The 59,566-nt window shown below is 41.3% G+C and overlaps 3 protein-coding genes and 1 long non-coding RNA gene across 4 annotated transcripts; 1 reads left to right on the top strand and 3 right to left on the bottom strand.

The window, feature by feature from the left end:
• Window positions 1-14,496: 14,496 nt before the first annotated feature.
• il10 (interleukin 10) lies at window positions 14,497-17,717 on the bottom strand. The gene is made up of 5 exons (XM_066671174.1): window positions 17,400-17,717; window positions 16,955-17,014; window positions 16,387-16,542; window positions 15,073-15,135; window positions 14,497-14,903 (listed from the first exon to the last, which is right to left on the bottom strand). The coding sequence occupies exons 1-5, from the start codon at window positions 17,565-17,567 to the stop codon at window positions 14,808-14,810; spliced, it is 543 nt and encodes a 180-aa protein (XP_066527271.1). The 5' UTR covers window positions 17,568-17,717; the 3' UTR covers window positions 14,497-14,807.
• Window positions 17,718-33,811: 16,094 nt separating this feature from the next.
• il19l (interleukin 19 like) lies at window positions 33,812-44,596 on the bottom strand. Its single transcript, XM_066671718.1, has 7 exons — window positions 44,477-44,596; window positions 40,657-40,776; window positions 40,166-40,332; window positions 38,764-38,826; window positions 36,935-37,087; window positions 35,794-35,868; window positions 33,812-35,290 (listed from the first exon to the last, which is right to left on the bottom strand). The coding sequence occupies exons 3-7, from the start codon at window positions 40,310-40,312 to the stop codon at window positions 35,207-35,209; spliced, it is 522 nt and encodes a 173-aa protein (XP_066527815.1). The 5' UTR covers window positions 40,313-40,332; window positions 40,657-40,776; window positions 44,477-44,596; the 3' UTR covers window positions 33,812-35,206.
• Window positions 44,597-45,482: 886 nt separating this feature from the next.
• LOC136696934 (uncharacterized) lies at window positions 45,483-50,234 on the top strand. The gene is made up of 3 exons (XR_010802662.1): window positions 45,483-45,617; window positions 45,800-45,864; window positions 50,105-50,234. It is a non-coding gene; the product is annotated as an uncharacterized lncRNA (long non-coding RNA).
• Window positions 49,424-57,808, bottom strand: prelp (proline/arginine-rich end leucine-rich repeat protein). The gene is made up of 3 exons (XM_066671714.1): window positions 57,625-57,808; window positions 51,860-52,836; window positions 49,424-50,257 (listed from the first exon to the last, which is right to left on the bottom strand). Exons 2-3 carry the CDS (start codon window positions 52,830-52,832, stop codon window positions 50,091-50,093), a joined length of 1,140 nt encoding a protein of 379 aa, XP_066527811.1. The 5' UTR covers window positions 52,833-52,836; window positions 57,625-57,808; the 3' UTR covers window positions 49,424-50,090.
• Between the last annotated feature and the right edge of the window lie 1,758 nt (window positions 57,809-59,566).

The raw sequence follows: 59,566 nt of genomic DNA, 5'->3' as shown, positions 1-59,566 counted from the left end.
TGTGTTTTAAACACAACTGACGCTAGACGTGACCTTGGGCTGTAGTTCATGATTCTCTATGCACAACTGAACATCTGTCTGTAACAGGTGCACATTCTTATACAAGATTTCAGTCATTTAAATGGCCTTTAAAGACTTAACTATACACCCACCCAACCATTACATAATGACTACCTCCTCGTGTCCCCCCCACTGTCCACTCGTTTACACACACTACATCTACAAGTTGGACCAGTGAGGTCAAAGTCAGAGACAGTAGCTCATCTGTCGCTGCACAGTGTGTATCGGTCGTACATTAGTCCCTGCATCAGTGGACGCAGGATGCTGTTGGTTGGTGGACGTTTCTTAATCCAACGCTGAGGTGTTTAAACACTGCGGCAGCACTGCTGTGTCTGATCCAGATGGCCGTCATGTCATAGCTGGACGCGGTATATTCCAGTTTATGTAAGACTTGTCTGGGAGAAATGTGTTAGTTTTGAGTTCTGAGAACGTGGGGACCTTCCAAACCGCCTGTGGCCACGGAGCTGATTGGGACAGACTTTTTTCTTAGAATCAGGATTGGAGATGAAAGCTGCTCTTTAATTTCTCTCAGAAAGTGTTTCATCACCGTTTAACTGAAGATTTTATGCTTTTGGTGGCATGACTTCCTCCGTCCTGATTTCTCAACCATATCAGCTCTTACATCCGCCTTTTTCCTGATTTCTGCTCAAAAGTGTTCGTGGACCCGACTGCATTGACTAATGCCCCCCACTCTTCCCCGGATTTCCTGGCACTGCACTCTTTTAAATGTGTTTTAAAATTTTAATGGTAAGTTATTCGTATTCAGTTTGTTCTTGCACAGAATCACACGGATTGATAATTAACAATTTGGCGTAAACATTTTACCACTGAAATTTGCATGAACTCTCAGCATTTCTGCCGCCGATGGTCAGTGTTTACCTCTCAGTGTTTATTTTGATTTAGATATTTTCTTAGTCTTTCGACTACATTGTATTTTAATCATTTCCTTTAGTTTTTGATTTGTTTGTGTTGAGGAATACATTTTACGCTATTATTAGTCGATTAAATTAAAGAAATATGTCCCTGTATTTTTTTAACGTTTTACTATTTTAGAGGTATTTATTATTGATTTTCATAAATGATAGCTTAAAAGTTATTTTAACATTAACGTTAGCATACAAAAATATGGAAGTGAGGTGGCCACTTTTTCTTCAAATATATTTTGCCTTTATTGGACAACATTTTAAGTTCAAAGGGAAGTCTAAAACGCTTAATGTGTGGGTGGAAAAAAGCTTAAAGAACTATAGCAACAACCTAGGAACACCAGGCTTTTCCCAATAACTCAGTATTGTTTTCATACATTAACCACGTTAAGCTGTTTCCTCATTAATGGGTTTAAATGGGAAGAAAAGCTTGACATAACGTCTGTCTCTCTCCGTTTGAGTAACAGGTTCATTGTTTCTGCCGCACAGAGCGCTTATGAAGTTTGATGTTCCTAGGTTGTTGTTTTAGTTCATTAAACCACGTTAAAAGAACACTACGTAATACTTTTAGCTTACAATTAAATCAAAATCATTGTAAGCTTTTTTCACTTTCAGTGTTTTAGACTCCCGGTTTAGACTGCGCTGCAGGAGGTGTTTGCAAGCCAAGACTGAGTCGACTCCCAGAGTTTCAACTCAATGAATCTTTGGTCAACTCTTGATTTGAGCGAAAATGGGAAGAGTCGATTTTATGGGAGTCGACTCCTTTACTTGGTAAACCCCCAAGCTGAATTCAAGTGTGAAATTATACTTTCTTTAAACTGAGTAAACATAAGTATTTATGCCTTATGCATCAAGTTGATATTATATATTGATGAATATAATTTACTTTTCGTTTGTGGTGGGAAAAACAGATGGAACTAAACCTGATGTACACAATGTTAACACAGAAAGAGATAAACATTTGGTTGACAATATTCTTCCAAGGTTTGAGCAAGATGATCATGTCAAAAATGTAAATAAAATACTAAAAGATCACACCCAGTAAAACATTATACAGACATTTTTGAGCGTCCAATCCACCTACCAACGTGTGTTTTTGGAGCATGGGAGGAAAGCAGAGCACCCGGAGGAAACCCACGCGAACGGACACAGGGAGAACACACCACACTCCTCACAGTCACCCGGAGGAAACCCACACAGAGAACACACCACACTCCTCACAGTCAGTCACCCAGAGGAAACCCACACAGACACACAGAGAACACACCACACTCCTCACAGTCAGTCACCCAGAGGAAACCCACACAGACACAGGGAGAACACACCACACTCCTCACAGACAGTCACCCAGAGGAAACCCACACAGACACAGGGAGAACACACCTCACATACAGTCACCCAGAGGAAACCCACACAGACACTGGGAGAACACGCCTCACATACAGTCACCCAGAGGAAACCCACACAGACACAGGGAGAACACACCTCACATACAGTCACCCGGAGGAAACCCACGCAGACACAGAGAACACACCACACTCCTCACAGACAGTCACCCGGAGGAAACCCACACAGACACAGAGAGAACACACCACACTCCTCACAGAAAGTCACCCGGAGGAAACCCACGCAGACACAGAGAGAACACACCACACTCCTCACAGACAGTCACCTGGATCAGTGTACTCAAAGTTTACTAATTTTACATCTAAAGTATAGGCTACTACTGATAGTAGTATACTTACTATATATTTATATATATATATAAATATATATATATATATATATATATACACACACATTGACTGTATAAAGTGTACATGGGAAATATACTTCAACTTGGGTTTATTTAATAAAATTTGTTATACCTTTGTGGTAAGGGTTCACTAGAAATGATTAATTTGATTTTATTTTTCCCGGCTGCCCTCAGTGTGTAGAGAGACAGTGTTCATCAAGATGCCGTGGGACAATACTCTAAAATAACTTTGAATATATCAGAGCTGTATCTGCCCCATGGCACAGGACTGAGGCACATTTTTAAAAATAGGAATAAAGGGCACTCATGGCATTTTAATGGGAAACAACATAATCCTGTGGTAGTGGCAGATACTGCTGTGTGTCCTTTTAGTAAAAAGGCTTCACAGTGTCATTCACAGCAAACAGAGCATTTTTCTGCTTTAATTTCCTTGTGGTTTTGTGTTTACAAATCAGAAATAAAGGGTCACTTATCGGTCTTTCATGTTATTGTTTGGTTTTTAGTCCTTGAATAAACAGACAAAACATTTTTATCATATCTCTAATTTTCAAATGGTTATTGTCTAGTGTTTGTTGTGAAAAAATGTCAGCAAAAAATTTTGTCATAGTTTTTTTAAAGAAATTAACAGAAGCGCTGACTTAACTTCTATCTTAAAATGGCTTTTAAAATGATTTCAAATGTTCTTCAGAATGGAATTAGCCCGTGGGGAAAGCACCAGTAAAGATTTAATAACTGCTCAGGTCCTAATAATTCATTCATTCATTTATTATCTGTAACCGCTTATCCAATTTAGGGTCGCGGTGGGTCCAGAGCCTACCTGGAATCATTGGGCGCAAGGTGGGAATACACCCTGGGGGGGGCGCCAGTCCTTCACAGGGCAACACAGACACACACACATTCACTCACACACTCACACCTACGGACACTTTTGAGTGGCCAATCCACCTGCAACGTGTGTTTTTGGACTGTGGGAGGAAACCGGAGCACCCGGAGGAAACCCACGTGGACACGGGGAGAACACACCAACTCCTCACAGTCAGTCACCCGGAGCGGGAATCAACCCACAACCTCCTGGAGCTGTGTGACTGCGACACTACCTGCTGCGCCACCATGCCGCCCGGTCCTAATAATAAAGTGCTTTAAATATTTGGTATGGAATATAAATACATTTTTATTTCAAATTCAGAAACTGGAATTAGGATTATGGAGTCAGGAGATAAACATGCCAACGTAGGGTCGGAGAACTGCTGTGCCACCGATATAAATTTGAAACAGAATTCACAAGCCGTGGTTCAGATTGGAGCTCGGCTGACTGGCAGCGTCAGGCTTTTGAAATCAAATTATTACTAATTATACTGATAACGATATGGTGATGACTAATGCTACAAATGTCCACCAAAGAGGTCTGAGTTCCTACTTTAATATGATGCTGCTTTAAAGACCAGTGTCATTTAGGAGAGTGTTTCTCAGATTAGTTTTATTTTTACTGCTGTGATCCAACACTCTCCAATTCCTTCATAAAGGCCTTCACACTGTACACCACTAGGACTAGTTTGGGAGAACCTTGGCATGGCTGAAGGCCAAATCCCTAAACAGTGCCTTGGATGCAATCACCACGTCATTGTTTTTTTTCCCCTCCTCCTTCTTTTGTTTTTGTTTTTGTTTTTTTATTGTTCTTTTCTTGACAGGAAACATACAGCTTCTGAAAGACTTTGGTTTCCAGAATTATACAAAAGTACTCTGACTGTTGACAAACACACTCAGGCAATTGCAAACCTGTATCAAGCCGTGTACGCCAAGAGGAAATGACTGCTAAGCTGTGAAATGGAAACTCTCAGTTAGAAAAAAACTTAAATATTGGTACATTTTATGTGCTCCACTTTTGATTTTATCAGTACTTTTTGTTTTGCTTTGTGTATTTTATTACTAAATTAATCTCTGGCAGGAATGGAACCAGTATTGAGGCTTTATAACTGACAGCACGTGTTCTCAGAAGTGTAAGTGTAAAGTGTATATAAGGTATAAAATAGAATATATATACACACTTTTTAAAAACTTCACACAGGAGTGCAGTGGTTTGTTATGAATGCGGCTGCAGGCACAACCAGTAGCTCTGAGTCTCGACTTGCCTTTGAGGCTTTGGCCCACCTCAGGTCGCTGCCTGTGAGGAATGTGGTGTGTTCATAAGATTAAGCATATTGCAATGTACTAGAAATATACTTTAATATTAATAAGTACATTTCAAGCACTTTGTTTTGCTCTAAATAGAAGTGCAATATTAAAACGTAATAAATGCAAGAACGGATTTCCTTAGTAGTACTTTAGTGTTTCATCTGTGCACTAAATTTCACAAAACTGTACTGATATGTTTTAATAGTGGTGCATTAAGTAACAGTGTGCAGTGAAGGCTTTGATATAAATGAAATTGTAGTGATTTCTTATAAACAACACAACTTGAAAGGTTCTTTAGCAAATAAAGGTGCTGTTTAGAACGTGACACAGACATCTGCCCTCTGCAGGAACCCGTCTACATTTGGGAAAGACCAGATGACCATCATTGGAGGACCTACAGGGTGGGGGCAGGAGTTCCGCTGAACAAGGAGGTGCCAGATCATGCAGTGATTTGTGTGTGAGCAGGAGGGGTTTAAAGAGAATGTGCTGGGAGGGAGGGAGGGAGCCAGTGAAATATAAAATAGGAGTGAGGAGAATCCTGGCAGCAGAGTCTCAGGGACACTGAAGTGAGCGGAGGGTTTTTTTAGGAGCCACATAAGAGAGAGCTGCGCTCATTAAAATGGAAGGTGACGAAAACATGAACAAGAATTTCAGCATCATGTCTGAAATGCTGCACCAGCGACACGGTGGCGCAGCAGGTAGGTGTCGCAGTCACACAGCTCCAGGGACCTGGAGGTTGTGGGTTTGAGGCCCGCTCTGGGTGTCTGTGAGGAGTGTGGTGTGTTCTCACTGTGTCTGTGTGGGTTTCCTCCAGGTGACTGACTGTGAGGAGTGTGGTGTGTTCTCTCTGTGTCTGCATGGGTTTCCTCCGGGTGACTGTCTGTGAGGAGTGTGGTGTGTTCTCCCTGTGTCTGCGTGGGTTTCCTCCAGGTGACTGACTGTGAGGAGTGTGGTGTATTCTCTCTGTGTCTGCATGGGTTTCCTCCGGGTGACTGTCTGTGAGGAGTGTGGTGTGTTCTCCCTGTGTCTGCATGGGTTTCCTCCGGGTGACTGTATGTGAGGAGTGTGGTGTGTTCTCTCTGTGTCTGCATGGGTTTCCTCCGGGTGACTGTCTGTGAGGAGTGTGGTGTGTTCTCCCTGTGTCTGCGTGGGTTTCCTCCAGGTGACTGACTGTGAGGAGTGTGGTGTATTCTCTCTGTGTCTGCGTGGGTTTCCTCCGGGTGACTGTCTGTGAGGAGTGTGGTGTGTTCTCCCTGTGTCTGCATGGGTTTCCTCCGGGTGACTGTATGTGAGGAGTGTGATGTGTTCTCCCGGTGTCTGCGTGGGTTTCCTCCGGGTGACTGTCTGTGAGGAGTGTGGTGTGTTCTCTCTGTGTCTGCATGGGTTTCCTCCGGGTGACTGTCTGTGAGGAGTGTGGTGTGTTCTCCCTGTGTCTGCGTGGGTTTCCTCCAGGTGACTGACTGTGAGGAGTGTGGTGTATTCTCTCTGTGTCTGCATGGGTTTCCTCCGGGTGACTGTCTGTGAGGAGTGTGGTGTGTTCTCACTGTGTCTGTGTGGGTTTCCTCCAGGTGACTGACTGTGAGGAGTGTGGTGTGTTCTCTCTGTGTCTGCATGGGTTTCCTCCGGGTGACTGTCTGTGAGGAGTGTGGTGTGTTCTCCCTGTGTCTGCGTGGGTTTCCTCCAGGTGACTGACTGTGAGGAGTGTGGTGTATTCTCTCTGTGTCTGCATGGGTTTCCTCCGGGTGACTGTCTGTGAGGAGTGTGGTGTGTTCTCCCTGTGTCTGCATGGGTTTCCTCCGGGTGACTGTATGTGAGGAGTGTGATGTGTTCTCCCGGTGTCTGCGTGGGTTTCCTCCGGGTGACTGTCTGTGAGGAGTGTGGTGTGTTCTCTCTGTGTCTGCATGGGTTTCCTCCGGGTGACTGTCTGTGAGGAGTGTGGTGTGTTCTCCCTGTGTCTGCGTGGGTTTCCTCCATGTGACTATGAGGAGTGTGGTGTGTTCTCTCTGTGTCTGCATGGGTTTCCTCCGGGTGACTGTCTGTGAGGAGTGTGGTGTGTTCTCCCTGTGTCTGCATGGGTTTCCTCCGGGTGACTGTCTGTGAGGAGTGTGGTGTGTTCTCCCTGTGTCTGCGTGGGTTTACTCCATGTGACTGTGAGGAGTGTGGTGTGTTCTCTCTGTGTCTGCGTGGGTTTCCTCCGGGTGACTGTCTGTGAGGAGTGTGGTGTGTTCTCCCTGTGTCTGCATGGGTTTCCTCCGGGTGACTGTCTGTGAGGAGTGTGGTGTGTTCTCTCTGTGTCCGCGTGGGTTTCCTCCGGATGACTGTCTGTGAGGAGTGTGGTGTGTTCTCTCTGTGTCTGCATGGGTTTCCTCCGGATGACTGTCTGTGAGGACTGTGGTGTGTTCTCCCTGGGTCTGCATGGGTTTCCTCCGGATGACTGTCTGTGAGGAGTGTGGTGTGTTCTCTCTGTGTCTGCATGGGTTTCCTCCGGGTGACTGTATGTGAGGAGTGTGATGTGTTCTCTCTGTGTCTGCATGGGTTTCCTCCGGGTGACTGTCTGTGAGGAGTGTGGTGTGTTCTCCCTGTGTCTGCATGGGTTTCCTCCGGGTGACTGTCTGTGAGGAGTGTGGTGTGTTCTCCCTGTGTCTGCGTGGGTTTCCTCCATGTGACTGTGAGGAGTGTGGTGTGTTCTCTCTGTGTCTGCGTGGGTTTCCTCCGGGTGACTGTCTGTGAGGAGTGTGGTGTGTTCTCCCTGTGTCTGCATGGGTTTCCTCCGGGTGACTGTCTGTGAGGAGTGTGGTGTGTTCTCTCTGTGTCCGCGTGGGTTTCCTCCGGATGACTGTCTGTGAGGAGTGTGGTGTGTTCTCTCTGTGTCTGCATGGGTTTCCTCCGGATGACTGTCTGTGAGGAGTGTGGTGTGTTCTCTCTGTGTCTGCATGGGTTTCCTCCGGGTGACTGTCTGTGAGGAGTGTGGTGTGTTCTCTCTGTGTCCGCGTGGGTTTCCTCCGGATGACTGTCTGTGAGGAGTGTGGTGTGTTCTCTCTGTGTCTGCATGGGTTTCCTCCGGATGACTGTCTGTGAGGACTGTGGTGTGTTCTCCCTGGGTCTGCATGGGTTTCCTCCGGATGACTGTCTGTGAGGAGTGTGGTGTGTTCTCTCTGTGTCTGCATGGGTTTCCTCCGGGTGACTGTATGTGAGGAGTGTGATGTGTTCTCTCTGTGTCTGCATGGGTTTCCTCCGGGTGACTGTCTGTGAGGAGTGTGATGTGTTCTCCCTGTGTCTGCATGGGTTTCCTCCGGGTGACTGTCTGTGAGGAGTGTGGTGTGTTCTCCCTGTGTCTGCGTGGGTTTCCTCCATGTGACTGTGAGGAGTGTGGTGTGTTCTCTCTGTGTCTGCGTGGGTTTCCTCCGGGTGACTGTCTGTGAGGAGTGTGGTGTGTTCTCCCTGTGTCTGCATGGGTTTCCTCCGGGTGACTGTCTGTGAGGAGTGTGGTGTGTTCTCTCTTTGTCCGCGTGGGTTTCCTCCGGATGACTGTCTGTGAGGAGTGTGGTGTGTTCTCTCTGTGTCTGCATGGGTTTCCTCCGGATGACTGTCTGTGAGGAGTGTGGTGTGTTCTCTCTGTGTCTGCATGGGTTTCCTCCGGGTGACTGTCTGTGAGGAGTGTGGTGTGTTCTCTCTGTGTCCGTGTGGGTTTCCTCCGGATGACTGTCTGTGAGGAGTGTGGTGTGTTCTCTCTGTGTCTGCATGGGTTTCCTCCGGATGACTGTCTGTGAGGAGTGTGGTGTGTTCTCCCTGTGTCTGCATGGGTTTCCTCCGGATGACTGTCTGTGAGGAGTGTGGTGTGTTCTCTCTGTGTCTGCATGGGTTTCCTCCGGATGACTGTCTGTGAGGAGTGTGGTGTGTTCTCCCTGTGTCTGCATGGGTTTCCTTCAGGTGACTGTCTGTGAGGAGTGTAGTGTGTTCTCCCTGTGTCTGCATGGGTTTCCTCCGGGTGACTGTATGTGAGGAGTGTGATGTGTTCTCCCGGTGTCTGCGTGGGTTTCCTCCGGGTGACTGTCTGTGAGGAGTGTGGTGTGTTCTCTCTGTGTCTGCATGGGTTTCCTCCGGGTGACTGTCTGTGAGGAGTGTGGTGTGTTCTCCCTGTGTCTGCGAGGGTTTCCTCCGGGTGACTGTCTGTGAGGAGTGTGGTGTGTTCTCCCTGTGTCTGCGTGGGTTTCCTCCATGTGACTGTGAGGAGTGTGGTGTGTTCTCTCTGTGTCTGCGTGGGTTTCCTCCGGGTGACTGTCTGTGAGGAGTGTGGTGTGTTCTCCCTGTGTCTGCATGGGTTTCCTCCGGGTGACTGTCTGTGAGGAGTGTGGTGTGTTCTCTCTGTGTCCGCGTGGGTTTCCTCCGGATGACTGTCTGTGAGGAGTGTGGTGTGTTCTCTCTGTGTCTGCATGGGTTTCCTCCGGGTGACTGTCTGTGAGGAGTGTGGTGTGTTCTCTCTGTGTCCACGTGGGTTTCCTCCGGATGACTGTCTGTGAGGAGTGTGGTGTGTTCTCTCTGTGTCTGCATGGGTTTCCTCTGGATGACTGTCTGTGAGGAGTGTGGTGTGTTCTCCCTGTGTCTGCATGGGTTTCCTCCGGATGACTGTCTGTGAGGAGTGTGGTGTGTTCTCTCTGTGTCTGCATGGGTTTCCTCCGGATGACTGTCTGTGAGGAGTGTGGTGTGTTCTCCCTGTGTCTGCATGGGTTTCCTTCAGGTGACTGTCTGTGAGGAGTGTGGTGTGTTCTCCCTGTGTCTGCATGGGTTTCCTCCGGGTGACTGTATGTGAGGAGTGTGATGTGTTCTCCCGGTGTCTGCGTGGGTTTCCTCCGGGTGACTATCTGTGAGGAGTGTGGTGTGTTCTCTCTGTGTCTGCATGGGTTTCCTCCGGGTGACTGTCTGTGAGGAGTGTGGTGTGTTCTCCCTGTGTCTGCATGGGTTTTCTCCGGGTGACTGTCTGTGAGGAGTGTGGTGTGTTCTCCCTGTGTCTGCGTGGGTTTCCTCCGGATGACTGTCTGTGAGGAGTGTGGTGTGTTCTCTCTGTGTCTGCATGGGTTTCCTCCGGATGACTGTCTGTGAGGAGTGTGGTGTGTTCTCTCTGTGTCTGCATGGGTTTCCTCCGGGTGACTGTCTGTGAGGAGTGTGGTGTGTTCTCTCTGTGTCCGCGTGGGTTTCCTCCGGATGACTGTCTGTGAGGAGTGTGGTGTGTTCTCTCTGTGTCTGCATGGGTTTCCTCCGGATGACTGTCTGTGAGGAGTGTGGTGTGTTCTCTCTGTGTCTGCATGGGTTTCCTCCGGATGACTGTCTGTGAGGAGTGTGGTGTGTTCTCCCTGTGTCTGCATGGGTTTCCTTCAGGTGACTGTCTGTGAGGAGTGTGGTGTGTTCTCCCTGTGAATGAATGAATATATAAAAATCATTCTGACGTAGAGCCCCCTCTGCCATAGTCAAACCCTACAGTCCATCTGTAGTGAGAAACCTTGCGGTTGTTTTTGACTGTTCACCCACACACACATAGGGAGAACACGTTTTCTATATTTTATTAGTATATTAACTGTTATCTGGAAGTTGGATGGATATATATATATATATATAAATTTTATTTTTTTTTATTTTGTAAAATACAGTTAGAAGCAAAGGGTATATTCAAGTGAGTCTTAGTAAAATTAGTTGATTAAGTATATTTTTAATAGCACTAACAACATATAATTACCAAACTAAGTATGTAGTTCAATGAAACAGCACAGTTAATAAATTATTTATAAGTGCATGGAAGTATACTAAACATACATAAGTTAATGTAAGTGTAGTTGTTCCTCTGGGACCTCAGCACAACTGTGGTTTACAGTTTATTTCCCACTTTGGGTCACAGACATTAAAATGAAAATACAAGGACGGTCGTAATATTTTTCTTGCTGATTGTACTCTGTAACGTCTTAAAGATTCCTATCAGTGTGGTGTTAGAACACGTACAATGCTCAGAATAAAAAAATCAATGGAGCATTTCAACTTTGAAACAAAGGCAGTTTACATTGGACGAAGGTGCAGAGAGGCATAATATAATTGGGCCCCGATATCTGCACACGGCTGCATTTTTGGGATTCTGAAATCCTTTTGTACTGGAAATCCAAAAATGAACCTGTGGAATAAGACACTAAGCGCTACCCCATTTTCTGTTAATGGTGTTTGTTCATTCGAAGTTTGGTCCATCTACTCAGAAAGATCACTATCTGTGTATCTCCAAGATACTTAGAACCATGCTGTTGCAGTTTCTGAAATTATTTTATTCCTCTCGGTTTCTTCACGTGTTGTTTGCTCCGCTGTCGTTTAAAGTTCAGGTGCAGAACTGTTCCCGGAGCCAGAAGGTCTTAAGGTTTTATTCATGATTTTAATCAAAAAACACTTTATAAAACTCCCTTTCCACTTGCTGCTCTCCAGGTTCTGTGCTCAAAACCAGTCAAATGCGTTTACGGAGCCCCAGTGTCGATGAATGGGTAAGAAAAAAAAATGTGTCTAGGTCTGGTATGCTAGGCTTTCTCTCTCTCTCTCTCTCTCTCTCTCTCTCTCTCTGCGCTAATAAATTACAACTGGGGTATTTTAGACAACATAGAGAACATACCATTCTTCCTTAAAAGATGTGGAGCTTCTTAATGTAAACAAACCAGAGAGAACAGCATTTGCCTACAATTGTAGACATCCCCATTGCAATTGTTATTGTATTAATATAGTACAGTTATATAATTGTTCACCGAGTTGTTTTGATTTTAAAATGTTGTGCAGAACCACGTTCAGCTGAACTGAGCTGAACAAATCCTCAAGTTTCCAAATATCTGAAATTGAATTAATAATGTGCTTTATATAAAATACAAAAAATATTTTTACTTTTGCTCATATTCATTGGTGTGTCTCTCTGTGTCTGCATGGGTTTCCTCCGGGTGACTGTCCGTGAGGAGTGTGGTGTGTTCTCCCTGTGTCTGTGTGGGTTTCCTCCGGGTGACTGTGAAGAGTGTGGTGTGCTCTCCCTGTGTCTGCGTGGGTTTCCTCCGGGTGACTGTCTGTGAGGAGTGTGGTGTGTTCTCCCTGTGTCTGCGTGGGTTTCCTCCGGGTGAATGTCTGTGAAGAGTGTGGTGTGTTCTCCCTGTGTCTGCGTGGGTTTCCTCCGGGTGACTGTGAGGAGTGTGGTGTGTTCTCCGTCTGTCTGCGTGGGTTTCCTCCGGGTGACTGTCTGTGAGGAGTGTGGTGTGTTCTCCCTGTGTCTGCGTGGGTTTACTCCGGGTGAATGTCTGTGAGGAGTGTGGTGTGTTCTCCCTGTGTCTGTGTGGGTTTCCTCCGGGTGACTGTGAGGAGTGTGGTGAGTTCTCCCCGTGTCTGCGTGGGTTTCCTCCGGGTGACTGTCTGTGAGGAGTGTGGTGTGTTCTCCCTGTGTCTGCGTGGGTTTACTCCGGGTGACTGTCTGTGAGGAGTGTGGTGTGTTCTCCCTGTGTCTGCGTGGGTTTCCTCCGGTGACTGTCTGTGAGGAGTGTGGTGTGCTCCGGTTTCCTCCCATAAACATACTTTTGTAGGTTGTCTGGAGACTCAAAAGTGTCGGTAGCTGTGAGTGTGTGAGTGAAGTGAATTTGTGAGTGTATGTCGCCCTGTGAAGGACTGCCCCTCACCCGCCCCTCCAGGGTGTGTTCCCACCTTTCTCCAACTGAGGACACACTTTGCTGCATTATAACTTGTACTGCACTGTACATTAATTAAACATCCAAAACACTGCTTTTTAAACTTCTAACTACTGATGATTAAAACACAAAACAAAAATGTTATAAAAAAATCTAGTGTATCTGCATAAGTTATATCTAAGTTTTGACAAAAAAAAACGCCTTCTTCCATTCTTGGAAGACTTTGTACAGAGCTGTGGCCTGGAACGGCTGTTCTATGCACTGCATGTAAGTAAACTACACAGAAAAGGGGAATTGGGAGTAGGGCCTAAGCGTTTGTAAATAAAAATGAAAAACTGAATTATATAGAGATAACTGAATATGACTGGTTATAACTTCCTTTCAGATTCATGAGACTTTGAGCATAGATTGTGTCTCCCTAATAATATGTAGCGATGTACCACTAGGAATGTGTTTTTTAGCATTACTGCCATTTCATTGGGTATTATTTATTATTATTTATTATTAAGGGCTAATATTGTTCTGTGATTGTGTTTTGGTTTGGTGATTAGTGTGAGTGTGTGTGTGTTTTCAGAGGAGAAACCATCTCCCCAGGACATGGACAAATCTTTCCTGATCCATAAATGTGAACTTTAATTTTTATCTTTTCCTCTGAATGATAATAGACAAAGAAGTAGATGCCTGTAACTGTGAAGAGATTATGACATGGGCTTGAAGGAGGTGAAAATTAGCACTCAGTGTTTGTGACTATCCTACCATTTATTATCACGTATATATGTGTGTCTGTGTGTATATATACCATGGATATCACTAATGCAAATCCTTCCAGTACGTCTGCTTTCTTCCCTGTAAGAGCTTCTGAAGAAACCCACCAGCTCAGTTCTAGGTAAGCCACAATTAGCTAGGCTACTGCACTTAGGCCCTGATCAACCTAAAGGAACCAGCACTGCTGTAATGGCGCTTTATTATATGCAAGAGCTTTCGATTTCCACAGCTTCAGTGTAGCGCTAACCAACATTTTTAAGCTTTACTCAGCACTCTCAGAACTGAAACTGGCTCTGTGTTTTTTCGCTGACACAATGAGCGATGTGCTAGAGCAGTACGGCAGTTAGAGGTTTGCTTTCTTATACAGTCTGTGAAGTGAGGCATGCTGCATGAGTTTACTGTAAAGAGGTGACAGCGCAATTGCTGGAAATTGTCCTATTTAGGTCACTTCTGAGGTTAGAAGAGTCATTCTTTAACACTGCATTCATTCAAGCTTTGACACACCCTAATGTAGTCACAAGGATAAATCTACAATGAAACCTATTGTGCTCTTTTCTCACTTTGTTGCATTTGTAACTGTTTCTGTGAGAGACCTGTGATATGCGTTATACATCAAACTACGTTCTAGCAACATGAAATGTGATGCTTTGTGGAAGCCTAACCTTGTCCAGTACCATGTGTCTGCCAGAGCAGTGTAATGCCACCCCATGTAGCAGTGGATCTGCAATCAGGACTATCCACTGCTTTGGGCATGATGGTGGGTGGTGCTTTAGATCCAAAAATAATCATCCAACAGCATCATGAAAGGTCAATAATGCACGTACACCACTGAGAATTATCCCAAAAATAGTTGTAAATACCCTTCATCTTGGTGTAGTCTTTACAGATAAGTGTAGTCAGTTATTGCATAATTAGTACCCTTCATTTCAGAAGAAATTGTGAAACATTTGTCCATATGGTGTAGCTTGCAGTTTTGTTAAAACCAAAACCAAAACCCAGTTATAATAATAAGATGACATAGAAACCATCTCCATGAATTTTCAGTTTTTTTAATAAGCATTTGCAGATATACAAATATAAATAAACAGTTGGATCTGTAAATTAAAATAAATATTAACTTAGAAATACAATTTCACACTGCAGTTGATCCAAATTGCAAAAAGCAACTACTTGAGCATACTCTTGGTCAATATGACTTAATATGTTGGGTTCTCTGCAGAACATTATCTTATCAAGAACTTTTCTAGATTGTGGCTCTAGAAAAATATTAAGCTCAGTGCAAAATATTAAGTAGTGTGGCAGCAGTACTGGAATAAACAGCATAAAAAGGTCAAATATAATATAGATATTTGTACAGTGTCCAGCAGAGATTGTTTTCCATGTTCTGTTGTCGGCACCTATCCATTTAAACAGGGCTTTCAGGATATCCAAGGGGTTCATTGTCTGTAGTCACTGTTTTTGACGCTTTGATGCCAGATATTCTTCAATATAGTTGAACAACAAATCCAGCTCTCCCATGGCTTTGTACAGCCCTTTCTCCTTCATCTAAAGCCAAAAAGAAGGAAAGAAATCATTAACTCATGGCCTACACACTTCAGATGCACCTCTTCGTTGATCACTGTTATATCTTTGGGTAATAACTATCTGTTGACCACTAACTTAATGAAATCTTGAGAGACTGTATTGTATATGTTCACTTGATATTGACACTTACATCATTGTAGGACTTCTTGATGCTGGCAATTTCAAAAGGCTTCTGGCACTTGAAGTATCTCCGCTGTAACAGAAGGAATTCAGAATTATTTGTCTGTATTGGGCCTAAGAGTCAGTTTTAATTGGATACAGCATGGAGTTCATCTTTGAAAGTTTACCCTGTCTCTGTAACAAGTTTGGACAACAGTCCCACAAGATAAAATGTAGACATGGAAGATAAAATGCTAAACCCAAAATAGATATTCAAAGGCAATTGTGTCCATGCTATGCTATGTATCGGTTATTAATCATGCTAGCATTTCACAGGGTCTGCAATTTGCAGTAACTCTTTATATAAAAGAAATACTTCCACGATTGTGTTTTCTAATTAATGTGCCATCTACACTAAACTGAAAACTTGAATATTATGTTGAATTAGCAAATGGATATCTGAGCTGCAGCCACACTCTTACACTTCCAGTGTGGACAAATAGTGAACTGTTTGTGTGTAAGCCAGAATTTCATAACCTACATAGCACACTATAAAGGAAGAAGGAAGTAATTTGAGGGTTAACCCTAGTGTCATATCCACAAGTAACTACAGAAACCTCTGTACATAGTGGCCTAAATTGGCAGGCTAATGGAATATTAGCATTTACACACTTGCTATAAACATGGCCGCTGGTTATTTGATCTCCTAGCAACCTTGTAAAGTCCTACGTCCTCTTTCACTGATGAGTGTGGAATGCACGTAAGGAAAAGGATAAGGAGTTTGGTGCTACACACGACGACTTGACCACTTTGGCCACAAATGTATAAACAGAAGTTGACTCATGATGTCGAGGAACTGTTTGTGTGACTAATAGCTCTGTGCTATGAGCGCGACGAATCAGTGACGAACAAAATTTTACACTTCTGGGTCTTGGAAAACACAACAAGCCCAACTTTGTAGTTTTGGCGTTTTCACCACACGATCAGCCCTTGACCACCCTGAGGCTGTTCATCATTTCTCACAGGCTGTGAGGAAATCTTGTGTCTTGGACATGTCGTTGCTGTCCATGAACACAAGCAGTGCCTGCAGTACGGTGGTCCGTTTACAGGTGAACGCGACGTTTAACGTACGTTACTCTAAAGCCATTACATTCACCGTCGTTGTGGGGACGTTTCTGTCGGTCCATTCATGAGGAACACTGACTAAACCCGAAGTGCACCTGCCGTTTTCGAAGTAACCGACATGTTTTTGACAACAGGAACGTTTTCGCATATGAATAAATCCTAATTCAAACAACACAAAACGTCCTCACACCGATAGATAAACCAAGGAATTTACACTTACACATTTAATCATATCCTTCTTGAGCGCCTGGAAGATGTTTCCAATGTTGTCTATTGACGTCTGAAACCGTTTCGTTTCTTCTGTAACGGCCGTAGGCAAAACAGTCCCCAGGTAAAAATGCAGCACTTCGTCAAAGACATGGCACCCGTAAGGACTCTAGAAAAGAAAAGAGACCAACAAAATCAGTCGGCAGCCAGCCTTCAGCGCCCGTAGGCGATTTTCCCCCACTTTTGACTTGTGTGAAAACAAGCGTTATGCGTTAGATTCAACCTTCAGTTTCGATATGATGAGTTTTTTTAGTTATTACGAAGCAAATGTGTAGCCGGGGAAGAAAGCTGCAGTTGTAGGAATGAGTGCTAGTGTGAATACTATCAGTTGAATCATGAAAACAACTACTACTACTGAACACACAGGTACAGGTAGGAGAGAAGTGTAGATTTTGTAGTGTTAGTTGTCTCAGGAGTCGTGTTTTTTAGCAGGAGTGGCTTAGTGTGGTGGCTGTTGTTGTTGTAGTTACATTAGTGTGGGTTTTGTAGCAGTAGAAGTGATCTTAGTCTGTTTTACTCACTTTGAAATTCTCAAGGACTGTCTTGTTTATTAGTGCAACCTCCAGCTCGTCGTTGGTCTCCTGCAGTAGATAAAATAAAGAAAGCTCATGTCTCATGCCTCTATTAAATATTTAAAAAAAATAAACAAGCACAAATGATCCTTTACATTTGACTGAAATTGTTAAAGAAGCTTAAAAGAATTAGCTGTTTTTTTGCACAAAATCAACATTTCTGAACGCTTTCTGACTTTTAATTTTGTTGTTAATACATGAAAACTAGTGTGTGTTAAACTCACTAAAAAAAGTAAATAATGCCATTTCAGCTCTCTTCTAAAGGTTCCAGACTTCTACAATGATGCTAATAATGAATACATTTCCAGTTTGTTTTAAGAGCAAATGATTTAGAACTTTTTTTGCTCAAAAAGCACTGATATATATTCAGATCAAAGTAGGTTGTAGTACTCACATAGTAGTCTCTTATCTCATCATATGAGGAGCGCAGGTTTTTCAGTCTGAGTGGGAAGCCCTCCACAAAAGAGCAGCAGTTGTCCTTGCAGGGGATTGCTATGCACTGAGAGTACTCCGCCAGCAGCATCGTCAGAAGAGAACACAAGAGGAACCTGAAGAAGTGCATCCTCGACGTCGAAGTCTTTCGTAAGATTAACCCTTATGTAAGATTCAGCCAAACCCCCGAGGGAGAAGAAGTGTAGAGGAGTCCCTCTGGTGTTGCTGTTTTTATACCCCATTTTCTAAAAATTCCTCACTTATTTCCTGTGGGGTGGTGGGCAAGGCTTACTGGCAGTGAAATATTCTCAATATGTCTATGTCATCACTGCTGATGTTTGCTATTTGCTCACTCATAGATTGACAGGATTTTTTTCTTATATTACATAAATGGAAAGGTTTTATTAATGTATGGATTACACATCAGCTGATATTTTTATCTCTTGTAGGCTGTTATCTAGAATGCTGATATCAGATTTTAACCTCCCTCCAAAGATTTCCTTTACAATTTTTTTCATTAAAAAAAATCACAAGTTGGACAGCACAAATAAAACTGTTCAGATTAGTTTCAATGCTGACTGACAGTAAGAGAAATACATCTCTTAAATCTCTATTAAATTTCTGACTTATTAAAAGGTTTATTAATTGATTGATACATCATAATTAATTATTTAAATTGTTATTATTTATATGCTGATTTGGGAAAAATGTATGCAGCCTGTGAGATTAATACACTAATGATATTTTCAAAAATAAATTCAGTCACAACTTTAACAGACAATGACACAGAAGCATAGTGACTAAATGTGATATTGTGGATTTGCATTCATTCTTTTTCTGGATTTTCATTTTCCCAGTGATGATTTCCTGATATTTACACTTTCCTATAGATCTACAGAGTCTTTATCTTTAGTCAGTGCTCAGTGATCTGAGCTACTACTGAACACACAAGTAGTGGTGGGAGGTTAGTGTAGATTTGGTAGTGTTAGTTTTCACAGGAGTAGTAGTAGCAGTAGTTACAGGAGTGGCTTAGTGTGGTTGTTGTTGTAGTCACATTAGTAATTTGTAGCAGTAGAAGTGATCTTAGTCTGTTTTACTCACTTTGAAATTCTCAAGTTTCTCTTGTTTATTAGTGCCACCTCCAGCTTGTTGTTGGTCTCTGGCAGTAGATAACATAAAGAAGGAAAAAAAATGATAGAACATTTACATTGCCTGAAAATTTTAAATACATAAAAGAAGCTTTAAAGCTCCAGTGTCGGACCATGAGAGGATGTGCACCTAGTTCAGAAGTGAAATTTCCTCACTAATAAACATTCCACAGTCAGCTGTCAGTGGTATTATAACAAAGTGGAAGCAACTGGGAACGACAGCAACTCGGCCACAAAGTGGTAGACCATGTAAAATAACAGAGTGGTGTCAGTGGATGCTGAGGTGCTTCGTGGAATGTTTCCTAGCCTTATATCACCAAGAGGATTCTAGCGCAGTGGAGACATGGGTCAATCACAGTGGGTTTGTTTTTCAGGAGTGTGGTTCTGCCCCTTAGTTCCAGTGAAAGAAACTCTTAATGCTTCAGCACACAGAGAGATTTTGGACAATTTCATGCTCCCAACCTTGTGAGAACAGCTTGGGGACAGCCCCTTCCTGTTCCAACACGACTGTGCCCCTGTGCACAAAGCAAGGTCCGTAAAGACATGGAGGAGCGAGTCCTGACCTCAACTCGACAGAACACCTTTGGGGTGAATTGGAGCGGAGACTGTGAGCCAGGCCTCGTCCAACATCAGCGTCTGACCTCATTAATGCACTTCTGGAAGAACGGTTAAAAATTCCCATAAACACTCTCCTAAACCTTGTGGAAAACCTTCCCAGAAAAGTTGAAACTGTTGTAGCATCAAAACGTGGGACAACATCATATTAAACCCTATGGATTAATTATGGGATGTTACTCAAGTTCTGAAGCGTGTGAAGAATGCAACTTGTAGTCAAAACTGAGAGTGAGTGATGAAACATAGATAATCAATGTGTGTGTAATTATATATATATATATATATATATATATATACACACACACACACACACACACACACACTTATCACCCTTAACACTGAGAACTGGGTAAAAGGGGGTTAATAAAGTATGCAGTGCAACAGACAGGACTACAATCTAAAATTAAAAACTATAAAATTCAAGTCTGTGGTCAGCGGAGCGGATAACACCGACAACGAGTGTAGAAACAAGGTTGTTGTAATGTTACGGGTGATCAGTGTGTGTCTTTATGTGACGGTTATTGGACCGTGACTCATCATTAAATTCAAATATGTTTCCTTGTCAAATATAAGCCCATTTAATTTATTCTTCTCAAGCCAAAGTAATTTCACAGAAAATGGGTAGAGCCTGGTAAACAGGGAGAGTGTGAATAACATGGTGTTCCGTGATATAGTGATAATGCAGATTACTTCACACATGAACCCTGTGAGTCGAGTGATGTCGCCCAACCCATGATGCAAATGAGTCTTCCCCCTACCTCAGAGATACGTCGAGGTGAGAAACCTCATTTAGGGTTTAGGGCTCCGGTCTAGATTACTGTAATCTGCTGAACATAAAGGAGGACATGTGCCTTTGAGTGATGCCAAGACTTCTATATATTTTCTGGCCCAGGGATGCTTTTGGAAGTCTGGTACTTTCTTTCCCAGGCTTGATTTTAATTCAGTTTTCTTGTAATGTGTAGCCAAAGCTATTCTTTGGAGAGGTTTCTTTTACCTGGAGGATAATGCCTGTTAAATCTCTTCCATCAAGTCTTTGCAGAACATGGGTTTGTAACCCTGTGAAGTGCTTGGAGAACATCAGCTGGCTGGGATTAGGCTTTATTTGCACTGAAAGTGGTGAGAAGAACAAAGCCAAATCACCACACGTGATAAGAGCAGTTTAGGGGGTAGTACACACAGTCGTCTCTAATCTTCACATAAACTGATCATTTCCTTTTCAGTCTGTGGGAAACTCTCCACTAAAGAGCAGCAGCTTTCAATGCATTTGACTCTTCTTCTGAGTCCTCCACCAGCAGCTTTGTTTTATGAGCAGTGCTTTAAAATAAATGTTCAGTCAGAATTAAGTTTTTAATTTGAATAAATAAATAACAGAAAATAACACAGAAGCATGAGAGCTACATATGATATTATGGATTTGCATGATTTCCTTCTCCGAGCAATGGCATATTAACAGTTACACGTTCCTACACATTCATACAGTATGTTTTTTTCAGTCCTCAGGGGTCTAACAGCTCTTTAATGGGAGTCCATTTAATTAAATAGGTTTTTAAACATTGCCCTTTCATTATTTCTGTTTATTATTTTCATAATTTTCTTAATTTCCTTTGAATATTTCCTTTCCCGTTTCCATGTTCACAGTCCCATATCACCGCTGTTAAAAATGTTATCCTTATAATGGCGACTATGCAAAGCTGAAAATAACTTTTGAAAAACAGGTCTCATTACACCATCTTTGTCTACAACACACAAACCACGGACTAGCGAATGTGTCTCCTCAGTTCCTTCATTTAAATCTCCTACGGCAGCAGCATCCTGAGAACTGTCAAGCGCTCAGAGACCTCCACCAGCAGCACTGACAGAAGAGAAAAGAAGGGGGACGTGAAGAAGTGCATCCTCGAGTTCTCAAAGGACCGTCTTGTTTATAACCACCACCTCCAGCTCGTCCTTGGTCTCCTGCAGTAGGTAGAATAAAGAAAGCTCATGTCTCATGCCTCTTTGAAATATTAAAGAACGAACCAAAACGGGAGAGAAACTGCAAAATCAACATTTCTGCACTCCTGTGAGGTCTATCTGATTTTTAATCGTGCGATTAATTGATTGGTGTTTCCTTTTCCTAGTGACGACTTACTGACATTTACACTTTCCTACAGATCAGTCTTTATCTTTATTCAGTGCACAGTGGTCTGAGCTGCTACTGAACACACAGGTAGTGGAAGGTGGGTAGTGTAGATTTGGCAGTGTTAGTTGTCACAGGAGTGGCCTAGTGTGCATGTTGTTGTAGTTAGAGTAGTGTGGATTTTGTAGCAGTACTAAATATTTCTGCACTCTTGTGAGGGTTTTCTGACATTTCTAAAGACTCTCTTCCACCGACTTCAACCACGATGCTAATAATTTATACGGTTCCAGTTTGTTTTAAAAGCAAATTACCTAGAATCTTTTGCCTTCTTCAGACGTCTCAGTCTTCATCACTGCTCAGAAAGCACAATAAGCCGTATGTATTCATATCAAAGTAGTACTCACGTAGAGGTCTCTTATCTCATCATATGTCATCATATGAGGAGGGCAGGTTTTTCAGTCTGAGTGGGTAGTCCTCCACAAAAGAGCAGCAGTTGTCCTTGCAGTGGATAGTTCTGCACTGAGAGTACTCCGCCAGCAGCATCGCCAGAAGAGAGCACAAGAGGAACCCGAAGAAGTGCATCCTCGATGTCGAAGTCTTTCGTAAGATTCAGCCAAACCCCTGAGGGAGAAGTGTAGAGGAGTCCCTCTGGTTCTGTTTTTATACCCCATTTTCTAAGAATTCCTCACTTGTTTCCTGTGGGGTGGTGGGCAAGGCTTACTGGCAGTGAAATATTCTCATGTCTGTGTCATCACTGCTGATGTTTGCTCACTCATAGATTGAGAGGATTTATTTATGTATTGTTTTGCTTTAATAAATGAAAATAAATAAAATACAGTCGAATGGATAAATTAACTACCCACCATCATAGATTTTATGTATTTTATTTTTGTGCCTGAGAGTGTCTAGGTTTGTTCCAGCACTGACTGCTGGGAAGAGATGTAATTCAAACTTATTAATACGTTTATGAAGTAATCTATGTATTATGTTTATTTGTTTACATGATGTGGCCAAAAGTGAGGGATTATTTATACAATATACATATATTTTAATCAGCTTGTGTCTAATAGAGTAGACAATTACACTTTCCTACTGATCTACAGAGTCTTTATCGTTATTCAGTGCACACTGGTCACATTACTACTTCTATATACTTCCAGCTTTGTCTGTTGACATCTGAAACTCGTTTGTTTCTGCTGTGACGGCCGTGGGAACTGTGTGGTTCTACAGTTACAAACTGGAGGCTGCCTGTTGCTCTGTGTACTTTGTTATACCCTTTCACTCTGTTCCTCAGCGCTCAGGACCCCCACAGAGCAGGTGTGATGTGGTGGTGCATCATTCTCAGCGCTGCAGTTACACTGACGTGGTGGTGGTGTGTTAGTGTGTTTTGTGCTGGTGTAGAGTGGATCAGACACAGCAGTGCTGCTGGAGTTTTTAAACCCCTCAGTGTCTGGACTGAGAACAGTCCACCGACCAAAAACATCCAGCCGACAGCGTCCTGTGTCACTGACCAACGAGGGGTGTCCTGCGCACTTTCTGTCAAGAAAGCAATACAGACCAATAGCCAACGGGGTCAAAGGGACATGTGTTAACAGCAGCGGCTCCCCCAGGTCCTAGTGTACCTAAGTTTAATTACGTTGTTAATATGGAGGCTGTCTTGAGCTGGTCTCTTCTGCATTGAGAGACCTCTACCAGTAGCATCATAACTGTCATGTACTGAGACGTACAAATTAATGAAAGGCTGTAAGATTCAGCTGCAGTTTCAAAGAAAGAGAAATGCAAAATTGAACCTCTGTTGTTACTGTGAGCACAAGGATCATTTCCAGGTTTCAAGTCCGAACCCACCTCCTCACACAAAATACCCTTGTGCTTGTGTCATTGCAGATTCAGCCCCTTGTCTAAGTAGGTCACACGGGACTAGCTAAGTTGGATTCCATTTTTTAAGAACACCCTTGCTACTGTTTATGTAAGAATTTTAACGTCTGCCTAATATGTGACTATAGAAGCTGCCTTTTGTACCAGGGCTTCTGAATCAAACCAGCTTTGTCGGTAGTAGTGCTCTTGTAAAAGCACATTTCAGTCTAAATGTGAGCATCAGAAAAACTGAAGAGAGCACTCTCAGTATTGGAGCCTCACTAGGCGTGAATCCTTATGTCAGATTTAGCAAAAACCTGAACGATTTCATGTGGACATGCAGACTTACATACACCGGCAATGAATTCATTAGCAGGTGTCATTAAGGCCTGAAACTTTCGCACAGTATACATTGTGTGACCAGGAAATAGAACATATCTAATTTTATTTTCTATTTATTACTTTGGGGACTTTCCCCCAAAAGCTCAATGATAATTGTGATGTGATCTGTACAGGAGAGAGAAGAAAGGGGAGAGAAATTACAGGCAAAATAAAGACTAATGGCGCTTTTCCACTGGACTCAACTCGACTCGGCTCTTTTGCTTTTCCACTGGACAAATCTGGTCCTGGAACCGGGTACTTTTTAGTCCCTGCTCACTCCAGGTTCCACCCGTGCAGAGTAAGTACTAAATTGTGATGTGTAAATCCTACAGAGTGCTGATTGGCCAGAGAGACCTGTCTATCACCAGGAGCCTGCAGAGATACCCTTCTCCCCCGATCAGACAAGCCGGACCCGTCATGCACCGTGTGACCCTGGCTGACGGAGCCAAAACTCCCACTTAAAACTAAGAGGATCAGTTGTGGTTTGCCATTTACTTACACTGAAAGTGGTGAGAAGAGCAAAGCCTGACCAGTAAGTGTTGTTCTGAATACTGGAATTCTGTAAAGCTGCTTTACAACTAAAATTTGATTTGATCTGATTTGGTGCAGCCCCCTCCAGGGTGTGTTCCCAGTGGTTCAGGGTGGGCTCCTAACCCACCGTGACCCTGAACTGGATAAGCGCCTACAGACAATGAATGAATGAATAATTTGATGCAATAAGCACAGATTGTAAACCTGAATAAGTGCAGAATATATATCTGTTTCCCTAAATACAAATCAAAAATCTAACAGTAAATCCGTTCATTGTCTGTGCCAAGTCACCAGTCCAACCCAGGGCACCACACACACTTATGGACCCTCCTGCACAGCCAGTCCTGCAGTGTGGAGGAACACACCAAACTCCTCAGTGCAGTGACCTGATGTGGGGCTTGAACCCAAGACCCCAGGACTCTGGAGCTATGTGACAGTGATGTTACGCCACTGCCCCTTACACTGAGATAAACACATGAACCTGTCCAAATTCACCTACAGCAGTGAACCCCAGGCCATCCGCCGTCTCGACTGAACACTGCTGCTCTGGTCCCACGTCTGTGACTTCAGACGCCATGCCCCATAAACTCATAACACTTCAAGTTCAGTTACATCTCTCATATTCAGCTGTTTTACTTAAAGCCACAAACAGGACTCTGCTCAGTTGGAATTTTAAAATTTCACAAACTCAAAAAGAAGAAATTGTTGAAATGAATCGTTTAATTGACTGACTAGAATTGACTGAATAGAATCACTCAATCCAGTTAATTGCTTTGAACAGGGTTCGTAGTACACTCACAGTAGTCACTAATCTTCACACAAGAACAGCACTTCCTTTTCAGTCTGTGTGGAGAATCTCTCATTGCATTAACTTTTCTGCACAGACTCCTCTAACAGCAGCATCGTCAAAAGTGTAATAATAAGTGTAAAGTTGAAAGATTCAGATGAACTTCCCAAGAAGGACAAGCATGAAAGTGTATGAGGCAATGTGAAACTTGTCTTTATTGTTATTGTTCAGCAGTACATCGGAATTTGTGAGTTAGGTGCTTTGCTCAAGGGCACATCAGCTATGGATATTGAGGGAGTGGAACTTGTTTCCCCTATTTCTATTTGTGCATATCCAGGGGATTAAATTCCTGCTCGAAACCCATTCTCTAGGTGACAGTTGTCCCAAATATATGTCTATAAACATAAAATCTTGGTAAAACTACCACTAGAACAAACAATGAAGTTGGGACGTTGTGTAAAACATAAATAAAAACAGAATACGATGATTTGCAAATCCTTTTCAACCTACGCTCAATTGAATACACTACAAAGACAAGACGTTTAATGTAAAACGGATAAACTTTACGGCTTTTTGCAAATATTCACTCATTTTGAATTTGAGGCCTGCAACATGTTCCAAAAGAGTTGGGACAGGGTCATGTTCACCACTGTGTTATATCACCTTTCCTTTTAACAACACTCAGTAAGTGTTTGGGAACTGAGGACACTAATTGAAGCTTTGTAGGTGGAATTCTTTGAAAAAGACGTTGCTTAGATGGTAACATATGTTGCTCCAAAACCTGTATGTACCATTCAGAATTAACGGTGCCATCACAGATGTGCAAGTTACCCTAACAAGGTTGCACTAACACACCCCCATACCATTAGAGATGCAGGCTTTTGAACTTTGTGCTGATAACAATCCGGACAGTCCTTTTCCTCTTTGGCCCAGAGGACCCGACCTCCATGATTTCCAAAACCAATTTAAAATTTGGACTCTTTTCTCACAGGACACTTTTCCACTTTGCGTCAGTCCATCTCAGATAAGCTCAGGCCCAGAGAAGCATTCAGCATTTATGGGTGTCGTTGATATGTGGCTTTTGCTTTGCCTGCTAGAGTTTTAACTTGCTCTTGTAGATGGGGCAACGAATTGTGTTCACTGTCGATGGTTTTCTGAAATGTTCCTGAGCCCATATGTGGTAATATCAGTTACAGAATGATGTCGGCTTTTGATGCAGTGCCACCCGAGGGATCAAAGTTTTCGGCCTTGCCGCTTACTTGCAGAGCTTTCTCTAGATTCTCTGAAACATTTGACGATATTATGGGCTGTAGATGATGAAATCCCCTTCTTAAACTGCTGGATGATTTGCAGTTGTTCACAAAGTGGTAAACCTTGCCCCATCCTTGCTTGTGAATGATTGAGCCCTTCAGTGATTCTCCCTTTAAACCTAACCATGACACTCACCTGTTTCCAATTTACCTGTTCACATGTGGAATGTTCCAAACGGGTGTTTTTTCTGTGTCTTTTGTTGCCCCTGTCCCAACTCTTCTGGAACGTGTTGCAGGCCTCAAATTCAAAATGAGTGAATATTTGCAAAAAGTTTATCCATTTGAACATTAAATGTCTTGTCTTTGTGGTATATTCAGTTGAATAAAGGTTGAAAAGGCTTTGCAAATCATCGTATTTTGCTTTTATTTATGTTTCACACAACATCCCAACAAAATAATGCAACAATGTACTTTAAATGCAAGCCAAAGTATTTTTTTTAAAATTGCACACAATATTCTCGGAAGACTCTCTGCGTTTTATTGCTCATTATATTTATTATACAAGAGATAATGGGAAAATATGTACAGAGCTATTTTTATTGCCATAACCTCTACGTGATTACCTGTATTGAGGATGTGACAGATAACACAGCGGTTTCTATTCTGATCCCATGTGTCCTCAGTTCATTCATAGCCTTATGCTGATGTTTAGTAATACGCTTCTTAAGAATGCAATGAGTCGCAAGGTTAACGGGAGGAGATGAAACTTCTTTTTTGTTTACTGTCAGGTGACACCACAGATGGTCAGGGAAACAGAGGTTGAAACTACCCAAGTTTTAATTTTCTTTTCAACGACACATTCATCGACAACTCAGGATGATATTCTTGTGACGGATGCTGTGGCTTTACATGTTCAAGTGCCTTTCGAGGATTTTCCTCGAGAACTCGCATTGGAGAGTGAGTGAGAGAGAGAGAGAGAGAGAGAGAGAGAGAGAGAGAGAGAGAGAGAGAGAGAGAGAGAGAGAGAGAGAAAGAGAGAGAGAGAGCAGAGGGTGGCTTGTTGACAAAGCTCTGAGCTGACTTCTTTGGAACTGGACTCCTACATGAATGTCTTACAAAAACACGTCATCTGACACTGAGTGTGTTGTCGATATGTATTACTTGCCCTCCTTTGAGTCAATTCGCTTGACCTCAATCCTGAGTGTGATGTGGTTTTCAAAGTTTAAAAAAATTAAGAAAGCTTATGTTTTTTAGAATTATCTCAAAACGAAATATTGTCATTTTCGAGTTTCCACTCTCAAAGAATCTATCAAATCTATAAAACAGAACTGTAATGAGTGTCTCTATTTGACACCTTGTCTTTTGTCAGTATCTCTTAAGCATTGCCGCCTTGCAGTTTTGAGACTGCTTACGGGAATCGGCCGCCGAGAACGGCCCTGCTCCTTATTTGTCAATGCACACAAAGCAAAATGTAAATGGCGTTTATAAAAAGATATCACTTCTTCTATGTTCTTCTATTTTCAAAATGTGTCACTCAGAGTATTTCATGCATCAACTTGATGAGATTTTGGGAAGTTTAATAGTAAAATGTACAACAGCCTCACACTGGTGTCATATTTAAAAAAAAAAGGTATTAAGTACTTTACTGTAAACAAATCACTCAGAACTCGATTTGGAATCATTTTACCCACCGTCATTAGTCATGTCATTTAGCTGCTAGCTAAAACCCACCACGAATAATGCCACAAAAACTGGAAGGGTGAGGACAGGCACATGCTTCCTCTGAGACATGTGATTATCAACCACAGCCTCTTTTCACGCTGCCACTAATGCAACCTCAACGGACTGTCGCACGCACCGAAGAAAAAACATTGACCACCTACATGTGTCACATCAGCTGACAGACGCCCACTCCGAATGGCACCGCGCTGTTACTGAGTGGGAATAGGGGGCACATCAGACCTATGCAGAGAGAGTGCAAGGCCAGTAATGCTTTCTTAGGCCTCCGTTGGCTGAGCACAAAATATACTTTCATTATGAGGCATGTTTAGAGATGGTTATCTTTAGAGAAGTAAATTTGCAAACTTCTGCAGTTTGCATTCGGAATGCCTTTGTACACATTTGTACGCTGCACATTTTGTACGCGGACTGCATTATCAGAAGAATACGGTTAGAATTTGAGTGTTGAACTTCCTTATGAGGTGTGGATAGAAACATTGTCAAACATTTGGTGCACTGCCGAAGGTTAGTCACAGACATACATGTGCTTATGAATAGGACTGTGTTGAAATTTGTGGTTATGGGTTAAAAATATCTTGTGTTTTTACATAATGAACTCTTATGAGTTGTGGAAAGACATTGTTGTCCAAAGAAAGACATCACTGTTGTTCATTCTTGTCTATATTTAGTCCGTTCATCACTGAACACCGCAGCTAACCACCATTGTGTGAAAATTACAACATGAATGGAGCAATAGGAATGTGTAAGGTTTTTACCTTCTCCTGTAAAACTACTGAATTTTTGTTTGTTTTTTGTTTTTGTTTTTGTCATCGACAATACGTTAAGATATTTCAACATGTGCATGGCCTGTTGTGAAACATTTCCCTCCGTATTTACACTTGTGACTAAAGTGTTATATTAAGAAACCTAGATTTCATTCACACTGATCACCATCACCTGTCACGTACTCGTTTACTTTGTCACTATTAAGTCTGTAAAACATAAAACTGTCTTACTTTAGCTGTCAGACTGTGATTTGTACTTTCATTTTTCCTTTTTTCTTTTCACCCACAGGTTTTGCATAAACCTTATCGTCTTGAGTGAAGTCCCATATTTCAGACCATAGAGAGGATAGTTTCTGTTAAGCAACAGAGAGTTTCGGGTGATGACCAATTTAGTTCAGATGTACCAAACTCATGCCTTTTAACCGCAAAATGTCTCTGAAAAGTGTTTTACTTTGTAATGTCGGAAAATTAGATGGGGGTTTATGTGTTGTCCCTATGTGTCAACTCTTCTCTGATCATTTTAGATACTGCTGCTCCCCACTGCACTTTTCCTTCACCCAATAATCATCAAGCTTTTCCTGTGTTGAGCCACGCGCCGTGAGTCTGTCACTGTTCACTGAAGGAATAGTACAAAAACAAAAAATACGTCTTCATAAAAACCCCTCCTCGGTTGTTCTATATTTGAACATAACATTCTAGGGGTGTGAATATCTTGCAAAGTTTTGCTCCTGCTCTAATTGAACACACCTGAGTTTGAGAAATGAAAGCCTTCTGATCTAAAGATTAGAGCCAGGGATTAAACTTCTCTCTTAAACCCCTACTTCATATTATTTGAAGGTTTGTTGGTTTGTTAAATTATTCACACATATTACATGCACTGTGTTATTATTATTATTTATATTATTATTAAAAATTAACAGGGAGTGTATATACATTTATTAGCTTAGAATTTGTGAAATAACAACTTGGTGAGACTGGGTTTTTAATTAATTTATTTATTCATTCATTTATATCCTGGTCAGGGCCAGTGTGGGTCTAAAGCCTACTGTACCACACAGGCCGTCACACACTCGCTCAGACCTGTTCTACACGGTCGACCCACCTTCCGACAGGCTCCTGCTTTCTACGCAGACACTGTCCTGGAGAAGAGGATCCCACCGTGCTCATAAATGAGATGATAGAACAGCAGTGAACAAGACGGCAGTACCTGACTCTAACGGTGCACTACAATGTAACCCCACCGTACAGTTCAACAGAAGTCAGAATGCAGTGGATTAAACGCAACAGTGCAATACTGGAACTTGTACGACAGCAAGGCAGTGGAAAGAACACGAGCCTTGATTAATTTGTGTTGATATGTTTGTTTTTCAGCTGATGCAGACGTTATTTTGAGCCATTTCAGGTTATGTACTTGTTACACATATGGAACAGTGACTGTGAATAGAAACCATAAGAGTTTCACCTTTTACTGGGTCAAAAGGGAGCCCCCGTCGGGCCCTAAGTAGCTTAATTTCTTTGATCTTTGCTGTCTTTAAAGGAAAATATTTTGTCAAACTGTAACATGCTGCCTCGCTTTCTGCGACAGTTTTAGTTTCATAAGTCGTCTATGTATTTTTTTTCCTTTCCTTTTTTTTTTCACCAACCCCTCTGGTGTAGGGTGTCAAGGCTGCCATTCACACAGGCTCCGCCAGTGACGCAGAGGGAACGATCTGCTGCTTGCAGACGTGTTAGTGTGCTAGGGCTGCCCGTGCCGTTCTTGCGGGCGCGTGATGCAGCGCACGAATTTGACTCTTGGCTCAGAGCAAAAACAAAAGAGAAAAGGAAAAACAAGAAGCGTACTTCCTCAGTGTACCATTACATACATGTTTTGCAGCATGCAAGCCCTGCATGTATGTTATTGTAAGGTTTGTGCACAGGCCTTGGCTTCCTGTCTCTGAAACACAGCTTGCTCTTGTTTTTTAACCATGATCTTGGTCATGTGATGGTGCTGGCGTACTCTTTGGCATCTCAGAAGTTTGGCCAAGTCATCCGTTTTCGCCACGAGCGGCCACCAATTCACCAACGCCTTGCATCTAGCATTTGTGGGTACACAAAAAAAAAACACACTCCATTCGTTTTTCACTTCATTGATGTGGTTGGTAGCTAGGTTTTTCTCGTCAAGGGCCATCACCGCATTCGCACCAGACTTTGACCCATCTCTTAGGTGGTACACGTTTCAAAACGCTGTGCGTGTGGGGGCTCCCAGTTCAAGCACAGGGCGTCCTCTTTTTGTATGACTTTGTAAGCTGTGTTTCAGCGTGTCATAAACCATCGCCTGGCTGTAGTGAACTACCATGGCCCCTACTGTACAATACATGAAAAGCCCCAGTACAGTAGCTTACAAAATACATGTAATAGTAAGCATACTTCTTTTTTTTTTTGCCATTTCGCATCAGCAATTTTCATCGGAAGTTTGGTCAATACTACAGTGGGTGTCAGTAAAACTGCAAACCTGTGCTTTTCCCCCATTTCCTATTCCCTCTTATCTACTGAAAACCTAAATCTTGAGCAACATTACAACACTGTAACACTGACTCATATTTAGCTTAACGTCTTTAAATAATACTTTAATTCTGGGAGTAATGCTGCTAACCTACTGCTAACACCTCATCCATCATATCATCAGTCAACAACAGTCTTCTGATAAAGATTTAGACCAGATGTTTGAACATTGCTGTGAGAATGTGAAGCCAATCAACTACAGGAACGTGAGTGAGGTCAGATGCTGGTGTTGAATGACTAGATCATCCCAGAGACATGGTTACGAAGACCAGTCAGTCCAGAAAATGCAACTCCTCTGCCTCACAGCTCAATGTTGGAACACTTTTATCCCTGTGACCTTACATTTTTAATCTGCTCCACAACACAAATGAGGAAACAGGACTCACTCATTGGAAGAAATGTACAAAAACCTTTGGATATAGGCTTTTTTTCATGTAAATGTATTTCTGGTTTTAACTAAGAAACAGAACTAAACTGTCAGTTTTGCTTGTACTTTCAGCGCGCTGATTGTGTTAACCACATTTATCTATATCATGACAAGACATCAAATTTCCACTTTGCAAAAGTGAATTGACTTGCGAAGCGAAAAGTAAAATGACAGTTGCTGTGGGTGAATCATAAAATCCTTGCAAAGACAGCAAATTTAACCTTTTTGTTAATTGCATTGCATTTATCGCCTAAAGACAATTTTATGCCGACTTCATCGAAACATCTGCCCAAAGGTGTGAAGTGAGAAGGAACAAATTTAAGGCATGCGCACTCTGGGAGTGTCTCGGACTCTGCTTCTCTGTAGATCTGTTACAATAATTATATTAGCGACATCCTGCGATATATGGATGTTCCCTCAGTGATATTTGCTGAGCTCAGTATTCGCCTTTTATTTCCGTAAGAATGAATGTCACCAGTGTTTTAGCTCCGTTCTCAGATGTTCTCTGGTGTCTCTCTGCTCTTCAGTGCTCTTTAAAGAGGTTATTATTCTATTATATTATCTATTTATCAGTTTCTTTGTCGCAGTTATTCTGGGACGACCACTAAAATGCTATTGTGACTGGTCTACATCCCTGTGCCCTTTGGGTTGAGTTACTCTTAACATTCCACCCACTGTTTGGGAGCGTATTTCCAAAGCAGACCTCGAATCCAGTGTTTATTTATGTTTCTTTCAACCACAGGGCCCTACCAACCAACGATATCCGAAGCCAAAACTTGAATTGGATCCAGTGTGTGAGGTTAAGATGGGAAATGATCTCTTATCTGTCCTGTGGCAGGGCTCCAAAAACCCTTAAGAATTATCTTAACATCACAGAGTAACACGTTTATTACACACGTGGATATGTAGATGTAAGTCTGTCGTCATGAGGAGCTTATATTGGTGACTTACAACATGGAGATGCATTAAGTCAGAGAGTAGCTAGTTCTGTATGTGGAAGCCTGAGAAGGGGATGTGGGGTGGGGGGCAGGGTGGGGGGGGTAACACAGGTTAGATGTTAGATACCGCCGTGGTTAGGATGTTGTGGCTGGGCTTCATGTAGACCTAGGGCTGTGGCAGGGTGTGAGTGTGATTTACTGGAAGCCTTTGTTGCATTTCTGTCATCTGTCAGACACAGAAAATAGATGGAGCCTATATTTTAAAATGATTTCCTTTCATTTCAATACTACAACACTACACAGCTGAATGAGTTCACTTATCTGCCTTCACACGCTTCTGAACTTGAGTGACATCCCATAATTAATCCATAGGGTTTAATACGATGTTGTGCCACCGTTTGCCGCTACAACAGTTTCAACTTTTCTGGGAAGGTTTTCCACAAGGTTTAGGAGAGTGTTTATGGGAATTTTTAACCGTTCTTCCAGAAGTGCATTAGTGAGGTCAGACACTGATGTTGGACAAGGCCTGGCCCACAGTCTCAGCTCCAATTCACCCCAAAGGTGTTCTGTCGAGTTGAGGTCAGGACTCGCTCTTCCATGTCTTTAAGGACCTTGCTTTGTGCACAGGGGCACAGTCGTGTTGGAACAGGAAGGGAGCGTCCCCAAGCTGTTCTCACAAAGTTGGGAGCGTGAAATTGTCCAGAATCTCTCTGTGTGCTGAAGCATTAAGAGTTTCTTTCACTGGAACTAAGGGGCAGAACCACACTCCTGAAAAACAAACCCACACCACAATCCCCCACCTTCACCAAATTTATACTCAGCACAATGCAGTCAGACAAGTACCACTGCATCTGACACTGTGCATTGTGCTTGGGGATTTAAGGCTTAGACCCATTCCATGAAGCTCTCTACACACTGTTCTTCAGCGAATCTGAAGGCCACATGAAGTCTGCAAATACACCTCAGCATCCGCTGACACCACTCTGTCATTTAACTTTGCCTACCACTTTGTTGCTGAGCTGCTGTCCTTCCCTAATCGCTTCCACTACATTATAACACCACTGACAGTTGACTGTGGAATATCTAGTAGCGAGGACATCCTCACAGCCCCACGCTGGAATTCACTGAGCTACTGAGGGCAACCCATTCTTTCAGAAATGTTTATTTACCTTTGGCCATGGCCATGATTTTAACATTTTCATGCAAATATCAAACTGTTTATAAATATATTTAAAAATTAAATCATCAGATAAAGTCAAACTGATTTGGGTTTATTCACATTTGCATGTGTTTGGATCTTCTTTGATTAAAGGTGATGTTCACTATTTGAATACACGTTTCACACACACACAAAAAAAGTGTGGTGAGCAGTAGTTCCTCAGAATTCAGAATTTAAATGTACCTTTATGATTTTGTCTAATTCTCGGGTCTTTTCGTCAGGTTTGGAGGGCTCCAATTCTATTTTTCATAGAGAGACTGTAACAGGGACACTGTGAATACAGGGTTAATACAGGACACACTGTGCTCTCCCAGAAATGAATATGAATGGCTTTAACGAGCTGTCGTCTCAGACCATCTTTGACCACTAGAGGTCAGTAGAAGCATCATTATGAGTCTCTGTGTCTCTTTCAGAAATGGGACAATATCCCACAGTATCATTCTGGCCCCTGCTTTTTCAGCTTTTCCCCTCTTCCCTGTGTTTTCACGTGGAGGGGGTCGCAGTTTTGAAGGATTCACAAAGAAACTTCTGGGGAGTGGGAGTGGAGTCTTCTACAGAAAGTAGGCGTGACTGCAAACCTAACCACAACCTTCCCCAGAAGCACTACATGATTCACAGGAAGATACATTAATAATGATTTATTATGTAGTCAGGTATTATTATTGATTATGAATTTAAACCTGCTGCTGTTAACTTATAAGACAACTGTTTTCTATAAACATTACCCTTGTTTAAATATGACAAACATACAGATCCAGTTGAATAAATCTGAACTAATACAGATGTGTAGGGAGAGATCAGACTTCTCTAAAGGCCTAAAAAGCCCCGACAGATTTACGCACGAATCCAAAGCCTGCTTAACTGACCAACAAGTTGTTTCCAGATTTTTCTGCAGTGCCCCCCTTTGGTAGCCCCCACACACGTCTTCTGAGTCCAGAATCCACTGGAATTTATTTTAAACATCGTAATTCATGCAAACCTCAACATTTTATTTAAAAAAATAAAGTAAAATAAAGTCACATCGCTTTACACTGGTTATAAAATGATAAATTATTAAAAGGTGACATGCATTATGCATGTTATTCGTTTGCCTTGCTGCGCTCCTCTGAAAAACCTCTGCGCCCCACAACAAACTGACCTGTGAGGTCTACTTTCAAGCACAACCGTTTTTCATGTCATGCACCTGAACATAAATTAAGTTAACCTTAAAACAGATGTAAAAAACTAGACACTAAATAAATAATTAAAAGTTGTGCTGTTAAGGCACAGTGAATTCTACTGGTCCACACTAGAATTATTTTGGGAGCTACTACCACCAGACAGCCTTGCTGATTGCCAACTGATATTCACCTTCAGTGAAACCTCAAAACCTATTTTCACTGCATTTTTAGTAACTTTAAAACATTTTAACTCAGCGAAGTGGATATCATGGTGGCCAGCATTTCTTCAGTGGTGGTCTCAGTTGCTGTGGAAGCCTTCCAGCCATTCCAGCAGAGAGTCTAGCTCTCCGATTGCCTTCACAGATGCTGCTCCCATCTCCAGCTGCGTGAAAGCACAAGCAGGGTGAGATTTCACTGTTAGGCCTTGAGTTCAGCTCCTGAAGTCCTAACAATATACAATCTGCCAATACATTATCTCATTTTAATATCCAAACTAAATATAGTCAGGTCAGGTACTGCTGTGGGATGATTAGCTTTGGATCACAAACTGTACTCCAACTTAACCCTGTGGGGTTTATTGCACTAGTGGTGTTTAGCTCGTGTGCGGTTTTTCCAGAGCCTCCTTTAATGCTAGCAGTGCTTTTTCTATGGAGATTACACAAGTAGTTTAACACCCATGTCCAAAATAACTGCACTGTAAGAGTCTGAACTCACATTTATTCATTTCACATGTTTGAATTAGATGAACATGTTATAAATAATTCACAAACAAATGAATATATGCTGTTGATTTTAATCAGAATTAATTACGAGAACATGTTTCTTCAGTGTTGTGTGGAGCCAGTTGAGAAAGCATATGGACAAGAGGAAATTGATTTTAATTACCATGTCGTAGCTGGTTTGAATGGCGTCAAACATCAGGTTGGTTTCCTGGCTGCACTGGCAGTGCATCTGTGTTTGCTTTAAGAAAAGGAGGATCATCATTAACACCCATTGGTTTTATTTACAATTAAATTAAGGTACAATTATGTTCCCTAATTAAAGCTACAGAAATTATACCCTTGAAGGTACCCCCAGTTTTTCTGTCAGTGAATGTAGGTATCAATAAATATGGTCTACACACCAGAAATCTAATTAATCTCTAATATAACATCATATATATTCACCTATAAGCTTGATGACTTAAGCTTTGTCTATGGACAGGGCTAATTTTACTTGTAGAAATGAGGCATTGTGGTTATTACTGAAGTATCTCAGTCACTTAAACTCCTCAGGAAAGATTTGGGAGCCTTTTACCTTCAGTAAAAATAACCCCAGTTTATATTAATCCCATGTGAGTGAATATTCCGTCCCATCCCGTGGCAAAGGAGTTTTTCTGTGGGCGTTCTCAAGAAAGGAGGCACTGGAGGAGGTGTTGTTAAAGTTGATGTGAGTTGTTGAAGTACGTGGCTAACCTCAGGTGTTGAACAAGGTACCACATTCAAATCCACAAGCCTTCCTACAGCATTACTCAGAGAAGTGAAACCTCTGGCAGCTGTAGATGTTTTGCACACAATAGAAGCCTACAGACAGGCTATAAACGTGTGTCCAACTTATTATGTTACTGCCACAATCTATTTGTCCATTATCTGTTCTGAAGGACTGGAAGATGAGGTCATTAGGGCTGGATAATTTTATTAGTGGGCTGTTCTCAGAACAGTAGTGACAGTCTGAAAACTCCAGTAACATTGCTTTGTCTGATCCACATGCACACATTTTCCACTCTCGTAAAAATCCAGTTGCCACTCCCCCCTCTGTTATTTACACCAAGATCTCCATCCAGTGCAAATGCATCATGAACGTTACTGATGTCCTGTGGTAAAGTGACACAACCCCAGCTTGCCACATAAACTGAATCATGTCCGAATAAGGCTTTTGTAAGCACTTTCTTTGATTGCGGATGTCATTTCCTGACTTATGTAATGTGCTATATAGGTATTAGCCAAATAGAGATACAGCTCATGTTTAATAAAAAGATTCCACATACACATGCTCGCAGGTCCTTGGTGATGCTGAGGAAAGAATTGGCCAGCACGCTGGTGGTCCGCCGGTGGAGGGAATGACTGCTTGTGTAGCTGTTGAAGACCTTCTCGATGTAGAACCTTAGGACCTGCTTGAGGAAGCAGCAGCTCTCTGTAGCCTAGTAAATGAAAATACAACAAGTTCTCAGGTGGTCTTTCACCTTTCCACCAAATTATTACTTGAAAGCGGAGAGACTCTATGAATAGTTACTTCTAGAATGGACGTTACATTAAAGTACTGGAACATTACTGTGAAGATTTGGTTCCATTTATGCAAAGGCACATCAGTAAATACACTGTTGTTGTTTGATTGGTTTTGTCGCAAAAGTCTTTCCAACCGTGTGGTGTGCCATCACTCCTAAGAGTCCTCCTAGGTTTTTAACATTTCTATATAAACCATCCAAGCTGTGTGTGTAATGTTGAACGTAGGTCTTCGTAATACACTCCTAAAAACAAAGGTGCTGCAAAGGGTACTTTGAGCAGTGCCATAAAAGAACCGCTTTTGGTTCCATAAAGAAATGCTTTTGGTAATAAGTGTTTGGTAAAGAACTTTTACTTTAAAAGGAATACTAGGTAAGATTTGGTATTTTTGTTCCTGAGGCTCCCTCTAAGGCAGGGGTCAGCAACCTTTACCACTCAAAGAGCCATTTGGACCCATTTCACACAGTAAAGAAAACACTGGGAGCCACAAAACCCTTTTGAAACTCTCTATATGAAATAACACTGCGCATAACAGGGTTTTTTGCTTTTGTGCTGTGTATAAACAAACTATACTTTGTTACATTTATGAAATCAATGAACGACTGCAGAGAAAATGAAATAACATTTCTGCATGCAACAAAACATTTTTAACTCCGAAAAAAAGACGTTGTGTTGACGGTTAAGTAAAATAATCGATGTCTATTTGAGTCCCTGTAGTAATGGGGGAAAAACGTCGAACTGAAATTATCCGCTGGCAACAAAAATGCTGTCCTCTCTTTGCGTGCCGTCATCCTTTTACTGGCGCGGTGCAGTCAGCGGTCAGAAAGTTCCAGAAACCGCACACTGACGGGTGTCGCACGTTGGAAGTTGTGACGTGTATTAAGAGCGACAAAAATATTTTAAATATTCAAATATTTTAGATGTTACAAGATCGGCATAATCTTCATAGAATTACATTCTGAAAACGAACGAACCAAAATAAAATAAATTTTAATTAAATACTCAATAATTATTTTCAAAAGCTGAGCCGCATCAGAGGGATCAAAGAGCCACGGGTTGCCGACCCCTGCCCTAAGGTAATTCATTTTTAAAACACTATACTGAAATCAATGGAGAGGGCAGGGAGGGAGGGTGTTTTCCTACCCTTCTCCAAAAGTTACATAGTTCCGTTTCTGCAGCGCTGAGTCCAGAGTAGCAACAGCAGAGGCAATATTCTCCCTATTACAAGTCAGTAAAGCGTCACAATGATTTCGAAGCTGAAACGTAGTTTTCCTTTAAGTGAATTTTATTTTTTAAACTTTGTTTTTTGTTTCTTCACACATCTCTTTACAAACATCATTCTTTATGGAAACAAAAATGGTCCTAATTTGTAGCTCCTTTATTTTTAAGAGTGTAAGTGCACTACAAATGATATGGGAGTCTACACACATTGGGATGGTGTATGTCTCAGACTGGGTGAGTGTGTGGTGCCCTGTGATGGACTGGAACCACTCAGTTGTTCCGGGTTTGGTACAGACCTACGTGACTCTAAACTGGGTACATGCTTTCAGACGGTGAATGAATGAATGAGTAAATGAATTAATGTATATCTTACTTGCAAGTTCTTCATCGTGTCCGGCCTCAGCAAGCGCACACCCTTGTGGCTGTCTTCGGTGAGCTGTAGGACAAGAAGAAGATTGTATCAGGGGGGTGAGTGTTCAATTATTCCAGGTCCCAAAAATTCCACTGAACAGGAGATCACGTTTACAGTGAAACTAAAGTATATTCAGATCTAAGCAGAGTCACGATGAGCTTGTGATACATTAGCCCTAGGCTCCTACTGTAAGAAGGAAATTCTTCAAGTTTGGCATGAGACTATAAATTGTTACGTCAGTGTGAGTTATTTTAAGCCACTGTGCCAAACACAAGACAAGGATTTCCCGGCAACTGTGGGTGCCATGTTTCAGAACGTGCGCCGAGCTTTGACTGATATTTGGAATAAATGTACAGTGTTTTATCGCTGCAGTCTTCTGCACACTTCAAAATACTTCAGGTGAGAACATCAGTAGCAGGAAATCACAAGCTGCTGGAATAACTAGAATTAATGTGGGTTGTGCAAGATTCTTTGTCTAAGAACCTGTCATAGTGAAGCGACTGACTCGTTTGTTTAATGAGCTACTGCTTGTTTGGGTATGAGACAAATACAGCTTAGTTCATTGAGTCCATGGCCCTGAAAGCTTATTGAATAAAGCCCAGATGCTCAACCTATAGATTAATAATAATTCCATTTATAAAGCACTTAATAATCACTGTGTGGTAAAACTAAATTAAAATTATGCATAAGTGAACACACCCACACACACACACAAGTGGCATTCAGCACACCCACGCCCAGTGTGGCAGAATGGCATCCCGACAGCATGGAATCTTTTGGGTGTTAGGATCCTGCTCAAAGCTGCATTCAGCTGTGAATGTTGAGGGAAGTGAAAGTGATGTTCCTTCACTCCCTCCTCCCCATTTTCCAGAACTGCTGACTTTGAAATATTTCTTTGGCACAAGCCATTTGTGAAAATGCACAATTTGAGACACCAGAATGTCAAAACAACTATTATACAAAAGATGTTTAACTGTCTAACTTTCTAGTTAGTGACCATCTGACTGAACATGGAAGCATTGGTCAGTAACTCAATAACAACTTTAAACCTTTACCTATTTTATACAGTGTTCAGATTAAATGCCCTGGAGGTGTTGGACCCTGTATATTAACCCTCTTATAAACAAGCCATGGTTGCGTGTGGGACCCTGAGGTTTTGAGCTTTAACAAATAGACAACAGCAGTTTGGATTTAATTTGGGTTTCACTTTATAGAGTGAATGTGAAACTAATAATAAATTGTTATTTTTTTAGTGTTTGACACATTTAGGTGGTAAAAATGTCTTTCTCCTCTAAACTTTCACCTCTGTTTTCTCAACAAAGCTTATAGTTTATGAGGTTTGACCCTGTTATAGTATGTTTACCATGCTGTGGCGGATCTGCTGGAAATGATGCCTCAGCTCATGAGTGTGGACTGTCAGGCTACAAGCGCCAAGGTGGAGCCTACGACCAGTGGCTGAGCCCCACAGACCGACCATCACGGTGCAGACGAATAGGAGGCAGGTCTTCATTGTGCTGTTGATAGTGTTTCCTGAAAAAAAGAATTTATATTCATTACTTGGCTTGGCTTATATCGTCCTGTGCATAAAATGGTCACAGTGTTCCTGACGGAAATTGTTGTAGTTGTTCTTATATTTTCTGTGAAAATAATGCAATGAAATCATGAACCATATCAACAGAACGTACACAGATGTAGTCCTTAGACTTGCTTAGTGATTATTTTACTTTTTATTTTACTGATTTATTTTACTCACGTCTTGTCTGAGAGATATTAGAAGTAATATTCCTTAAAGTAATACACACCTAGTATTAATATGTCTAGGAAATATGTTTGATAGAAGTCGTACAGTCTTACCTGGGGAGATCTGATGAGTGCTTTTAGCTCAAAAGCTTGTGTGTCTTCTCATGCCGGCCCAGGTTGCTCTTATATTAGGATGGAAGGGGATTTTTGTTACCTGACTTTCACGCACCTTTACTGGAAAAGGAAGTGCACCAGTAGCATCACTACACCAATGGATGCCTTAGTGTAGCACCTATTTTAGTTCTTCATTTTACACTTTTGGAAACTATTCTGCAAAGTCATTAATTATTTTATTTACAAGTGTATAAGGTATGAATGGTATGTTGTTGTACTGTATCATTGTAATCAGGAGGTCAGACATGTACTCGATCTAAATCCAACTTCAGTTATAAAATAAAGAAAAAAATACTAAATCACCTGCATTACAGTTCAAATGTTCAAAACGAACAATTCAAGGAATATTATGATCAGGGACATTATTACAGTCTTTTGCAAAAGTGATTCTACTTTTAATGATGAACAGACAAAAATGAATGAGCATATCATTGTCTCCAAAGGAAAATGTTTCTCCATTTTTGTTGATTTTTAGTTTCCTGCATCGTGAGAACTTGCCTGTGAAAATGCCATGATATATGGACCAATAGAAATGCTCCAAAATGATTACTAGAAATAACATCTTTTACACTGACTTACATTTAGAAGTATTTTCCTGTAAAGGTACTATTTTGGGGATGCACTTTTCCTTTGGACAGCAACATGTTAGAATGCATTAACATGACAATGTGGTATCACGATGTGACAAAGTCAAAACTCACATTAAAATCATGCTGCTACAGTGGTTTTTATTCTAAATTTCATGCAACATACAGTTAAACAGAATTGATTCTGATCTCATTCTGATTAAAAAAAATTTTTTTGAATTTGTTCAGTGTAAATGTGTTAAAAAGTGTTTGGTTGAATTAATTCATTGTCTGTAAACCTTATCCAGTTCAGGGTCGGGGCGGCATTCCTTCACACTCACACCTACGGACACTTGAGTCGCCAATCCACCTACCAGCGTGTGTTTTTGAAGCGTGGGAGGAAACCGGAGCACCTGGAGGAAACCCACACAGACACAGAGAGAACACACCACACTCCTCACAGACAGTCACCCGGAGGAAACCCACGCAGACACCGGGAGAACACACCACACTCCTCACAGACAGTGATCCGGAGGAAACCCACACAGAGAGAACACAACACACTCCTCACAGACAGTCACCCGGAGGAAACCCACGCAGACACAGGGAGAACACACCACACTTTTATACTATATTGTATATTACAAGAAATAAATAAATAGTTTGACAAATCCAGTAGTCTTCTTTCAGGTCCCAGCTTAAAAGTCACATTTTCTCCCTTGCATATAAAATACAATATCATTAAACTGAGTTGACCTTACTTTTAAAAATCCATTATTAAATCACTCTTTAGTCTTTTTTGAATGGACAATGTGATTATAATCGCAGCAAAATGTGCAAAAAAAATGTGGGTTTTCTTTTCTTTTTTTGCAGTTGACAGCCCTAATACAGAAACCCCAAGCATCTAGTTCTACAAGTTCTCCGGCTATTTCTCCACAGTCTATTTAGAAAATGTACATTTGCTCGTGATAAAATGGAAACACCACACGTGTCAAAATGCCCACAAGGAAGTGGTGTTGAAAACTTGAATGGAAACATGAATGTAAGGTAAGAGGAAAGCACAGATACAGTAAGTAATGTTGGTATGTACAATAGAGGACATGGCTTAGAATAAGAACTGAGAACCTGGAAAGGAAGTCAGTATAGAATGTAAAACTCCAGCCTACACACACTGGGCACTGATGATGAATGAATAGAGCAAAAGTAAATGAATCTGTACAGCTGTGAGATAATAAAATAAAAATCCACGGGATGCCACTGTGAACAACCAGAATTGTTAATTTACATCCTAAGCTTGTCTCATTTGTACACTGAAACAACACAACCTGTCCCACCAGAACAAGAGGTCATTTTGTAACATGTAAATTTCACAGATAGATCTGTAAAAAGATCATAAATGGTATAAAACCAAATACGTTTAAAATATATATACTGTATTCCAAATGTAACTTATATAATGCTATTTACCAAACCTATAAATAATACAGGAAACCCATGCAAACACAGGAAGAACACACTAAACTCTTAGATTTTCACCTGAGGTGGGGTTTGAACCCAAAATCTCCACACCCTGGAGCTGTGTGTCAGCTACGCTAATCGTTGTGCCACAGTGCTGCCCCTAAATATTAAAAGTCTTGTACAGAATATTTTTTGCGTCAAATGGCAATAATAGCAAAGCATGCTGTGATTAAAACAATAATGTTTTACACTACTTGTGACAGCAGGTAATGTCTGTCACATCGCAGTGTCCTGGAGGTTGTGGGTTCGAGTCCGTTCCGGGTGACTGTCACGTTGGTAGGTGGATTGGCGACTCAAAAGTGTCCGTAGGTGTGAGTGTGAGTGAATTTGTGAGTGTGTGTTGCCCTGTGAAGGACTGGCGCCCCCTCCAGGATATTCCTGCTTTGCGTCCATTGATTCCAGGTAGTGTCCCACTGTGACCCTGAACTGGATAAGGTTTACAGACAATGAATGAATGAATGAATGAATATTGTTATATTTAGAGGGAGACAGATGTGTGACGTGATTTGTACAACAATCTGGTGAGAGGAAAGTTTCTCTATTTTCTATTGTATTATAATTTCTCAGTGTAGTTTTCATGATTTTTAAATTAGAATCTATTCATTTGCCGAGTAAAAGTTTCAATGAGATCTTTAGCGTCAGTCACAGAGATATTAACTCTATATTGCAGCTCGTGGAACAGAAATTGAGATGAAACATGAGCTGTACACTGGGAAATTTTTTTTGAGAGAAAGAGAGAGAGAGAGAGAGAGAGAGAGAGAGAGAGAGAGAGAGAGAGGAAGGGTTATAGTGAAAGTAATAATTAATAAATATTTCAGTAATAAATGTAATTTCCCTTTTGAACTCAACAGTAACACGGTGTTTATGTCACTAGATAGAACTGCTAATACATCGGCTTTATAAAAATAATATACTATAGACTTATAGAATAAAATTTATGGCCAAAGTTGATAATTAATTTATAAAAAAATAAATAAATAAACGTGATAAATAAAGTTCTCTCTAAGTTACAGTTGCTATAACAGTCTATTCGTTCGCATTCATGGCGTAGCTTTTAGCTGCACATTCAGGGCGTGTCTCAAATCATTCCCAATTCCCTACATAGTGCACTAACATTACATGTAAATCATGACAGTGGGTTTAAAACCAAGCACAAAGTGTTTAGAATTACGTCATGCAGTCGTGGTTCAATATGGATATGTTATATTAGAAGTATAATGCATTGTTTTGGTTGGTTAAATCAAAGTCACCTCACTATTTATGGTGCACTACAAAGGGAACATGCGGGAATTTGAGTTGCTGCAGCTCGACCAAGCACACTGGGCTAAATAAACACTGTTTTTGGGCCTTAGCAAGTTTATCTGGAGTAGTTTATTCAGCAGATTAGCGGTGTGGATAGTTTATTGGCAGGTTAGTCATACTGTAGGTGTGAGTTGAGGCTGATCCAGTGTGAACAGTGCACAGTTCGTTATTGTAACGTAGTACTTGTTGAGAAACTATAATATGGCGGAAGGATTTACCAATTCCATAAACATATTTTACACCACTTTCATAGCTCTGTTTATTTATTTAATACTTTACTTATTACCCGAGCTATTGTGTAAAAGCAACATTACACTCGAGGTCGTGTGTTAACGTGAAAAAACAGCACGACTGAGATGGACTACAGAACTTACCTTCGGCTTGTGCTTCAGCCGCATCACTCCCTATCGTGGTCTATTGCTTAAATACCGTCGCTGTCCTGTTAAAACCGTCCATTTTTGTGGATTTTTCTTTATCATTTCAGCAGATCAGCTTTCCTTCATAAGTGTCAAAATATTAAGATGAATTGATTAGAAATGTTAAAAAAACAACAACAAACCAACAAACACACACACACATAATGCATATATTTAAACATGGGTAGTCTAGCCTTATTTAATTATGTATTTTATCATATAAATACAAACAGCTTCATATTTATTTCTTATTGCAGGTTTGTCACTGTGAAAATCTACAATTGTTTCCTATCAACTCTTGTTTTTTTCCCCCCCTATGTTTATTCAAGTATGCAGGTAAAGTCTTTTACGTCATTTCCTCACACCAAGCATAATGCCACAGCTGTTTTGATTTTTCTCATCAAACCAGTCTTCCTCTTGGCAATGCTAGTAAACAGAAATTTGTAATGATGCCAAGTTCTTACCACACCTCATTACCACTGTGGAACACTACAGATATGAAAATGTTTGAGTTCTGATTTACAATCACAGCTTTACGGGACATTTTAGTTATTTAGTCCATGAATTACTTGAATATGTAGAGTTTCTCAAACGCTGGCCCCTTTTGTGGTCCTTGGACCAATTCTGAGTGACAACCCAAATCTGTACACTGCAAAAAAAATAATCTGAGCATATAAAATAATCTTAAATATACTCAATATATTTAATGTTTCTCATAATGAGACTGTTGTATTGATGCTATAATATTATTCAGTGTATGTCTATGCTTGTTTTAAGAAATTACGGGGATGGTTTTGCAATTTTCAGTAATGCTTAAAAAATCTGTCAAAGGAATAAAAACATTGGCTTTATATAAACAGTGGCACACTGCAGTTTCATCAATTTTTGCTTTATTTCTAATTACAAAATGTACTTCCAGAAGATTCATCATTTATTCATCAAGTCATTTGTTCATAAGCAATAGGTGAAAACAAATGTGCTACAGAAACATCCTGCATAACATGCCACTGTTGTCTGTGGTTTCTGTTACAGAACAAGCTAGTGTTAGCCTGCTTTGTTGATGTTTTCTGTTCAGTGGTACATGTTGCATATTAAGCAGGTAAAACCTACTTTAATTATTTATTTATTTGTTTATTATTATTATTATTTTACATATACAAATTAATCAAGTGTGTCTTGCTAATGTCAATGACAGTTGTCTGGCTTCTTCAGAAAAAAATAACCAGTAGTTAAATTGCTACTGGTAAAGAATTACATCTTAAAACAACATTTACTTTCCAGGATGTGATGCCTTTGATTCATACTCGTTTATCTGAAATGGAACTATGATTATCTCTCATCAAAAGGTGAGGAAGGAAAAGAACTTTATTCTTATGAGTGCTATCAGCCCATTCATGATCCGCGGTGTGGCCTATAGCCAAATTACAGTGACGTAACACTCCTCGTCATTCAACCATTTTAGCTACGTTGCCTGTAAATGTGGGAAATGCGTGATAAAGAGTACTAAATACAGTGTAAAAAAACAACAACTTGGTATTCTGTATGTGAACACATTGGTTTAAACCTTTTATAAATCCCTCCTCCAGTATTATATGAGGTTATCATATATTATGGGGTTTTACTGAGGTTAATAAATACATTATATTAAATCAAGTGTGATGTTCATTAAACAAATCCATACGTTCAAAGAGAAACTTTTACTGTATTTATTTATTTATTATTAAGATAAAGTTTTTTGAGTTATAATTATTATAATCATAATAATTAAAAACAATAAAAATAATAATAAAGCACGGTGGAGCAGCAGGTCGTGTCTCTGTCACAGCTTCAGGGTCCTTGAGGTTGTGGGTTCGAGTCCCGCTCCGGGTGACTGTCTGTGAGGAGTGTGGTGTGTTCTCCCTGTGTCTGCGTGGGTTTCCTCCGGGTGACTGTCTGTGAGGAGTGTGGTGTGTTCTCTCTGTGTCTGTGTGGGTTTCCTCCAGGTGACTGTCTGTGAGGAGTGTGGTGTGTTCTCCCTGTATCTGCGTGGGTTTCCTCCGGGTGCTCCGGTTTCCTCCCATGCTCCAAAAACACACACTGGTGGGTGGATTGGTAACTCAACTGTCCATAGGGTGCCCCCTCCAGGGTGTGTTCCCGCTTTGCACCCAGTGATTCTGGGGAGGCTCCGGACCCACCGCCACCCTGAACTGGATAAGGGTTACAGACAATGACTGAATAATGAAACCAGTTTGTGCAGATGAACTGTTTAATGTTAACTGTCAGTGTTAACATAACTATTTCCTTAGCTTCCTGTAACTGCTTCATACCATTCAGAGTCATAGTGGAATAGCAGACTACCTGGAATCATTGGCTGCAAGGCAGGATGACAGTCCATTGATATATGTTAAAATAGGTCCACATTAGTCTAGCTGAACTCATGAGGTATAAGGAGTGTGTTCAATATTTGAATATGTTTAGAGTTATACATTTAACCTCCCAGTATCAGTTCTTAAGAACAAAAAAATCATCACCCACTTCCCCTTCATATTTCTCCCAGGGAACATTTTAAGCTTCGTTTTGGTTTTTGTTGGAATCTATATAAAATCATCTGAATAATAATAATATTTCCTAAATTTAAAAACTTATTCTATTCCCTCACATTTGCTTCCATCTTCCAATGTGTGAGTTAAACCTATATGTTTAGAAACTATGGACAAGGGCCATTAAAATCATACTGATAAGGATTGTGTTAAAAGGTTATGTGTTTTGCAACTTTACCAATGAGTAATGTAAAATATTCAAATGTGTAAGTGAGAAAACAGGTAAATTCCAGTGTGCTGTTTTTACAAAAAATGGCACCCTGTGGGAGGAAGTGCCAAGGCCTTGGGTCCATGATGTTATGTCATCTCACATGTTCTTAATATTAACACACACACACCCACACACTCACACACTCACTCACAGTCAATCTAGTAACTGCCACACGTGCTCAAAGCCTCGTCTGTTTTTTTTTTTTTTTGCATGTGTGGTTTTTCTGCCACAAGGTGGCGATCATTAACCAGGAGCAACGACTACATGACGTTAATTTTTAAAGAGATTTATTCCCTTAAGTGGATTCAAAGCTATGGATTAAAAAGAAATAAATAATAGTTAGAAAAAAATCTGTCACAACATTAAAATCTTTTTAATAAGTGTTAAAATTATTATTTATACTTAATTTATACTTTACACTTAGTTATACTTTCATAATTATTTTTATCGCAGTCACACAACTCCAGTGTCCTGGAGGTTGTGGGTTTGAGTCCCGCTCCGGGTGACTGTCTGTGAGGAGTGTGGTGTGTTCTCCCTGTGTCTGCATGGGTTTCCTCCGGGTGACTGTCTGTGAGGAGTGTGGTGTGTTCTCCCTGTGTCTGCGTGGGTTTCCTCCAGATGACTGTCTGTGAGGAGTGTGGTGTGTTCTCCCTGTGTCTGCGTGGGTTTCCTCCGGGTGACTGTCTGTGAGGAGTGTGGTGTGTTCTCTCTGTGTCTGCGTGGGTTTCCTCCAGGTGACTGTCTGTGAGGAGTGTGGTGTGTTCTCCCTGTGTCTGCGTGGGTTTCCTCTGGGTGACTGTCTGTGAGGAGTGTGGTGTGTTCTCCCTGTGTCTGCGTGGGTTTCCTCTGGGTGCTCCGGTTTCATCCCACACTCCAAAAACACACGCTGGTAGGTGGATAGGAGACTTAAAAGTATCCGTAGCAGTGAGTGTGTGAGTGAATGTGTGAGTGTGTGTCACCCTGTGAAGGACTGTCTTGCGCCCAGTGATTCCAGGTAGGCTCCAGACCCACTTCAACCCTGAACTGGATAAGGGTCACAAACAATGAATGAGGCATCTCATAATATGGAGAAGATATTTGATAATTATGATCTGGTCCAGTTTAGCTTCTTATAATAATGACCTCCTAGTTTAATGAGGAGAGTAAATGAGTTTTCTCTTACTATTATGATTTCATATTCATTCATTCATTCATTTACTGCAACTGCTTTATCCTGCTTAGGGGTGCCGTATGTCCAGAGCCCACCAAGAATTATTGGGAGCATGGCAGGAACACACCCTGGACAGTCATCACACGGCATCACACACTATGGACACTTTTGGAATCCACCCACCAGCCTGTGTTTTAATGTGTATAAATCTATGAAGACACAGGGAGAACACACCAAACACCTCAAAGGGGGAGTTACCCAAGGTGGGGTTTGAACCAATAACCCTAAAGAACTGGAGCTCTGGAGCTGAGTGACAGTGACACTACCTGTAGTGTTTTAAAGGAAATATATATATATATATATATATATATATATATTTTTTTTTGCTCCTGGGGCTCCCCCTAGTGTGATTCGTGTTTATAGCACTGTATTGAAATCAATGGGGAGGTGGAGGTGGTTTCCTGCCCTCCTTCAAAACTTACATAGTGCACTTTCTGCAGTGCTGAGTCCAGAGTGACCATATCAAAGGCTCTATGCTCCCCATTACATATCAATAGAGCATCACAATAATTCTGAAGCTGTAATATTAAGGTCAAAGAATTACTGGCTCCTTTAATGAGCCAGTAAATGATCAGTATGAGACAGCGCAACAATATAAAGAGAAAGCAAGTCCTTACTATAAGATAAAATTCATAATTAAAATCTGAATCTAATCAATTATAAAAATTTCTGTTCATTAGAATAACACTTAAGCCTTATTTCCAAAAACAGATATCCCTTAATAATTTAGATGCAACTTTAGATGTAGATGTATGTCTTCAGATATTCATCTACGAATATGCAGCTAGTCCACACCTTTGTCTCCACCCACCCCTCCAACACTCACATACAACTCCAAAACCTTGCTAAGCAAGTCAGACGAGATTGTTTATTGGGTTTATGATGTAAAATATAAAAACCTGGCTGTTGAGAACACTCAAATAAACATATGCAAGTAGGTCTTGATAGAAAGCACCATCATAAACAGCTGAGTTTATTTATACACAACAGATGCATACGGAGTAATATAGATATTGTACTTGTGATCTTAAAAAGCACAGGTACATTAGAGACATTTGAACTACATGGTAGTCACGTTCTTTTCTCTTGTATTTTGCCAGCTTTTGAAGTAAACTCTATCCACAAACCCTTTTATTAGTCTTTATACTAACAGCCTTTCCCCTCAAGGTCACCTCCTCCTGTTCATTCTGTTAAGATATTAGTGTTGGGTTTGGAACTACACTGTAGATGAAACACTATGTCAGTTAATGTACATTGATTTTGAGGACATTTTATTCCATTGTTGTTAGTGTGATGTCAAAAAAAAATATATATGTAAACCTTTTATCTTTAATACAGAAATATCCATGCTCCAAACCATTTTCACCGCATTTGATATTTAATAAATATTTCTTGAAAGCTCAGTAAAACAATTCTGAAGTTATATAAAAACAGAAAAGAAACAGAAAACAAAAGAGCCATATCTTTGTGTTTTTCCATAGTACTGTTTGATTCAGTCAGTACTGTCAAGTGGACAGGAGCACTGTGCATAGAAATGTATAAATGTGATCAACAACTTTAAAAAATAAAGTTCTATATCACAATAGAGTGAAGATGTCTGAAGCACGTGATGACGTCCATGGGGACAGGAGGACTCAAGTGATTTCCATCCAGCCGCAGGTACCTGAGCTTAGGCATGCTGTCAACATCATCCACATCCTCACCCGGCCTGCCGGGACAGATCTCAGTTCCATTTATACCTAGGAGAAGGCAATTCATATGTCATTGGCTGGAAGTGATGAAGGAGAGATCAGTATGAGCATTTAAAATTTTGTATTTATTTATTTATGACTGCAAGCACCTCACGTGACTTTCTGATGAATGAATAAACCACTCACTCATTCACTCATGTTTAACAAAATGTTCCACAAAATGTACTCTTTCAGTGCTTCCTACCAGGAAGGCCACTGTGCTGCACACAGAGGAATTTGTCCTCAGCATTTAACCCAATCCGTGCAGTGAAACACACATTTACACACACACTAGTGAACACTAGGGGGCAGTGAGCAGTGGAGGGGTGGAAACAAGGATCGAAGGATAGCATCAAGGTTCCAGGTTTCAGTTCAAGAACAGGTTGTCTGAATGACCTCTGGTGTAGTTCATTACTCCAGCCATCAGATGGCTACAGAGAGTAAATACATTAAGAATAAATGAACAAGAGGGGGCCATGTGTTAAAGAGAGCTACAAGCTACAAACAGCTTGTATTGAAACTCCCTCTATGAAGTCCTTTCTTTGGGAAAATTCAGTTTTTTTTTATGTTCAGAGTGAGTAACTTTGTCATGATTGATTAAGATTTACACATTTAATAAATTGGTTACATATTTATATTTACTCTGATGTCTCTGTACAAGAAGCTTATAGTGTTATGTTTATGTAGAAGGGCTTCTTTTTATTAACCTACTTCAACATTGATGTATACCCTGGGCATGAGGAGTCGTTGGTGTGTTTTTGGTGTGTCATTTTAAGGATCTCCATGGGTGGCCAAATTTGTTTTGGGAAGAGTCTTAACATGTCGCCGCTCATAGGAACGAACTACTCTTGTCCCTGTTTTTATCGAAAACCAATTCCTGTTTCTCCAAAGAAAGAACTGAACGAACTGTAATGGTGAGAACGATCCAATCCTTTACAAATTTTGCAAAGGGGACATTTAGGGACTTACTCTTCCTCTCTCTTGTGTGTTGTACTTGACACATATAATGTGTGTAAATACGAATGCTTTGTTTCGTTGCTTAATCACAGGATGTAAATACACTTTTGGTGCATACCAAATTAAGGTATGGTGTCTCCATGTGCACCAGCTAGGATCCTTACTTCAGACATCTGTTTATTTACCCAGTCAAATAAGAACGGTTTGTTACAATTTACCTTGTGGAATGTTGGTAAACAATTTTATTCTGTCTTCTTTATCTTAACTATAAACGGCAAAAACAACACTGCGGATTCGTGCTATAGCAGGAGACATAGGCACTGTTGTACTGATCTGCCAGTATCTCATGTTAATGCCCTCATCATCAAGAACAAAATCTTATGTTTTAAAATGGGACGTGAATCTTCCAAATACCAAAGGCAACCAGAAACTGTGCTGTGCACATGACGACAACCACAATTAAATGACATTCAAGTACTGTATATTCTGTGCTCAATATTAAAACCAGAACTTCCTGGTCATCTTTGTTACAAAAATTAAATAAAAAAATTCTCAATATGGTTCAGAAAAATCACTATTCCATAATTCCCCTAAACCGTTCAGGCCCAATGTGCACTTAGTTTCAAAAGATGTTTGCATACCACTGTAACTTACTCTCGATATTGTTGTTGTTGAGATGTAGTTGCTCCAGGTGATTGTTGAACACTGGAATTGTGTTCAGTTTGTTGTGAGACAAGTGCAAATCCAACAGTGTGCTTATATTAAACACCATCTTTGGGACGCCCTTGTCACTCAGCTGGTTGTAACTAAGTCTGACAAAAGCTATATTTGCAAAGTCCTTGAAGTAGTCCTGAGGAATATCTTCAATGTTATTTCTGTCCAGGAACAGCTGGAAGATGCTGCCGGGGATGTTTGTGGGCATCTTCCTGAGGATGTTGTGTGCCAGATTGAGCTGTATGAGGTTCTTCAGATCCTTAAATGTGTTCTTGCCAAGGTTGCTGTCACTGATCTTGTTGTAGTGCAGGTCCAGGAGAACCAGCCTCTTCATATTACTGAAGGCTCGAGGAGAAACCTTTGAGATCTGGTTATGGCTGAGTCGTAGCTGCTCCAGACCTATGGGCAGATCACCAGGGACTTCCTTTAAGTTGTTTCTCTCCATATAAAGATACAGTAGGTTTGGCAGCTTCTCAAACACCTGCTTGTCAATGGAGCGAATGCGGTTGTTCCCCAGGTTGATCCATTTGACTTCGGTGGCATTCTCGAAAGAATCTGTGCTCACTTGATCAATGTAGTTGTTCTGCAGGTAGAGATAATGGGTGCGAAACGGGATGACTGGGATCTTGCGGATGTTGCGGTTCTCGCAGTACAGGGCGTTTGGGTAGGAAGGGGGGCAGAAGCATTCTCTCGGGCAGTCAGGGAATGAAGAAGGTGGGCCGAGGATAGGAGGGGGGAAGTCAGTGGGCTCCGGGGGCTCAGGCACAGTCTTTGGAGCTGAAGGAGGCTTTTTCGGAGCTGCAACTGAAGGCTTTCTTGTGGTGGGAGGTTTTCGTGGCCTGGCTCGCTGTCCCAACACATCTGTGGTCAGGAGAAGGACCAGTAGAGAGCAGTATCCAAGCCCAGTCTTCATTGTTCTGAGAAAAAGGAGAGAAAAAAAATAGATACCATTCATTATAAAGCTCAGTTTTTTTCATGGTTGTGTTGCTCACAGTAGCATTCGAGTCTCTAGTCTAAAGCTTTCACAAAATAGTGGGCTGTTAATGAAGCAAACTACGTAGTATACCTCAAGTGAATTATTGCTTAATTCCGATCTGTCATTTTTTGAAAAAATTCAGCATAAGCTAATTTCAGTATTGGCTTCATGATGCTTGTTTACCAGTGTAAACTATACATTCATATCATTCCTGTAACATGGTTGACTAATAGAATCACCATTTATTGATGTAATGCTGTGTGTAAGTGGTCCCAACATGTAAACATACTTTACTACACTCTGGATTTGAAGACATTTTTCTGGCTTTTAAATAAACACCCCAAGAACCCCCACCCCACACCATCCCACCCCACTCCCCAAGGTTCCTCTCCAGTCTCAGAACTCCAGATAAAGGCTCTTTTGTACAACTCCAAACCTGACAGAAGAACACTCAGACTCAATTAGAAAAACAGAGAGTCCCAAATGACCTGGAAATCTTGGAGGGAGCCAGTGATCATTGGTCAGAGCATTGCTGTTCCCTCTGTTTCTCCATTCACCACGTTCCAAAATTAGCACAACTTCAAAGGTGGACAGATCTCCTGGAGAACATGTGGTACCGGGTTACTGTTATTACCGTGAGATTATCTTTCAAGATATGTAGTCCTGAGCCAAGAAGCGCAAGCTCCATTGTTACCTGCTATTTCTACAAAAAAGAACTTTTCTGCATGTAGGAAATCCTCCTAGGCCCTTAGTAATTAGAAGCAGACTGTCTTTGTCAGGTCACTGGCAGTAGACAACTTACGTTTTCCAAAACTGGATGCGTGTTATAATGATTCACTGGAGAAACATTCAAACAAAACCAAAGCACAAGGCCGTTTTTCTTGAGCTGGAATCCAAGCCAGGTTCCACAACAAATCACTAGTGAGCTGTGTTCTGTTTGGTTCTGTTCTCCACCTCTCTCTCAGAAGCAAAATGTTACTTTCACCCACAGAGAGTTTCAAACAATATTTATGAGAGTGAGTATTTATTATCATGTGAGTGCAAACCAGTTTTTTGTTTTGTCCCTGAACAAACATTGCTGAATAGAGAGGGTCTCCACATGGGGGCAGCCATGTTTAAAATGGCTTTTTTGCAGAATCTGTAACATCAAGGTCACTGTGTTCCAAAACCCAACCATGTCCTAGTTGCAGCATGTAGTTTTGGAGAGTTGCTGGTTGCATGTGGTTTATTCTGTAACATCTTTATCCAGTGTAGGGTTGCAGTCCAGAACCTACCCCGAATCACTGGGCACAAGGCAGAGCACCAGCCCCTCACACAGTCACTAACACACTCATTTGGACTCTTTTTCACGGGCAATAGACCTGTTGACTTACCAGCATATTATTATTATTATTATTATTATTTCTGGGATGAAACCATAACACATCAAAGAAACCCATGCAGACACTGGGAGAACACAACCAAGTCTTAATGGCACCCAGATAGCAATGAATGTTTGGTTCAAATGTGGCACGTCTGCAGTTTTTCTTAGCTGTAGCTCACATCTGGCCTTAAATGACGGTGTTGATGCAGTATGAGTCTGGCTGCTTCAACTAAACCACAAGTCCACATTAGATGGGCCAGATATCAATTGTTTTGTGGAACTAATCTGAGCCAAATGTCGTCCAGAGACAGATTTGGGCACAGTGTGTGTGCTATCTGTATGGCTAACCCCGAATATTTGGTTATTCAGATATGTTCGTTGTATAGGTATATGTGTTGCTATCAATGAAGGCAAAGAAGGGTCATGTTGGATCCGGAGCCTACCCGGATTCACTGGGCGTAAGGCAGGAACACACCCTGGTGGGGGCGCCAGTCCTTCACAGGGCTGTGATGGCACAGTGTATGCATAAGTGCATAAGTTAGCGAGTGAGTGGAGCAACGCTGGGGGAGACAAATATTAAATATAAGTGTAAGAGCCTTAGCTATTTGGGCAGTGATCTGTGGCGGGTGTAGAGCCCAAAACATTGTGGCAGTAACACTAGTTGTAGCACCACTGTGCCACCTGGTTGTGCCACAAAAGGCTGCTTAAGTAAAATTCCTCCTCAAAAGTGTTACGATTGATGTGTCACTGTCAAATCAAAAACCTTTATCTCCAAAATAGCAACTTTTTGCTATTTTGCAAAAACCTTCTTAACGTTCAATGGAAGTCAATGTGAAATAAATTTATTCAGTGTAATTTTGGATACTTTCTATTGGTCATTCATCATGAAATTTTCACACAGTGTAAAGGACAGTGGCTCTGTTCCAATGATGAAGTAAACTAAACATCCACATGCATCATTTGTCATTAATGGTATATCTAAGTGTCACATTTCCTTATGAACTACACCCTGCAGTAAAGCGTAACCAGAAGGATGATGTATCATTTGTCACCAGTTTAGATCACTTTAATGTTTTCCTAGTATCTGTAACCACTCGACAGCTGTATACAAGTGTTTTACAGGACACATCCAAGTTACTGCCAGCCGTGTAATATATCACAGTAATAATTTAGTGAGTAATGTCAGCTTTAGGAAGTGAATAAGGCAGTTTAATATGTTAGACTTTTGTCTATATGTCAGCCCTCGAAGGGGAATTTGAACACAATGATTGTGATGAATGTCCCTTGGACATCCTTTTGTTTATATCTAATATAAATATATATCTGTAATTAGGTTTATTTTGAGGATAAGAAAAACCCAATGTGTCTCACACTTCTCAGTGTCCCGGGACTGACCTAGGGTCAGTTTTTGCCTTCACTGCTCTACTGACATGAGAGCTGATTCCAGATCAGCACTTTACAGCAGCTGGGGTGCAGAAAACTAAACAGTGATCAGAATCAGATGTTTGGCTTTGACCCTCTGGCTGAGTGACAGCTGCAGCATCATGAAGGGCAGGCAGCAGGGGCGGGTCCTGGGGAGCAAGGGAACCTGGGAAAATGTTGGATTGTTTATTAATTCAGCTGCATGCCTGCTTTAGGTGGGGCCCAGTGTTGAACCGCAGTGAGTGAAGAGCTAATCATTTATGTTCAAACATAACTGTCCTCAATCATGTACTTTCAGAAAACAGATTAATTGTGGCAAGTTTTTGCAGCCTTTAGTGACTGATTCCACAAGACCTTATATGAAGTTTCAGAGCATAATATTGTACTGTGGTTGGCTGGATTTCCACTCGTCCAACACGCTCACTTAACTCAAGTTAATACCTTACTGTGTCTGCACAGTGGTGGGGAATTTTGCTGATCCAGACTTGATATACACAAGTAAATATTTTTCTCCTTTTAAACAGAGAGAGCACATTTCTTCCGGCTCAGCCAATAAAAACAAATCTGACATTTTTGTTCCCAGTGCGTTTATTTCTGGCTGTTGTCAACACTGTTTGTACTTTCCTCGTGTACGTCTAACATTCCATTGTTTGTCTGAGACTAGACAATACATTTAGAGACTTTCACCTATAGGATTGATTAGAGATTTGGAAAACTGGGTCAAATCTGAGTCCAGATCAGTACAGTTTTAGCTCTTTTTTTTTAGGACTACAACATCAGCCACAAACAATAGTATCACCTTGTCCCTTCATATTAGTATAATCTTATACATAGAATCGTGTAATGTCAGTGCTTGGTTTATTCTGACATGGCATTTAAAACTGCGCTCTCAGCTTCGATGATCTCCACAGAAGTGTAAGACTCTTTAGTTGCTTCACCTCAGGATAGAGGGCTTTAAATCCACCCCAACACAGGGCTTTAAAGCAGTGGAACTGCTATTTTTATTTTGATGGAGTGCCGTTTAAAGTCTTTGGGATGAGTAGGAGTGGTGTTTGTGATCCAGGACTAATCCTCCACCATCAGTAGCTGACTTCACTGATGTGCTCAGGTCTGAATGCCTTTCAGCTCTCACTGACATCTAATGTTAAGACGTTCCAGAGATCCCTACCTTTTATTTTCTAAAAATAAATAAATAAAAATGTTCTGGATAAGCAGGTGTCTACAGACGTTTATAAGTTTATGGACTGATGAAAGTGGCTCTGTATAATGTGAAAATCTAAATGAAGAAAAAAATACTTGGCTCACAGGTCACTAGAACATGTTGCTTTTGAAAACTGCTGAAATAATTAGCCGTCTCAGCCAAAGTAAGCTTTGGACTGGTTCTGTAAAACGTATTCATGTGACATGACTGGATAAATATCAGATTCATCAAGCTGAAACACAACGGCACTTGTGTGTGTGTGTGTGTGTCTTTAATTTCTTTGAATGTTCCTTGTGGGAAAGATGCACATTTCCAGATTCCGTGAGTAAATGCAAAGCTCTTGGAGGAGAGTACCAGTCTGAGGGCAGTGGGTTTCTATAGAAACAGAGAGGCTCTGTGCATGCAGGAGCCCTGCCAAGATCCACAGCGTATAAAAGCAGGATCAGAAACTTGCTTCTCCAGAAATGTAATATTTCAGTGTAGGGAAACCTTGTTCTTAACATTGAATGGAAGTTAATGGGATCTTTTTTTAATCCATTGTTAACTATCTCTACTAGTCTTTAACACACTTTTAAAAGCAGCTGGATTTTTCACATTCAGACACAGGTTAGATACAAGGTTTTTGTTCTGTTGGTATCAATATAGTTTAGTCAATAAAATGTAATATGTTGCCCCAAGGCTGCTTTATTAGTTTCACATTCTAAACATTGAAATATTGACCATCACAAATAAGAGTCTCTTACCTGCTGCTGGTACCTGCTCTTAGTTTATACCTCGTCAGGTTCTCTCCTTCAACCTTGGAGTTTCTCCTTCCCTCTCTTCTTTCCCTCCTCTTTCTCTTCCACCTCTTACTCCTCTCTCCTCCTTGCTGTCCTTTCTCTCCTTTTCTTTCAACACTAAAGGCCAACAATGCTCCCTCTCTCTCTCTTTTTCTGTAACCCCCTTCTCCCTCTCTCCCGCCCACAAAGTCAGAGCCTGAGATTAAGTCTGAATGTCCATCCCTAAAAAAAAAAAAAAGATTTGCTCTCATCACATTCCCTGTGTGTGTGTGTGTGTGTGTGTGTGTGTGTGAAAGTGGTTAGACGTGTGTATGGATGGATGTGTAGAGGGAGGGCAGGCACAGCCCAAAACACAGAGAACAGCACTCTTATGTTCAGTCACTCTCCAGCACTGTGTTTTGCCCAGTCACGTGGAGCCTTGGCCAGGTTTTCAACAACCTTCATGTGACTTTTATTTAATTTGGCTAACACTGGAACCCTGAAAGGCTCCATTGCTCTGGACATTTTGCACGTTTCTGTTGTATGACCTTAATATTCAATAAATAGAAGAATGTGCATTTAATTTTCTTAAACCTTTCAGTGGATACAATAAAATAATTTCCAAATTATCAATGACCAACTTGATTTAGTTTTCTTTTAAAATATATTTATATAACAATGTAGGAATCATTTCCTTAAAAAGTTGGCACAGGAGCATGTTTACCACTTCTAAATCGCACTTTTTACAAATATTTTTAGAAGAGCAAGATCACTACTCAAAGCTCACAGACGTATTCAGGTGTACAACTTATTTTTAGCGAAACTGGCCGTCCTCAGGTTCAAGGTGCTCCACGATGACTGTCGTGTGGTTCTCCTCCATCGTCCTGTGGATTAAACTGACAACAACATTCAGCACGGCGTCACCTCTTGGTGAATAAAATGCTAGCATTGGCTCTTTGTCTCCTGAGCTCCCCCTTCATGCTGCTGAGTGTAATACACGTTTACAATACGGTCGTAAACGTCTCAGCGTAGCAGCCACAGAGGTTCTGTTCTCCCTGTTACAGCTCCATGGAACATCACAATCGTATAGAAGCTGTAATTTTAAGGTAGAAACACCGATCAACAATGAACACATTAAATAATACAAAAAGCTGAACAATGAAAAACAAAACTATGAAAAAGGACACATTAAAATACACAATCAAATGATAAATAGCAAAATAGACAAACTGCTTAAAGTCATTTTTTAAGACGAAAAACAGAGTTTAGAAAAAAGAAAGGGCCTTGTGTGGGCAGCTTTTCCTCTCCCTGCAGCAGAATAACCATTAACAAAACAACCTTATAGAGTTTCAACTGCAGCTGGAAGCTAATGAGGAGGACACATGGAGATATAAACACCTCCTTCCTCTTCTGCTGTGGTGGCTTGGACATGCGTGTACACACACACACACACACACACACACACACACACTTTATATATATACATTAGTGATTTCAGCTACTTTAACATGCACCCACTGTGGACAAAGATGCTGTGTAATCTCCATACAAATCAGTGCTAGGAAGTCTGGCACACTGACGCAGACTGTGACTTTCAGTTCCCCTCCCTCTGCTGGGCCCCAGCTCCAGGGTCTCACTGTTATGGTTAGCAATGCTGCCTGGTATGGCAGTGGACATGTGAGGGGAGTGGGAGCCCAGTGACAGCTGGCTGAGGTCAGTCACTAGAGGAAGAGTGGCAGGCAGTGAAAAAAGGTAAGCATCTACATCAGATGCATGTGGGTTTTCTTTAGCACCGGTTGGACGTCCTTGTGTTGGCCCATGCTGCTGTCAACATCCGCAGAGACAACCTCTTCCTGGTAGGAGTGCACAACACTCTCTCCAGAGAACAGGCAATGGAAAAATGTGCAAATCCAGCAGCAAAAAAGAA

This window comes from Hoplias malabaricus, chromosome 5 (genome assembly GCF_029633855.1).
Source record: "Hoplias malabaricus isolate fHopMal1 chromosome 5, fHopMal1.hap1, whole genome shotgun sequence".
Classification (NCBI taxonomy): Eukaryota; Metazoa; Chordata; class Actinopteri; order Characiformes; family Erythrinidae; genus Hoplias; species Hoplias malabaricus.
The sequence above is the reverse complement of the archived record's forward strand: the minus strand, read 5'-3'. Positions and strand labels throughout refer to the sequence as shown.

Coding starts and splice junctions, on each gene's coding strand:
- prelp (XM_066671714.1), bottom strand. CDS start 52,832: ATGAAGACTGGGCTTGGATACTGCTCTCTACTGGTCCTTCTCCTGACC. Junction 50,258..51,859: donor CAACAACAACAATATCGAGA/GTAAGTTACAGT, acceptor GCCTTCTCCTAG/GTATAAATGGAACTGAGATC.
- il10 (XM_066671174.1), bottom strand. CDS start 17,567: ATGCACTTCTTCAGGTTCCTCTTGTGTTCTCTTCTGACGATGCTGCTG. Junction 16,543..16,954: donor CAGTCCTTGAGAATTTCAAA/GTGAGTAAAACA, acceptor TTTCTTTTCTAG/AGTCCTTACGGGTGCCATGT. Junction 14,904..15,072: donor TCAAGAAGTCCTACAATGAT/GTAAGTGTCAAT, acceptor TTTTGGCTTTAG/ATGAAGGAGAAAGGGCTGTA.
- il19l (XM_066671718.1), bottom strand. CDS start 40,312: ATGAAGACCTGCCTCCTATTCGTCTGCACCGTGATGGTCGGTCTGTGG. Junction 38,827..40,165: donor AGCAGATCCGCCACAGCATG/GTAAACATACTA, acceptor CTTGTCCTACAG/CTCACCGAAGACAGCCACAA. Junction 35,869..36,934: donor CCAAGGACCTGCGAGCATGT/GTATGTGGAATC, acceptor CTTTTCTTAAAG/CAAACACAGATGCACTGCCA.